Source organism: Staurois parvus, unplaced genomic scaffold, assembly GCF_062004578.1.
Source record: "Staurois parvus isolate SC_StPar_1 unplaced genomic scaffold, SC_StPar_1.0 ptg000261l, whole genome shotgun sequence".
Classification (NCBI taxonomy): domain Eukaryota; kingdom Metazoa; phylum Chordata; class Amphibia; order Anura; family Ranidae; genus Staurois; species Staurois parvus.
Window position 1 is genome coordinate 3,370,850 of NW_028318057.1, and position 63,462 is coordinate 3,434,311.

Here is a 63,462-nt window from a genome sequence, read left to right on the forward strand (position 1 = left end):
AGAGGCCCGTTAGGGGATTTACTGTCCAATTTTGTAAGCTTCAAATGTCTTCTGGCCTTCCACCACTATCTTCAAGACCTCAAATAGAAGCCATAAATTCTGATAATATTACCTAGCTCAGGTCCATGCTCCTGCTGCATTGCATTCTGGACCACCACTAACATGTCTGAAGATGAAGATGTGTCACTTCTTGTCCCAGAAGATGAAACTGAACCTCAAAGATCTAACTTCTGAAGACCCCCGTACACTATGGGCAAGATGAATTTGAATGGTTTTCAAACTTGCCAGAGACAGCAAATTCATGTCAATTTAAAACTAGCTTCCTCTATTTCTTCCTTTATTTCTATGGTTTGAGCTTCTATCGGGTGCCTATCCAGGGAAGTCTTGCTATGTGAGAGCCAGCTCTCTACAGCTAATAGGCTTGCATGAAGTTTTCCTTCATTTGACTACACATACAAGTTTAAAAGTTCCCAGAGTAGGTTGGTTTGATGTAGGACTGTAAGTCACTGAAGAATACAAAGCCAGCTATACCTGAATTAAAAAGGACTGCTTTTGGAGAATCTGGTCCAGTTATATTGAAAATATATTGTCACGAATAAAATAAATGACTTCGTCATTTCTTAAAGGTTGGGAACATTATATCAAATGCCTCAAAGTGTATTGAAGCCCAATCACTAAAATCTCATAAAAGCTTTAATATTTCAAAGTAGTTTCAAATGTTGTTTTTAGAATTTTTAATTTGCAGCTTTTTTTAGAATAATACCTGGTAGTATTATATGGCTTACAGTTGCAAGAAAAAGTATGTGAACCCCTTGGGATTACGTGGAGTTTTGCATGAATTGGGCATAAAATGTGCTCTGAACGTCATCTAAGTCACAACAATATAAGAACACAGTCTGCTGAACATAATACTACACAAACATTAGATGTTGCCGTGGTTTAATTGCACATAACATGTAAATATTCACAGTGCACGGAGGAAAAAGTATGTGAGACCCTAGCTTAATGACTTCTCCCAGAGCTAATTGGAGCCAGGAGTGAGCCAACCTTGACTCCAATCAGTGTGATGATAATGGATGTGTTGCTGACAGTTGTCCTGCCCATAAAAAACACACACCTGTTTTGGGTTTACTGGTTTCAAGAAGCACTGTCTGATGTGAACCATGCCTCGCAGAAAAGAGCTCTCAGAAAACCTACGATCAGGAATTGTTGACTTGCATGAAGCTGGAAAGGGTTACAAAAGTATCTCTAAAAGCCTTGATGTTCATGTGTCCACGGTAAGACAGACTGTCTACAAATGGAGAAAGGTTAGCACTGTTGCTACTCTCCCTAGGCGTGGTCGTCCTGTAAAAATGACTGCAAGAGCACAGCGCAGAATGCTGCATGAGGTAAAGAAGAATCCCAGAGTGTCAGCTAAAGACCTACAGAAATCTCTGGCACATGCTAACATTTTTGTTGACACATTTACAATAAGGAAAACATTAAACAAGAATGGAGTACATGGGAGGACACCAGGGAGGAAGCCATTGCTGTCCAAAAAGAATATTGCAGCACGTTTGAAGTTTGCAAAAGAGCACCTGGATATTCCACAGCACTACTGGCAAAATATACTGTGGACAGATGAAACCAAGATTGAGTTGTTTGGGAAGAACACACAACACCATGTGTGGAGAAAAAAAGGCACAGCACACCAACATCAAAACCTCATCCCCACTGTAAAACATGGCAGAGGGAGCATCATGGTTTGGGGCTGCTTTGCTGCCTCAGGGCCTGGACGGATTGTTGTCATTGATGGGAAAATTAATTCCAGAGTTTATCAAGACATTTTGCAGGAAAACATACGACCATCTGTCCGCCAACTGAAGCTCCGCAGAGGATGGGTGATGCAACAGGACAATGACCCAAAGCATACAAGTAATTCAACAAAACAATGGCTGCAACAGCACAGAATACGCCTTCTAGAGTGGCCCAATCAGAGTCCTGACCTCAACCCGATTGAAATGCTGTGGCATGACCTTAAGAGAGCGATTCACACCAGACATCCCAAGAATATTGCTACACTGAAACAGTTTTGTGAAGAGGAGTGGTCCAAAATTACTCCAGATCGTTGTGCAGGTCTGATCTGCAACTACAGGAAACATTTGGTTGAGGTTATTGCTGCCAAAGGAGGGTCAACCAGTTATTAAGTCCAAAGGTTCACATACTTTTTCCTCCCTGCACTCTGAATGTTTACATGTTATGTGCAATTAAACCATGGCAACGTCTAATGTTTGTGTAGTATTATGTTTAGCAGACTGTGTTCTTCTATTGTTGTGACTTAGATGACATTCAGAGCACATTTTATGCCCAATTCATGCAAAACTCCACGTAATCCCAAGGGGTTCACATACTTTTTCTTGCAACTGTATATGAGATGTTATTAGTTGGTTATACATCTACTTTAACAAATTATGTGGGTTCTTTAAATTGCAGTGCTGGGGTGCATTTTCTTATTTAACCAGCCTTTGCGCACTGATCTGTACACCAAAAAAGGGTTAAATACACCACTACCCCCTGTCATATTTCCAAAAAGTGTTTGGTCTTTTTGTAGTTAAACGTATATAAAATAAATTTATTTATTTTATCAGTAAAATCTGCAGTGGGTGATTGGTAGTTCTCTGTGATCAAAGTCCAATTCATGTTAATAAAAGTCAGCTTCTTAGTCACAATTCTGTTCTGCTACACTGAAGGCCCTCTCAGACAGGGCAGCATGGCAGGCTAGTAGTTTGAGGGCAGAATGGGTCACCTCCAGCCAGTGGTATATCCTTGACTAGTCCATGAATATGATTGCTTGTAGGTTTTTTAGCTGCAGCCTCGTCGTCCATGCCATGTTTGCTTGACCAAGGCAGGGTCTTACTAGGAAAAAAACATGCAAAGAATGTATATCTGTACATAATGTTTAAAAAAATTATATAAAAAATAGTGATGGTAGGTGGATAAAAAGATCATGTGGGACATGCCCAAGACATGAACTAAAGGAAGTGACCAGTCCTCAGTCTGTAGCTCTGCTTCAATTGTGTCTGTCTGCCCGGTATTGGCACTATACAGAGCTGTGAAAGTATTTGCCCCCTTCCTGATTTTTGGTTCAGATCATCATAAATACAAAATGCAGTTGTTAAATTATGATTTCATTTATTAAGGAAAAAAAGCTGTCCAAACCTGCCTGGCCCTATGTGAAAAGTAATTGCCCCCCCCTTTGTGAAACCCTGAATGAACTGTGATTAACCACATTTTTTGTAAAACTGAGTTAAATTTCACTTGATACACCCAGGTTTGATTATAGCCAGACCTTTTGAATCAAGAAATCACTTAAACTGAAGCTGTCTGACAAAGTGAAGAATGATAAAAGATCTCAAAAAGCAACACATAATTCATGCCACAATCTAAAGAAATTCAAGAATAAATGAGACATGTATCAGTCTGGAAAGGGTTACAAAGTAATTTCTACGGCTTTGGGACTCCAGCAAACCATGATCAGAGCCATTATCCGCAAATGGAGAAAACCTGGAACAGTGGTGAACATTCCCAGGAGTGGCGGGCATATCAAAATTACTCCAAGAGCACAATGACTCATTCAAGAGGTCATGAAAAGAACCCAGAACAACATCTAAAGAACTGCGGACCTCATTTGCCTCAGTTAAGGTCAGTAATCATAATTCAACAATAAGAAAGAGACTGGGCAAAAATTGCATCCATTAGAGAGTTCCAAGATAAAAGCCACTGCTGACCAAAAAGAATATAAAGGCTCATCTCACATTTGCCAAAAAACATCTTTATTATTCCCAAGGTTTTGGGGAAAATATTCTGTGGACTAATGAGAAAAAAAAGCTGAACTTTTTGGAAGGTGTGCTTCCCATTCCATCTGGCGTAAAACTAACACAGCATTTCATAAATAGAACATCATACCAACAGTCAAATATGGTGGTGGTTTTGTGTTGGTCTGGGGCTGCTTTGCAGCTTCAGGACCTGGACGACTTGCCGTAATTGATGGAACCATGAATTCTGCGCTCTATGAGAAAATCCTGAAGGAGCATGTTCAGCCATCAGTTCGTGACCTCAAACTCAAGAGCACTTAGCTGCAGGACAATGATCCAAAACACACCAGCAAGTCCACCTCTGAATGGCTCATGAAAAAAAAAAAATTAAGGTTTTGGATTAGCCTAGTCAAAAGTCAGACTTATATCCGATTGAGATGCTGTGGCATGACCTTAAATAGGCTATTCATGGCTGAAAACCCTCCAACGTGGCTGATTGAAAACAATTCTGCAAAGCATAGTGGGCCAAAATTCCTCCATAGCGATGTTAAAGACTCATTGTCAGTTATCGCAAATGCTTGTTTGCAGTTGTTGCCACCAAGGGTGGCACAACCAGTTATTAGGTTTATGGGGCAATTACTTTTTCACATAGGACCAGGAAGGTTTGGACAGCTTTTTTCCCTTAATAACATAAAAAACACATCAGTGCTCAAATCAAGATGCTCCACACAGTTCTATGATATGCCACTGGCTCAGGTGCAGCCCTCCACAGATCAGGGAATCTTCTAGCCACTGAAAAACACACAAGAGGGTGCACAGTCCTTGTGCATTACCATGATAAAAAGATTTATTAAAACCTAAATGGCAAATGGATACTCACAAATGGAAAGTAAAAACAGACATATAACAAATGCTTCAGTCTAGGGCAGCAATGGGCAAACTACGGCCCGCGGGCCGTATACGGCCCGGCGGACCTTTTAATCCGGCCCGCGGAGCTAGGCTCCCGCAAGGCCAGTGGTCGGCAAGCCGCGGCTCTTTACAAATTTAGATGCGGCTCTCCTGTGTGCCGGGCGCCCGCTCCCCTCCCTCCTCTCCCCTCCTCTCCTCTCGGATGGCCGCCCCCCCTCTCGGATGGCCGCCCCCCTCCCTCCTCTCGGACGTCAGGACTCTGCAGCTGTCAGGATGTAGGCGGGGCAGCCAGGATGTAGGCGGGGCAGCGTGACGAACTCCTCTCACAGTCCTCCCTGAAGACCAGAACGGCGCGGGAATACGAGAGGAACGCGCGGACCAAAGGTAAGTGAATTGACACAGGGGGGGGGACTTACTATATGGGGGACTTACTATATGGGGGATGAATTACTATAGGGGGGACTTACTATATGGGGAATGAATTACTATATGGGGGACTTACTATATGGGGAATTAATTACTATATGGAGGACTTACTATATGGGGAATGAATTACTATATGGGGGACTTACTATATGGGGAATGAATTACTATATGGGGGACTTACTATATGGGGAATGAATTACTATATGGAGGACTTACTATATGGGGGATGAATTACTATATGGGGGACTTACTATATGGGGAATTAATTACTATATGGAGGACTTACTATATGGGGAATGAATTACTATATGGGGGACTTACTATATGGGGAATGAATTACTATATGGGGGACTTACTATATGGGGAATGAATTACTATATGGAGGACTTACTATATGGGGAATGAATTACTATATGGAGGACTTACTATATGGGGGATGAATTACTATATGGGGGATGAATTAATATGGGGGATGAATTAATATGGGGGATGAATTACTATGTGGGGGATGAATTACTATGTGGGGGATGAATTACTATGGGGGATGAATTACTATATGGGGGATGAATTACTATGGGGGATGAATTACTATAGGGGGGATGAATTACTATGGGGGACGAATTACTATATGGGGGACGAATTACTATATGGGGGACGAATTACTATGGGGGATGAATTACTATATGGGGGATGAATTACTATATGGGGGATGAATTACTATATGGGGGATTAATTACTATGGGGGATTAATTACTATGCTTACTATGGGGGAATATTACTATACTTACTATGGATGACACATACACATCATTCATCTACTCTTGGTCCAGCCCCCGGGTCCAATATATGAACCCATTGCGGCCCTCAAGTCAAAAAGTTTGCCCACCCCTGGTCTAGGGCGATGGGGTCCCGTCCTAGAACCTTCTGGTTGAAGAAGCTGGGGCATTTCGAGAGCTGCACGCCTTTTTTCAGAGCTATACCAACCTAATGTGCTATCAGCTTATATATGGCCACAGATCAGAAGTAGTCACCCCACCCCTTCCCAGCTGAAAGTGAGTGGGCAGGGTCCACCAGTGATATGCCTCATGCTGACACCCTAAAAAAAACACAAAAACAAACTAAAACAATAATAATAACAGGGTGGCTAATAATAACAGGGTGGCAGTGTGTGAGCTGCATCATGCTGCCACATAAATGACTCACCCATTCAAGAATCATTATCAATCATCATTAGTATTAATGCTGTGAAACAAAGATGTTTATTGTGACACTAAAAATACAACATTCTATCTCTACTGAAAGAAAGGGAAACACTTATCCCATTCACCTGATGGCTCTATATAGAATACAGTATATGCAGAAACCACTCACTTCAGTACTTTCTCCCAATGTTTTTTTAGGGGCTGGAAAGAACCAGGTATAACAAAGGGCCAAATGGCCCTAGCATTCGTCCATGTGCGCTCTCTGTGTCCTGGAACACATAAGCCATAAAAATGCCATTGCCAGTCCGCAAGACCAGATGGGACACCGGAAGCGCGTCAGCATAAAGGGACAGGATAGTGTCTCTCGGGACCAGAAGTGCATCAGCAAAAGAGGCTGGAACAACCCTGTGCCTCCATTTTGCCAAGACGGTTAAGAACGTCCCAACCGGCGTTTCCATAGGAACCATGTTGTAGAGCACTGTGTAAACTGTTGGCGCTTTATAAATTCTGTAAAGTATTAATAATAACCAGGCAAACCAAATCCTCCAAAAACACCCATATGTCATAACAAGATGAGGAAACTAGTCAGGGAGGAGGGGCTGCTCCCAAACTGGCCATACCTAAGCCATGAATGAACACCCTGACAGCACAATACATAAAAAATAAAAAGGCATGAAGACATAAATTTACATGAACAACTAGAGTATAAATATGATATAAAATATGTTGTACAAAGATAGTGAACACATTGCAAGAATTTAAAGTAAAATTACATAAGTGCAAAAAAAAAAAGATGCATAGAACCTGATATATACCCCTGTACGTCTAGGGAACCTATAATTCTTAGTGATAAAAAAAAACAACGCTATGAAATAAGAGGAGTAAAAAATGATGACAAGATTTTTCCCTTAATAAATTAAATCATCTTTTAAAAACTGCATTTTTCTGTTTACTCAGGTTATCTTTGTGTAATATTAAAATTTGTTTGATGACCTGAATCATTTAAGTGTGACAAATATGCAGCAAAAGAAAAAAATCAAGAAGGGGGCAAATACTGAATATCTGCATGTCCACTAAAGTATGCTATAAGCAATATTTTGCAGTAGTAGTTATGTAGGCACTGGCCAAACAGGCATTACTTGATGCACTTAACAAGCTTTAACATATATTGCAATATACACTATATTGCCAAAAGTATTGGGACGCCTGCCTTTACACGCACATGAACTTTAATGGCATCCCAGTCTTAGTCCATAGGGTTCAATATTGAGTTGGCCCACCCTTTGCAGCTATAACAGCTTCAACTCTTCTGGGAAGGCTGTCCACAAGGTTTAGGAGTGTGTCTATGGGAATGTTTGACCATTCTTCCAGAAGCGCATTTGTGAGGTCAGGCACTTACCATATTTTTTGCTCCATAAGATGCACTTTTTTTCCCCAAAAAAAATGGGGGGAAATGTCTGTCCATCTTATGGAGCGAATAGGGAGCAGCCCGGTATTTCCCTTGTGTTAGAATATTGGGCCGGCCACTCAGCTCTTCTCTGCAGACCTCACGCAGTCCTACCTATTCCTCGGTCCAGCGGTGCCCTCAGTCTTCTCTCCCTGACGCCAGCATGGACACCCGGCTGTGACAGCTTGCAGCTTAACAGCCGGGTGCCCACTGTGCATGCGCAAGAAGCACTGCGCTTTGTGAATGACCCTGTAATCTTCTGGGACCTGTCATGTGTCCCAAAAGATTACGGGGAGGGAGGGGGAAGGACAACTCCGTGGAAGTGGGAGCAGGTACCTGTCAAATTCGGGTACCCGCCCCTACCCCGCTCCCCAAAGGTCTGCAGTCTCTGGTCATCTCCCGTAATATGTCCGCAGTCTCTGGTCATCTCCTGTAATATGTCCGCAGTCTCTGGTCATCTTCTGTACTGTGTCCGCAGTCTCTGATCATCTCCTGTACTGTGTCCGCAGTCTCTGGTCATCTCCTGTACTGTATCTGCAGTCTCTGGTCATCTCCTGTACTGTGTCCGCAGTCTCTGGTCAGCTCCAGTACCATGTCCACAGCGTCTGGTCATCTCCTGTACTGTGTCCACAGTCTCTGGTCATCTCCTGTACTATGTCTGAAGTCCATTGGTTCAGAATATTTTTTTTCCTGTTTTCCTGGCTCGCAGTCTCCGCTCTAATTCATCCCAAAGGTGTTCTATCAGTTTGAGGTCAGGACTCTGTGCAGGTCAGTCAAGTTCCTCCACCCCAAACTCGCTCATCCATGTCTTTATAGGCCTTTCATTGTGAACTGGTGCAGTCATGTTGGAACAGGAAGGGGCCATCCCCAAACTGTTCCCACAAAGTTGGGTTCACAATTTCTTGGTATCCTGATGTGTTAAGATTTCCCTTCACTAGAACTAGGGGGCCAAGCCCAACCCCTGAAAAACAACCCCACACCATTATCCCCCCTCCACCAAACTCTACACTTGTCACAATGCAGTCAGGCAAGTTCCGTTCTCCTGGCAACCGGCAAATCCAGACACATCCATCAGATTGCCAGGCAAAGAAGCATGATTTGTCACTCCAGAGTACATGTCTCCACTGCCAGTGGCAGCGTGCCCACTGAATCAGACACTTTGCATTTTACTTGGTGATGTAAGGCTTAGATGCAGCTGCTCGGCCATGGAAACCCATTCCATGAAGTTCTCTACGCACTGTTGTTGTGCTAATCTGAGGGCCACATGAAGTCTGGAGGTCTTTAGCTATTGACTCTGCAGAGAGTTGGTGACTCCTGTGCACTGTGTGCTTCGGCATGCGCTGACCCTGCTCTGTCATTTCACGTGGCCTACCACTTCATGGCTGAGTTGCTGTTGTTCCCAGTTGCTTCCACTTTGTAATAATACCACTAACAGTTGACCATGGAATATTTAGTAGCAAGGAAATTTCACGGATGCACTTATTGCACAGGTGGCAACCTATCACGGTACCACGCTTGAATCCACAGAGCTCCTGAGAGCGATCCATTTTTTCAAAAATGTTTGTAGAAGCAGTCTGCATGCCTAGGTGCTTGATTTTATACACCTGTGGCCATGGAGGTGATTTGGAACACCTGAATCTAATGATTTGGAGGGGTGTCCCAATACTTTTGGCAATATAGTGTATGTGAACCAAAAATCCCTGTTTTAATGCAAAAGTTTGCTAGAAATACAGTATGTGAAGTTGTATAGCAGTATGCAAAGGGTTCATTAAGAATGTTCAGTGTTAAAGCAAAAAGTAAAAATCAAATGTTTCCTTAATTATTTCTAACCTATTATTATGAATGATATGCTTATTTTGTGAAGATCCCCACACATCTAAGGTTGGCCATAGACGCAGGAACTGGCCGTGATTTGAACCATGTATGGGCATGCTGAATGTACCAAGTTGATTGATTGATCAACTTGAGTACAACCAGCCTGCCGGATTTTATATTCAATCATTGCTAGCAGCTGCTATAGCAATAGCTTAGAGGGAGGGATTCCCCCATTAACACTGACTCTGTTAATGGGGGAAAAGAGTGAATTTCTTTCCTGTAATCTGTGATTGCAGGTAAGAAATTTTCTCTGTGCATGGCCGGCCTAATTCTTTTAATCCTGTGACACGTATTCACTACAGTGTGTGAGTAGGCACTGCTGTGTCACACATTTCACAGAACTTGCCTTCTCAGAGATGCTGAGAAAAGGAATTTCAGACTGCAGAGTAAGTACGGCAATTACAGCTTGCAAGCACATAAGTTATTACATTATAGCAGTTATAGGTTGGGGTGGCTGCCATTTTTTGTATCACCATCCACAACCATTACGTACCCATTTGGTCTACTTTCACACCATGACAGGGTTACGTAATTTCTTCACACACAAAAATTCTCCTTCAGTAATCAATCCTACATTTAGCCCTAAAGAACTTTAGTTCAGCACATTGCACAATCAACATTGAACAAACTGTCTGGTTCTTCTTTTTTACTTCATTTGTGGTGTGCTGGCAGAAAGAGGGAGTCTTGTGGTTAATTTGCTGTGCCACATACATCAGAAATGGACTTTTGCTCCTTGCTTACCTGTATCGTCACTCTCTTGGGTAAGATGCTATATGTTTATATTTGATGTTCAATATCTCTAGCCCAGTCTGGTATTTGACTAGTTAAGCATATTCAGCCTGTTATTTATGGCCTTAGAACTCTAACTTTTTTAAACATACAATGCTGAAAAGTAGGAAAGAAAAATAACTAACATTGTAAACCATGTATAAATTATCTGTCTTGTTCCCATATATCTCTCCAAGTTTTTGAACTGTCGTTGCTCACAGCCAAGAAGCAGACATATACATACATGGTGTTGATTTACTAAAGGCAAACAGGTTGTTCACTTTACAAGGGAGTTCCCCTTAGCTTAGTCAAAAAGTTTAAGCTCTCTATCATCCAATCATATACAAGAATGTTTTAATTTTTTTTATTTTCCTTGCATGTGATTGGGTATTCATTTTAAAATTTATTTTCACCCCATTCGCTAAGCCTTGCAAACTGAAAAGCCTATTTGTGTTTAGTAAACCAACACCATGCAGTGTCTAAATTTGTGTAAGGATTCAGCAAGAACTAGCTTGGGTATATAGTTCCCCTATGGCAAAAGGTGTAATTTAATCACTCATATTCTGATTCATAATATGCTTTGGAAGAAAAATAAAAGCAGTACCATTAAAAGCTCACCAGAAACAACATACTAATTCTCATTTAAAGTGGTTGTAAAGGCTCAAGGTTTTTTACCTTCACCTATTTTACAAAACAAAAATAACCTTTAGAATCGCTTTAAGGCATTATACAGTAATGGCATGCATGTCTACTATCTGATCTCCTCAAGGGGTAGATCTGGTGATCGCAATTCATCTCTACATGCCCAAAACATGCCAATCTCCTGAGGTCCACCTATTGGATTGTTTAACCTGTAGACACAGAGAGACTAACATATTAGTACTATACTAATATACAGTGTGTGCTTGGGACATTCAACTATTTTATCTCATGTAAGACCACACTCAGATTTACAATACTGCATAAGAAATTGTGTTCCAGTTTGTTACATGTTTAAAGATAAGCTGTTTAAATAATAAATTATTAATAAATGAACCATCTGCTGCCCAGGCCAGTTCTGCCATTTCTCACATACAGTACAAGTGAAAATCAGCATTTTTGGCCAAAAAAATTACTTAGAACCTCCGAACATTCTATATGCTTTTAAAGCTGAGGCCCTGGAGAATAAAATGGTTGTTGTTGCAAGTTTTTTATATCACTTAATATTTGCACATAAAAGATGTTGTGTCAAGTAAATAGATATCAGATATGTCATGTTTTAAACTTGTGCTTCTCATCCGCCCTATAGCAGAAGTACTGCTACAGGGCGGCACAGGTGCACAAAATTATGTATATACATTTTGCATTTCTGGGTAAGGGGCACACGCGTGGCACGCATGCGCCCTACCCGCGCCGCCATTTGCAACCACCGCTGTCAGTCCCTGGATCCCAGCCGGTGATTACTTGCCAGCGCCCAGTGATTGAAACAGTTCTCCTCCCTGTGAGCTCGTGTACACTGCTTTGCATGGCTGTGCATAGCACAGCCATATTAAGCAGTGTGCTTACAGTGAAGCACAAACACAGTCCAGTATACAAAACAGCACACAGCATATAGTTAACCCTTTGATCACCCCACATATTAACCCCTTCCTTCCCAGTGCCATTAGTACAGTGTCAGTGCTTTTTATTAGCACTGATCACTGTATTGGTGTCACTGGGGATGTCAATGGCACCAAGTCAGTTCCCCCCTAGTGTCAGAATGCCAGCCGAAGTCCCACTATAATTTGCTGATCGCTGCCATTACTAGTAAAAAAAAAAAAAAAAATCCAGTGTACCACCATTTGCAAACACTATAACTTTCACGTAAATTAATTTACACGCATTGGATTTTTTTTTAGTAAAGATGCGTAGCAGAATACATTTTGACCTAAATTTGGCCTAAATTTTGTTACCAGCAAAAAGTTAATAAAAGTTTGTTAATAGCAGTCAAAAATATTGTAATTTACTCAAAATTGTCGGCCTTTTTTTTTGAAAGCACAAAAAATTAAAAACACGCATGCGATCAAATACCACCGAAAGAAAGCTCAATTCATGGGGAAAAAAATGATGTAATTTTCATTTGGGTGCAGCGTTGCATGACAGCGCAATTGTCATTTAAAGTAATGTAGCTCCGTAACAAAAAAAATGGCCTGGTCAGGAAGGGGGGTAAATCCTCTGGAGGCAAGTGGTTAAAAGCCTTTACAGTTTACCAGTTTAGAGTTAAGCAGGAGGTTTTGCTACTAGAATTGTTGCTCTCTCTCACACATTTGTGGCGATACCTCGGGTGGGTGGTGTGATTGCTGATTACATATAAGTGCAGGACCTACGTGTGCGTTCGCAGTGGGGGGGGGGGCTTTTAAAATTATTTTTATTTTATTATTTAATTTAATTTTGTATTCGCTTATTTACTGTAAATACACAGTATACATAGTATTTTACTTTCAGTCATTTCACAGTGGATTTGTCGTTCTGCTTATTTATCAGGTTTTTCAGTCCCGTGTCTGGCAAACAATATCACTGTATATTCAGCACAACTAGGAGAAACACTGACCATTGTTTGTCCATACCGATACCGTGCAGATCGATGGGCAAGAAAGCTATGGTGCAAAGAGGATGAAGTTGGTGCTTGCGAGGCTGTTGTCAGTGCTCATCGCTATTCTCTGTCTGGGAGCAAAACATTCGGGAGTACCACAATCTCTGATAATGCATATGAAGGCATGGTTACAATAAATATAACTAACCTGCAAAAAGATGATGCTGGTGTATATCAGTGCAGGACAGTCATTTTTGGTGACATTGGCATTCTACAGAAGATCAAAGTGCTAGTGCTTGAAGACAATCTACCAGGAAATGTTTCACCTTTGGATAAAGTCCAGTATAGTATTTCTGGGTAAGAAAGGAGCTCAAGTTATTTGCATTAGTCATTGGCTGTTCATTACATGCTATTCTACAGATTTAACAAATTAATGCTTGGTAGATATCTGCCAGACTTAAAGAGGACCAGTCATATTGTAGTAGAAATACAACTGCAAATAAGAGTATGGGTGAAATAAACAGTATATAGTTTTTAGTGCACATTTTAACATGATATTATATAAACTTTAACACGTTAGTGTAATTTTTATCAGGCTTTTTAAAAGGGCATTAAAAACATACTCAGTAATTGTGCCATGAATGAACCCCATGTATAGAGTGACAACTGTCTTCCAATTGTGCTCCTTCATTGTCACTCATCCCACATTCACTTCGGGGAGACTACAGGCAACTGTGCCAATACACATTGTCAGGGCTGCTGTTAGAAACAACGGGGCCCCATACAGCCAACCCAACACCCCCCCCCCCAAAAAAAATAAAAATACACAGTTCACTATGCTTCAGTTATGAATGAATACAGTGAGTGATTGGTACCGAACACTCATTGTGTTCATTCAGGAAAGGGGCTGGTAAATGTGACATATTTACTTTACTGTTCCCCCCAACTCTCCATCCTGAAGGATCCTATTGTGTGGGTAGGAGAGGAGGGAAGCTGGCAGCACTGTGGGGGTGGGGGCTCGCAAGGGGACCTGGGTAGCAGGGAGAAATGTATGGTGCACAGTGAGGGTGATGGATTTGGGGGGGATCAATTACTGGAACAGATCCCCTGTATGGCTCTTTCTGCAGCAGCTGAAAGCCATTGGGAGGGAGAGGAGAAGAAGCCGGCTTTCAGCTGCTGCAGAGGGGGCCATACAAGGGATCGGTTCCAGTAATCCCCCCTCCACCCACCCACCATGCCAATCACCCTCCCTGCCCACATCAGATTCACCCAGCTGCCTGGGCCCCCCTGCTAGCTTGGGCCCCGTACAGGAGGACTGGTGGTACCCCCTTATCCTCGGCCCTGCATGAAGATTAGAATTTCAACATGGATCTGATACTGTATCACTAGCACTCTGAGGGTTCTTAAAAGTTGATGATAAATTGCTAATTGTACACATGATGCTTTTAGTATCTTTCCTCATATTGTATTTTTACTCAGACTTACCTTGAATGCAGTATTTTATGTTAGCGTCCTTACATTACTGTTTTTACTGTGGGATAAAAAGTATCAATGGGTGATTTTTTTTCTTTGTATAGCAAGTCTTTTTGGACACCTCATCACTTCAGATGTACCCCAGACCTTTCAGTCACTTCTTGTGCACATGCTCTTGCTCCACAATTGGCTGCATATCATTGCTCAAGACTGATTTCCTAATAGTGACAACGGGAGACTATGGTTGCACAATGTCTTCATGCAATACTAAAAATTATTTGGAGTATACCCGTACCTTTCCAAGGGCATTAGTAATGTACAGTATTCTGCTTAGTTGTGCCAGATGGTCTATTATGAATATAAGATGTTTTTCAGGGTTCTTGCAAGATTTAATATATTGGTTGCATGTAGAGAAGTGCATTTCCTAAGGAAAATGATGGTCTTCCCCTTTACAATGTTATAACGCAAACCATAGTTTCTGAAGGAAACTTTTCTTTTTTATTGCTATTTTATTAAATGTAAAAAGAGAATGTAATATGCAGGGCAAACATAGGCCCATTGATTCTGCAATAATTTTTTTTTAACAGTTGCATTTATTGAAATCGTACAAAAGTATGAACAATCCAAGGTATACAAGAACAATCAAGCTTATGGCATTCAGTAGAAATACAATACACATGACATTCCAATGCTAAAAAATAAAAAATATAAAAACATAAAGATTCAACAGGTCATCCTGAGTCAGGTCAGGAGAAACATACATAATACAATATCGATGGCCCATACCCATCAAATAAAAGTTAGTAAAAAGATCTCAGGGCGTGAACTGGAGCGTAAAAAGAAAAGAGTGGAGAAGAGAAGAAGGGGAAAAGGGAAAAGGAGGGGAAGGGAGTTTCTGCAATAATTTTTACTGATAATAAAAGATAATAAAGTAAAACATATATCATGTTTTTTTTCGAAACAATGTATTATTTTATGATAGCGTCCTGCAAATTGTTTTTACTTACATAATTACATAGTTAGTCTGGATGAAAAAAGACAAAAAGTCCATCCAGTTCAACCATTTAAAAAAAAACAAACAAAAAAACGCGTTTTCACATGTATACCCCCCACTTCAATAGGACAACATTTCTGCCTGTTTTCATTTGTATCTATATACACATATGGATTGTCCTAAACCTGTATTTCCCTGCCTTTGAAAACAATAAAATATTTGAACAAGAAAAAAAGTTATAATCCTATACCCACAGTTGATCCAGAGAAAGGCAAAAAAACCCAGCAAAGCATAATCCAATTTTCTCCTGCAGGGAAAAAATTATTTCCTGATCCCCCGACAGGCAATCAGATATTCCCTGGATCAACTTTACCTATAAATGTTAATATCCAGTTATATTCTGTGTATCTAAGAAACAATTCAGGCCTTTTTTGAAGCAATCCACTGAGCTGGCCAGAACCAACTCTTGAGGGAGTCTATGCCACGTTCTCACAGCTCTCACTGTGAAGGAACCTTTCCATGTTTGGAGATTAAATCTCTTTTCCTCCAGATGTAAAGAGTGCCCCCTTGTCCTCTGTGATGACCTCAGGGTGAATAGCTCTTCACCGAGTTCACTATATGAACCACTATGGTATTTTCTATTTTCTGTGCAATCAATAGAAAAGAGACATAAAGCTAAAAAAAAAGCTTTTTTTAACCACTGTTTATTTTAAAACAACCAGCAGTACTGTAAATGAAAAGTATTATTATTATTATTATACAGGATTTATATAGCACCAACAGTTTGCTCAGAGCTTTACAATATAACGGGAGACAATACAGCAACAATACAGTTCAATACAAGAGGGATAGGAGGGCCCTGCTGCTTGGAGCTTATTACATCTTATTCTATAATATATCCATTTATGAAAACACAAATTATGATTCTGATTATTCTGATACAAAGCATTCTGAAGTTCTTTACAAATGTAATAACTTTTTTTTTATTTTGTGCATTTATATGACACAAAATAAAAAATTTAAAGTTAAAATAAGAAATTAAAATTAAAAAAAAGTTTAATTCATAGATAGCAAATTCACATATACAGGGAATAAGGCTTTTAAGGGCTAACTAGTGGTTCTAAAGTGCTTAAAGTGTATTGAAACCACAAACCATCAATGTATTATATTGCCAATTACCAGCCCTTAGATGTGGTAGCAATGGTTGCATTAGTTTCCTCTTTTTGGGGGCTAAGAACATTTTTACCAATACCTGTTAATCTTACCAAAAATGTGGTGTCCTTGTCACTTTCTGTGAGCTGAAAAGACAATATAGACAATGTTACCTCTCCCATCAATCCACCATGTAATAGAGATGAATAAAGGCAGACATGTTTGAAATTAAGCCTGCATTACATCTTCCATAGATACAATGAGTGAGTGGAGACACACGGGGACAGAAATTAGGTTATTCACAGAATTGCCAGGTGAAAATAAAGGAAAAAAACTAAAACAATGCAGCCACCACATCTATTTACTCAATAGGCACTGGTTAGTGAGAGTTGTAGGCAGGGGCGGACTGACAACTCATGGGGCCCCTGGGCAATAGGTGATCATGGGACCCCTGTGTCCTTGCCCAAACTCAAAAAAGCCTATGAAAAAGGTACCAGGGGCATCTCATGGGGCCCCCTACTGACTACGGGCCCTCAGGCAATGCCCGAGTTTCCAAATGGTCAGTCCGCCCCTGGTTGTAGGCTGTAGCTGACAAATATTCTATTATAGTAGCCACCTAGTAACATTTTCTGCAACATTATTTTTTCCTGCACTTTTATTGTACTGATCATGCTCTGCCCAATTTATCTTAAGTCTTTCCTCATATTGGTTTCCTTCAGTGCATGAGCTCTATGATTTCTTGACTTCCACTGTAGTCATCATAGTTTCCTTGCCTCCTGTATGTCAAAAATGCTCACATGCCATGTAAAGATCAGCATGTCCAGAAATTCTAAATGGAACTTTCCCAGTTTCTGAGTTAGTCTGCAGGAGATCTACTGATCGCTGGTGCAATGCTTTCCAGGCTCCTGCAGACAAAAATAATCAATACACATTTTTTTTACCTGCACCTATTATTTTTGTCTAAATGTTGAACTTATCCTTCATTGGGGAGATTTCTTCCTGTCCCACAGACACAGCAGGAAAATCCCTTCTCAGTTGTCACCAGAACAGATTTACCTATTGAAAGTATTCCCCTCATCTCTTGTTCCTATGGCAACTACAAATTTTGAATTTCCCATCACTTACTGTACTGGTGATAAAGATCACCAGGAAAAGTAGTAGAAAAGACCTTTCCACATTCTATACAAAATTATCTATTAAAAAGTTTTAACTTTAAATACACTTTAAAGACCAGGTTCAGCATTTTTGTTTTATAACAACTGGCATTTTTTCTTGATATCTTTATTTTTGTGGAAGATTTCTTTTTATTGGGTGTCATACAGAATAGGAAATTTCAGGAAATACCCCCAATGGGGACACAGCAAATAAAACACTTTTTTTTCTGTGAGTAAGGAAGGTTTAGGACCTCCAACAGGTTTTTTTTCTGTGTGCACTCTCAATTAGGGAGATTTTTCCTGACTTCCTTTCCAAATGACAGACAGAATAGGAAGTGAAATGAAATCTCATTTTGGGAAAACTATTTGCTTTCATGTATTGAACACTGTTGAATTAAAGTGTTACTAAATCTAGCACCCTACATTCACTATATCTGGTCTCCCACAGTACACAGAACATGGAAATGCAATTATTTTAGTAAATATAAACTGCTAAATACCTTTTCTCATCAGCAGTCTTGTGACTTCTATCAGTGTTCGGCAGAGCACTGGTTAAAGCTTGTAGACAGAGTTTTCTCTAGGAAGATGTAGAACCCCTGACCTCTGTCTGGACAGTGCTGATTGGCCCTGTGCTGATCACATGCACTCTCCCAAGAAAAAAAAAACCTCTCTAGCAATACACACCAAACTGAGCATGTGCAGAGTGTCTCCACACGATACGTACATGATATATCAGGAGATAAGAGGGGGGCTCTGGAAGAAGGGAAGGATCAGAGGAGTCAGGGTCAAACATCATTTTTACACAATGCAGAGGATTAACCCCTTAGGTTCCACAGTGAGTATAACAAGCATGCTTTACTGCATGTAGGCTGTTAGGGCTGGTTCACCTCAGATGCAGTCCGGTGCATTTTTAATCTGTATCAAAAGTGCACGCACAGTGTTTTCTATGTATTCCAATGACTCTAGTCCACACCAGTGCAGTGCGTTCCAGTGCAGTCAACAAAATTAGAACATGCAATGGAACATGGCAAATACATCAAAAACACACTGGAACGCATCAGAGCACACATGTTCTGACCTGAAATAAAGAAAAAAAGAAGGAAAAATGTACCAGACACATCAAAAACAAATCAGAAATGCACATGCACAAATACATTAAGAATGCACACGCAGAAACACATTAAGAATGCACACACAGAAACACATTAGAAATGCACACGCAGAAACACATTAGAAATGCACACGCAGAAACACATTAGAAATGCACACGAAGAAACACATTAGGAATGCACACGCACAAACACATTAGGAATGCACATGCAGAAACACATTAGGAATGCACATGCAGAAACACATTAGGAATGCACACGCAGAAACACATTAGGAATGCACACGCAGAAACACATTAGGAATGCACACGCAGAAACACATTAGGAATGCACACACAGAAACACATTAGAAATGCACATGCAGAAACACATTAGGAATGCACACGCAGAAACACATTAGGAATGCACACACAGAAACACATTAGAAATGCACATGCAGAAACACATTAGAAATGCACATGCAGAAACACATTAGGAATGCACACGCAGAAACACATTAGGAATGCACACACAGAAACACATTAGGAATGCACACGCAGAAACACATTAGGAATGCACAAGCAGAAACACATTAGGAATGCACACGCAGAAACACATTAGGAATGCATAAATTGTGTTGTTAACCCTTAAAGCACAAACAAAATTTACATGCACTATTTTTGAAATTGCAGTGTACTGCAAGCAACAGAGTACTCACATCTGTGTACTGTAGGGTTCTATTGACTCACTGAATATTTGAAAAATGAATGAAACACTGCAATGCACATATTCTCAAGTGCCATGTGCATTACTCCTGCATGGGGACAGAGCTCAAAAAGTGAGTTGAGTTAGATTACTAAATGCATTTTAAATAAGTAAGTCATTATATGTGTTTCATATTTTACAGGTTACAGTCTGACAATCAACTCCCTTTGATGCTGCTCATTCTTGGAAGCAGCCTTCTGCTTTGCAAAGTACTAGTGATGGGACTGCTCTACAGCTGGTGGAAAATCCAGACAGAAAAGTAAGAACAGAGGCAAGCCATGTTATGCTTGAAAGGGTTTTTATGATGCGTTGGTAGACCCACATATGTGCAAATCACCTTTCTATGGAGTCGTTTCACATATGTGCGGGTCGGCAGCAGTGCAATTTAAAAAATAGTCATGTATGAATTTCAGTCTGGTTCAGGTGCAAGTTCAAGTACCATACACTTTAAAAATGTGCACCTTAACCGCTGAATGAAACCACACCGGACTCTATTAACAAACTGCACTGAAACCAGCCCCACACATATTTGAACCCAGTGTAAAGAAGTTTGGTCTGCTAATACTCTGCCCTCCCTGGTTCCCCCTCTCACCCCCATCAACATGCTAATGGTATTTTACATTTACATTTTCAGTACATATATTATTTTAGACCTAGAAACATCATCAAAGGATCTTTGTGCTTCTCTATGCAATACAGCCAGATCCAGGCTGGTGAGAGAGGCTGGCAGGGTGATGTATATGGCTTCCTGAAAACATCACAGTACCTTGCAACACAGTCAGCGCCAGGACAAAGTAATCTAGTGCACAGGCCAAAGATGCTTAACGGTGACCCCTCCAAATGTATGGGCGTTGTGTGTCAGCAAAAATCACCCCCCCACCCACACACACACACACGCACACAAAAACATTCAAGCACTAATCTTCACACTTACCCCCAAGAAAAAATTCTACTTTCAAGTCACAATTCTCCCTAAATAAAAAATGAACCCTCTTCCATGACAAATCCCCCTCCCAGCAAAAATCCACTCCCCCAATCTCCGCTCTTAGCACAATTCCTCTACCCCTCAAATTTCCACTCTATGCATAAACCCTCTCCTCCTTCCAAATCCCCTCTCCTAACACTAATTCAGCCCCCAATGTCCCCTCCTAGCACAAATCCTCCCCTCCCTCCAAATTCCTCTTCTTAGTACAAATTTCCCTCCAAATCACCCCTTCTAGCACAACCCTCCAAATCCCCAACCGTGCCTAGAGCAACCGCCCCTCTTGCCCAGCCCTTGTTCTGGCTCTGCTCACAGTACCCTAGTATTCTCAAGAGCCCCCAGCTCTGATGCAAGCAGTGGAATGGCATCAGAATGCCTTGATTGGTGGTTTTCAGTCTGGAAACGTCTGCACAGAAATTTTACATTTGCATGCAGACCACCCTAGGTAATACCCACAGGTGATGCTGAGTCACCATGATTTAAAAAATGAAGATCTAATGAATGTAAGGGGTGGCCAGAGACAGTAAGGCATAGGTGGAAAGAACTGGATGGTGCTGGGTATTTTCCATCCAAAAAAATGAGGCAGGCAGGCCAGTTCACAATCGTTAGTATGAGACCCAGAGCAGTTGCCAATAGCTCAGTCTCAGTGCTGGGAGCATGCAATTGTGTGCGCTTGCAGAACACAAGAACACATAATGTATATGCTGGTTTCTCCCGCAAGACAATAGACACCTCCCAAAAATGCAAAAGGGAAAATTCCGCTATGGGTTACAGATGACAGGTTAAAAACAGAATTGAATTCCAAAAAAAAATTCTAAGTACAAACAGATTGCTGAATATTGATTTCCTTCAAAGACTGTGTGTATTAGTGTTAGAATAGACATCTTTTAAAATATGAATTTTAAAAAGAAAAGGATAAACAGAATAGAGTAGAATATAAATGAATAGAATAGAAAATAGAGGAATATAATAGAAAAGAATAGAACAGAAAAAAATAGAATAAAATAGAATATAGCCGTCTTATGAAATTCAAATTATGAAAAGAATAGAACAGAATATAATAAAACAGAAAAGAATAGGATAGAAAAGAAAAAAATAGAAAATATAAGAATAGCATAGAAAAGAGTAAAACAGAATTGAAAATAAAAGAATAGAATAAAATAGAAAAGAATAGAATAAAACAGAATAGAAAAGATTAGAATGGAATAAAATAGAATAGAAAGAATAGAAAATAAAAGAATAAAGAGTAAGAGTAAAACAGAACAGAATAGAATAGAAAATAAAAAATAGAATAAAATAGAATAGAAAATAAAGGAAAAGACTAGAATACAAAAGAATAGGATAGATATAAAATATTAGAATATAAAATAATAGAGTAACACAACATAAATGAATAGAAAATAAAAATAGAATACAAAGGAATAGAATACAAAAGAATAGAATAGAGTAAAACAGAATAGAATAGAAAATAAAAGGCACAACTGCACCAGATTTTGAGGGAGGAGCCTAATCATGGCGGCAAGAGAGAGGGCAATGTGAACGCTCTCCACAGGACGACCGCCCTCCTTCCCTAAATGTTCCCCATGTAATGCTGCAAAGGTGCCCGGCTAAAACTTACGGGTGAGAGGGGGTCCCAGGGCGAAGCGGTGAGGACGGAGCTGCAGGAGTCCAGGACAGCGGGACGGCTGGGAACCTCCCGCCCGAGACTGCTGGGAACGCAGGTGACGCGAGGCGGTCACGTGACCTCCCGAAAGGGAGCTCTGGGAGACAGAGAGGCCGGCCGGCTTCCCGACTCAGGAGGAGACGCCGGCTCTCTCACCGACAGTGCAGGTGGACCCGGCTCAGCGATCCTGCTTAGCAGGAGAGGAAGGAGAGAAAAGCGGCTGGCCTCCTATGGAGTTGGAGCCGGTTTAATAGAGAAATACTCCCGACTGCCGGTTACCCAGGAGTGAAGCGGACAGAGAAGGAAGAAAGGTACCCGGAGAAACCCCCCCCCTCTCCTCCAATCGAAGAGAAAAGAAGCAGAGCCACACCAGAGTACTGAGATCCTAAAGGACAGCCTCACTGGAGTAAAGCAGCTGGAAGGAGGGTGAGTGAGAGTGTCTGGATTGTATAGTAAATTTGTTCATGGACAGTACCTTGATGCAGCAGGAGAAGTATATATAGAGAAAAAGGGGGGACCACCAAGTAGGTTGAAGAAATTAGAATCCATCTAAAGGACTCATTGTCAGCATATACCCTAAAGTTTAAAAGAAGAGAGCTTGGATATATATAGAAAATATGAAGAGCAAAAATAGTAAAGGGAGTGGTCCAAAGCACGCCCAATCTGGAACAATTAGAAAATTTACATCCCAAGGTAATGTGACCCCAGAAAGAACTCAGGGGGCAGGTGAAAAAAGTATAATGGAAAACAGTATGGATAAAAGCGCCAGATCTCCTGTGGAAATGGATAATAATAACCAACAAATAACAGGGGAAATAGAACTAAAAGAAAATGAAGGAGAACTACAAATTCCAAATAAAAAGGAGATGGCAGAAATGTTTAGAAATCTGGAAAAATCATTTAAACAGGAAATGGGAATTTTTCGGAAAGACCTGGGACATCTCTTGACTAGAGTAGAAGAAACAGAAGAAAAAATCAAAAAACATGCTCAAGTTATTCCTGAACTGAGAAATCAGATAATGGAGATTAGGCAAGAACAGAAAAAATTGGGATATAAGTTGGAGATACAAGGTAACATGCATAGGAAAAATAACCTCAGGATAAAAGGAATCCCGGAGCTTGCACAAGATAAAGATTTAAGAGAGACAATACATAAAATTTTAAACTCCATTATGGGTAGATCCAGAACAGAGACATTCCTATTAGACAATATATATAGATTAGGAAGGGTCCAACGAGATCGGGTGGAAGAGAGACCGAGAGATGTAGTGGTACAATTTAATAAAAATGGAGAGAGAGATGAAATATGGAAGAAGATCAAAGGAAGATATAATATTGAGTACGAAGGAAAAAATATACAAATTTTTGCAGACTTGACACCTGAGACATTATGGAGAAAGAGATCATTGAGACCACTAATAGAACAGATGAAAAAGCAGAATATACAATATAGATGGAGTGGCTCAATGTGTCTAATCGGATGGAAGAATGGAGTTACTGCATACCTGAGATTTCCTGAGGAATTGAGAGACTTTTTTGATAAACTTAACATTCAAAGAGTAGAGATTCCAGGTTGGGAGGAAGAGGAAGAAGGAGGGATAAATGCTGAGGGAAAAGAGGAATGGCAGCAAGTTAGAAGAAAGAATAGAGAAGGGATGGAAAGGGGAACATTGAGGGAAATGGAGGGAAGGTGAACCGTACAAGGTTAGAGTTCTACCTCAGGGTTAAGATCCAAACGTGACATTAGGCTCACAAAGGATCAGATGGCAAAAAATAGGCCTGGTGGGGGAGGGGGGGTGGGAGGGGGAGGGGGGAGGGTTGAAAGGGTTGCCGAGAGGGGAGGGGGGAGGAGGATGTTGGGGAGAGGGGAGGGGAAAGGGGAGGGTTATGGCGGGGGAGGGGGAGAAGGATGGTATAGGGGGAAGGTTTTAAAAATACTCTGCATAGGGAGGAGATGTATACAAGAAATATGGAAGATATAAAATTTATAACATATAATGTAAAGGGGTTGAATAGTCCTGGGAAGAGATTTAAGCTATTTAAGGAGTTGCAACATAGAGAAGCTTTGGTAGTTTTTTTACAGGAGACGCATTTTGAGATTAAGTCAAATATTAAATTAAATACCAGAAATTATCCAACATGGTTCTATGCAGACTCCCCAATTAAGAGAGCTAAAAGGGTGGCAATTGGGTTTGCTAAAAATGTAAGGTGGGAGGTGGAGGAGAGAGAGACGGATCCTGAGGGGAGATTCTTGTTTTTGAAAGGTAGATTGCAGGAAATAGAGTGTACAATAGCGAATATATATTGCATAAAAAAAGAGACCAGAGGTATACCTGAAAGGGATATTAAGAAAATTGATGGAATTTAAAAAGGGAAGACTGATAGTGGCGGGAGATTTGAATTTATGTTTAGATCCACAGATGGATACAACTTCTCGTGTGCAACGAGAGGGAGGTAGGTCTATGAGGACCTTAAAGAAGGAGATACATGAGGGTCAACTAGTGGATATATGGAGAATAACGCATGGAAAGGAAAGAGACTATACCTTCTTCTCTAATGCACACGAGATTTACTCGAGATTAGATTATATAATGGTAGAACATCAACTTATCGAGAGGGTGGTTAAAGTAGAAATAGAGACAATGACTCTCTCAGACCATGCCCCAGTTATAATGAAGGTAAGATGGGGGAGACAGCTGACAAGGGGGGTAGGATGGAGGTTAAACGAGGCCCTTCTACTAGACCAAGAGATCGATCAGCAGATCAGAAAGGAGATGGAAAGATATTTTCAGGAGAACGAAACAGGGGAGGTCTCAGTGGCCACTATCTGGGAGTCCCATAAGGTATATATTAGGGGTATATTGATCGCGCTAGGGGCAAAAAAGAAAAGGGAAAGGAGTAAGAAAATGACAGGGCTCTTAAAAGATATTTATGACCTGGAACAGATCCATAAAAATAGAATAACAAGTGAGATAAGGCAGAAGGTAATAGGAAAGAAGAAAGAATTGGAGATATTAATGGAAGAAGAAAGGAGGACAGTACTCAATAAAGTAGCACGGGAGAGGTATAGATGGGGAGATCGACCAGGAAAATATTTAATGAAAGCCCTGAGAAAAAAGAAAAATAGAAATTACATAGAAAAAATAAGAAATCCCAAGGGAGAAATGGCTCACTCTACTAAAGAGATCGGGAAGGTGTTCAAGGAATATTACAGTAAGCTGTATAATATTAATTCTCAGAACTTAGTAAATAATAGTGAAAATGAGAACAGAGAAAAAAGAAGGGCATATTTAAAAAATGCAGGACTACCAAAGATAGATGAAGATCTATTGAAATCCCTGGAATTAGAAATTACACAGGAGGAAATAAAAATAGCATTAAAAAATACTAAGGTGGGGAAAAGCCCTGGCCCAGACGGATATACCGTGAGGTATTATAAAAAATATAGTGAACTGTTAATACCTAAATTGAAGGAGTATATGAATGCCCTGGGTGGAGAAATGGAGATTAGACAGGAATCCCTACAAGCCCATGTAACACTTATACATAAGGAAGGGAAGGACGCTACTCAATGTTCTAGTTATAGGCCAATTGCACTCCTAAATATAGATACAAAGTTATATGCAAAGGTTTTAGCAAATAGGATGAAAGATTTAATGCCGGAATGGATCCAGGGAGATCAGGTTGGTTTTTTATCGGGGAGAGAGGGTAGAGATAACGGAATTAGAACTATTGTTGATCCAGAAAGCTAAGAAAGGGAAAACCCCGGTAGTGGTGCTCTCGATCGATGCTGAAAAAGCTTTTGATAGAGTAAACTGGAGCTTCAACTGGAGCTTCATGATGGATACCCTAGAGATCATGGGAGTAGGTGCTAGAATGAGGGAGTGGATAGGAAAGTTGTATAAAATGCCATCCGCGGTTATTTTGGTTAATGGTGAAAAGTCTGAGCCCATAGGGATGTCAAATGGGACAAGACAGGGATGTCCATTGTCCCCATTGCTGTATGTGTTATCATTGGAACCTTTGTTAGAAACAATTAGGAAGAACGTAGATATAAAGGGAATACAAATAGGGGAACCTGAACATAAGGTGGCAGCTTTTGCAGACGACCTGTTGTTTTATGTGGGAAATCCTAGGATAACACTCCCGAATTTAATAAAAAGCTTAAAAGAGTATGGGGAAATATCAAATTTAAAAATCAACCCGACAAAAACTGAGATCTTAAATATAAATCTTCCAAAAAGTGAGAAAGAAAAGATACAAAAAGAATTCCCTTTTATATGGAGAGATAAAATATTTAGGGGTTAAACTTACTGCTTCATATACAAAATTGTATAAATTAAACTATATTGCTCTTCTAAATGAGATTAAAGAGGAACTGAAGAAACTGGGAAGAGGAATCCCCTCTTGGTTAGGACAAATAAATCTGATAAAAATTATAATTGTACCCAAAGTCTTGTATAAATTTCAGATGATCCCAATAAGACTCCCAGAGGCCTTTTTTAAAGAAATTAAAAAGATGATAACAAAATTTATATGGAAAAATAAATCTAGAATATCCTATGATCTGATGAGTAGAGGTAAAGAGAGAGGGGGATTGGGAGTGCCAGATTTTAGGAGATACTATAATGCTGTAGTTTTAACAAGAATTTATGATTGGACACACAATATAAGGGGGAAAAGGTGGGTTAAGATAGAGAATGATCTGAGTGGAGTTGACCTGAGTAGAAACATATGGGCACCAGCACAATATAGAGGTTTAAAAGATACCACGAGTTTGTATACAGTGAATGTTTTAAAGGTTTGGGATAATTTACATAAGTATATGCATTGGGATTTTAACTCACAATTAATGTCACTAAGGAATATGGAGTATTTTCCACCAGGTATTGAGGGGAGTATGGGAAAATGGATTAAAAAGGAAGACATTCAACTAAGGGATATTATGGATGGACAGAAATTGAAAACATTGAAAGATTTAAAGAAAGGTGGAAGGGAACTTTTTATTAAGATTGATGAGTGGAAATATCACCAATTAAAACACTTCGTTGAGGGTCTTCCGAAACCTATAAGAGGGAGAAAGGAGTGGAACTTGTTTGAGAGGTTGTTGGAATCACGGGGAGATGGAAAACGGGGCACAGCAAAAATCTATAAAATTCTCACTGAGTTAGTCACGGAAGTAAAACCAATGTACATAGAAAAATGGGAAAAGGATTTGGGGATAGAGATAGATGAGGATAAACAGAGGAAAATATATAGACTCACACACGAAAACATTAGCATGAGAGAGGTGGAGGTAAATTATAAGAGTTTGGTAAGATGTCACATCACACCAAATGTGGAACATAAAATGGGTGTAGAGAGAACACAAGAGTGCTGGCGTGGGTGTGGAAACATTGGTACGTGGTTTCATATCTGGTGGGAGTGCCCAAGGATTCAAAGTTTTTGGGAGACAACGGTCAACTTAATAGAGAAAATCTCAGGGATAAAGATAGGATTAGATCCAGAAGTGTGCTTATTACATAAAACAGACTTACCAGTGAATAAATACAAAAACTCGGGTATATGGTACTTTGTGAATGCAGCAAAGGGTTTGATACCTAAATTCTGGCATAGTTTAGAGGTTCCGAGAGAAAAGGATTGGGTAGAGAGAGTAAATCAGATTAGTAAGATGGAGAAATTGTACTATATCCAAGAAGATAAGATGGAGATATATAATAGGAGATGGGAGAAATGGGAAGATTTTATACATCAAACGAATATACACGAAGCAATGATAAGAGAAGTTTCTTGATTTTATAGGGAAGGAAGTAAGAGAAAAATGCAGAGTGGGAGGGTGGAGGGATGTGGTAGGGTGTAGGGGTAGAGGTAAGGGACAAAAAAAAAAGGAGGTAATAGAAGGAGATAGGATTAAGAATTTTATATATTATATGAGAATGTTGATGAAATGTATTGTTATGCTCTTCTTTCTTTTTCCTCTTTTTTTTATATGTATTTATAAATATGAAAATGTAATAAATATTTGAATTAAAAAAAAAAAAGAATAGAAAATAAAAGAAACAAATAAAATAGAATATAAAATAAAGGAATAGAATAGATTAGGACAGAAAAAAAACCAATAGAATAGAAAGAATATAGCCATGTTCTGAAATTCAAATTTTGAATAGAATAAATTTGAATGCCAATTTGATATTTTTTTTATTTGGCTGAATTCAAATTAGAGTCGAATTTAAAGCGGAGTTCCAGCTGAATAAAAAAAATAAAAGTCAGAAGCTACAAAACTGTAGCTGGTGACTTTTAAAATACAGACACTTACCTGTCTCTCGGTCCAGCGGTGTCCTCACCATGACTGGTTTCACTGGCTGTCTTCTCTCCCTGGCTCCGGCATCTTTAGTGTAGGCACCCGAGTGTGACAGCTTGCAGCTTCACAGCCGGGTTCCCACTGCACATGCACGAGTAGCGCTGCGCATTGTGAATGGCCCTGTAGTCTTGTAGGACCTGTCATGTGTCCCAGAAGACTACAGGGAGGGAGGGTGGAGGACAATGTTTGCTTTCAATCGCCTAGGCGATCGCAGGGGAAGTGGGAGTCGGTATCTGTCAAATTCGGGTACTCGCTCCCCAAAGGTGCCAATCCTTAATGGGGAGCGGAGGACAAAGCATTAAAGCAGAACTTCCCCTTTTGGTGAAGCTCCGCTTTAACTAAACAAAAATATTTAAATAATGAATTGAAACTAAACAAAACAAATTTTTTCATACTACACATATCTAATATTCATGGCAAGCATTGAAGGGCAGTAATAAGGCTTTCAAAACGCTGCCTAAATATCCCTTAAACACCAGGTATTGACATATATTTATACTTGCAATTAAAGGGCATGACTATTGCACCAGAGATAGGCTTGTCCACTCCCCATTACCACCATGACCGTTCTGTACAAACCCCCCTTTCCCCTTAACCAATTATACTTACAAAAAACATGACACCAATTTTGGAGTAAATGGCCAACATGGCCTTTTATTAACAACACAAATTTAAATACACCAACCATTCCTTATAACAGAAACCCAAAGAATTGTTGTTGGTCTTCGAAGGCACCCCAAACAATCCGAAATGCACCTGCTGACAACCATACACACTAGGCATCCAGCCGCAACCAACCAGCTCAGAGACAACCATACCGTCCACAGTGCAGCTCCACCACCATCCAGTTAAACCTTGGTAAACTGGGAATGTCCCTGGGCACAACATACCACCGATGGGTCCCACACCATTGTTTTTACATTCCAAGATAAGAACCGCCTCCAAAGACCAACAACCGCCCAGGAACCAACATAACCCCCCTTTACCTGGAGGGACCCAATACTCACCAAAAACAGGGAGGGCAGGAGGGAAGCTCTCACTCCTGACGTCCAGCTCAAACTGACGCCCCCTCACTGAAACCCCCCACCCGAAGGTGCAAGAAACCCCACCTACTCTCAACCTTCCACCAAGCAAATACCCCCACTATCAAAAACAAACCCCTTGGATCTGCCTTAACCCTTTCTGTTCCTCCTTCCCCACTCTGGGCCTAGTCATGTATGCCCTGCACCATCTCTTCTTTCTTTTTTGCTACGGGCATTTCTGTAAAGCCCCATGATTGAAACATGCTTTTACCGCCCCTCAACTGCTCTCTCTGTTGCTGAGGAGGTAGGGGCTGGGGGTGTATACAAGCCCACTTCCTGGACACCACATATATGTGTTACACGGTCGTATAATGGTAGCATAGTGTGCCTTTATATAACAGAAGCTGTTTATATGTCATCATTTCCACTGTCCAAAATTAAAAGGTGTATTCTTCATTTTAGAATAGCAGCTGTGCATGTGGTTCTAAATGATCTGTATTATTAAGCTGTGTTGTGTGTCTTATTCTAGATGCAGATTAACCTAGAGCTGCAAAAAAAAAAAAAGAAAAGAAAGGATTTGCACGGTTCCCCATATATATTAAAATGAGAAATAAACTGTTTTATGTTTTTGTGTTAAAAGTAATAAAAAAATAAAATATTCTGTTTAAGAAGAAATGCTGCTGTTTGCAGTGTTTGAGAGGTTCCAATCAGAATGGTGCATTAAAGAGTGTTTTTAATATGAAAGTTCCACAATTTGCATCTTAGATCTATTTGTAGTGTGCTATATCTGCCACATGTACTGATATTTATTACTTCATTTGTTTTCTTGCAGAGTGAAACATGAATCATTTACTTCTTTATCAGCTGAGCAACTATTGGGCACTGAAGTCAGATATGAAGAGGCGGATAATGGTCCATACTATATAAATTATGTTTACAGGGGACACCTTGAACAAGCACACTGGCAGGAATGACCTACCAGGCCATACTGAAAAGTATTAATATGAACAGCATGATATGATGGAGCAATGAAAGAAATAGGCACGTGAAAATTTAGGCACCCCATTGGATCTTTATTCAAACAGTGCATGCAGGTAAAGGTGATACTGTTGAATAAAAACACAAGAACACTTCGCCTTTTCAATCATATATTTTCAAAAATATCAATAGATGTAATGGTGTACTGTGGAAAAAGATTTCAAAGAACTTCCTTGGCGTTAGAAGGTAGTACTACCCCCTTTAGCAGAAAGTATTTCTTTTAGGCATTCTTTGGGGATCAAATCAGGGCTTGAATTAGGGGAGTCTATAGCTTTCTATTTCTTCTTTTTGAACCATTCCTTGGTGGACTTTCTAGTGTTCTTTAGATCATTATTATTATAAAAGACCCATTTCAACTTTTGGACAGATTGCCTCACATTCTCCTCAATCACACATCGATATGATGCAGAATGTATAGTTGACTCAACTATAACTTTTTCTGTGTGCCTTAGAGAGCTGCGTTGTTCTTGCCATGGCGACACCACACATATCAATTATAAAGAGAGCACCAGACCCCAGATATCTGAGGTTCAAATCCGTATTAAACCCAAAAGCAAATATTTGCTATATTATAGTATACCAATTCTTAGATGGGATGGTTGAATCATTTTCTTTTAGGCTTTCTTCTATTTTTATCTGGTGATCCAGCCAGCGAGTCTGTTTATTAAAAGCTCAAGCTCTCTAGCAGAATGTATCAGTTTACATAGATGAGACAAACTATTTAACACTAGCAGGGGTGGTTAAAATGATCAGCTTTTATTTATTCATGAAAAACATATATTTTGAAAGGAAAAAAAATGTTTGTAAGCAGACTGAAATGCTGGTTAATGAGACAGATGTTGACCCAGGCGGGAGAGAAAGAGTAAACCTGTTTCCTACACGTCTTTTTGAGCTCCACCCAGAGACAGTGTGCTGCATGAGAAAGAAGGCACAGACAAGCCACAGCATGTAATCTCCAGCTGAGAGATACAAAGAAGAAAGAAAGGAGAGCAAGGCTGCCTGCTGTCACATCCACAATGCAGTCCACCCTGAAGATACCAGTTCTGGAGATCGTCCACTATGCTATATATGGACTGTGCAGGTATGCTGGGGCAGCCACAAGCTTGAGTTAGGGATTAGGGACATTACAAAAAGATTGTGCCTCTGTTTTGAATTGTTATGCTGAGAGTTTTCAGTAAAGCTTTGAAACTTTGCCTTTGCCTGGTCGGAAGTTACTAAAGAGGTGTAATGCAAGTAATCGGCACAACACTTCATCTATAGCATGGGTTAGTAAAGCAAACTGGGGTATGAAAACACCAGGTTTACCAAACAACCTGTCATGAACCTGTGCCTGTGATAGAAGGGATAGCCTCTTGCAGGGAGGCTTCTCCCATAGCAACGGGAGCAGATCAGCATTGCAGAGGTCCTGTGCACAGGTACAGAAGAAAAAGAGCTAAGTGAGCATACGCATGGAGTCCACTAGGTGCATGGCGGGGCTCCATTCTGCTACAGGGAGTAAGGTAGCGGAGATATGCTGGACAGATGGAGAGAGCATTGGCTCTTTGTGTCCCTCCCAAATGCAACAGTGACCATGGTGGTGAATACTAAGTCTACTAGCGTTCAGCCATCTGTTCAAGTAAAGGCACCCCATGTGTAAGGCAGTGACCCAGTTGAGTTTACAGTCATTTTTTTGAACGCAGCAAAATTGCGTTCAGGAGTAGATTTTACCTGTGTTTCAAACGCCAAACATTTGTAAATGCGGTTAACCATGTTTATAAGCATTTGCGTTTAGAAGCGTTTTTTGACTGATCCATATCCGGTTCCCACCCAGCCTATGGCACAAAGGCGGCCAGCCAAACAGCTCGTCTCTCCAGGAGGACGCCATATGGTGTCCTCCTGGTCACGCCCCCAGAACGCGCCCCCCGCGGCGCGCAGTGTGCCGATCTCTCGTCAGCTGTGTCCCATGCACAATGAAATTGGCTGTTTACCCTGCGATCGGCTGCGCCTTATCACAGCCGACCCCAAGTATAAACAAACTGCGGTAACTTGCTGTTACCGCTTCTCCTCTTCACACACAGATCCTGTGTGAGGAAAAGAAGGGGAAAAGTGAGTTACAGCTATCAGTACTGTGCGCCACACTGCCGATTGCCTTCACATTGCCCTGTTTGCCTGTCACAGCTGCCCATCAGCGTACCTGTCACAGCTGCCCATCAGCGTACCTGTCACAGCTGCCCATCAGCGTACCTGTCACAGCTGCCCATCAGCGTACCTGTCACAGCTGCCCATCAGCGTACCTGTCACAGCTGCCCACCAGCGTACCTGTCACAGCTGCCCACCAGCGTACCTGTCACAGCTGCCCACCAGCGTACCTGTCACAGCTGCCCACCAGCGTACCTGTCACAGCTGCCCATCAGCGTACCTGTCACAGCTGCCCATCAGCGTACCTGTCACAGCTGCCCACCAGCGTACCTGTCACAGCTGCCCATCAGTGTACCTGTCACAGCTGCCCATCAGCGTACCTGTCACAGCTGCCCATCAGCGTACCTGTCGCCAGCCCATAATCCTATCTTTTGCCAGCCCATCAAGCTACCTGTCACCAGCCCATCAGCATTTCTGGTACCTGTTGCCAGTCCATTAATGTACCTGTTGCCAGCTCATCAGTGTACCTGTCGCCAGCCCATCAGTGTACCTGTCGCCAGCCCATCAGCATTCCTGGTACCTGTGCACCAGTCTATCTGCATACCTGTCGCCAGTCTGTCAGTGTACCTGTCATACAGCCCATCACGTACCTGTCAGCGCAGCCCATCAGTGTACCTGTCATGCAGCCCATCACGTACCTGTAAGCACAGCCCATCAGTGTACCTGTTGTACAGCCCATCACGTACCTGTCAGCACAGCCCATCAGTATACCTGTCGTGCCGTTCATCAGTGTACCTGTCAGTAGAACCCATCAGCATACTTTTCAGCACAGCCCATCACATACCTGCTAGCACAGCCCATCAGCGTACATGTCAGCAGAGCCCATCAGCGTACCTGTCAGCACAGCCCATCAGTGTACCTTTCATGCAGCCCATCAGCATACCTGTCAGTACAGCCCATCAGTGTACATGTCCAGCAGCCCATCAGTGTACCTGTCAGCACATCCATATAGGGAAGCCTATCAGTGTACCTGTCAGCGCATACACTAGTGCAGCCTGCCAGTGTACCTGTCATCAATGCAGCTTAATCAGAGTACCAATAACAGAGCCACCATCACTGCAGCCCATCAGCAGTGTACCCATTACAGTTGCCTGTCATACAGCCAAGATGTCAAAAAAATATTACTTTAGTGAGGAGGCTTTCCAAATCCTCAGCATGACGGACGAGAGCAGCGGGGAGCTCTCACCGTCCGATTTCGATTCGGAATACGAGCCAATAGAAAGCCTCCTGCCCGCAGACCCCCACAACCACAGCCCAGGGTTGTGGGGAAGAGGCCCTTGTCCCCATCAACATGGGGACAAGGTGCTTTGGAAGGGGGGAGCTCCCCCTACCACAAAGCACCCCCCCAAGTTGAGGGCATGTGGCCTGGTATGGTTCGGTTCAAGGGGGGGGGGCGCTCGTTCGCCCCCCCTTTCCTGACCTGCTGGGCTGCATGCTCGGTTAAGGATCTGGTATGGATTTTGGAGGGAACCCCGCACCATTTTTTTCTTATTGTGGCGTAGGGCTTCCCCTCAAAATCCATACCAGACCCAAAGGGCTTGGTATGGATGGGAGGGGGAGACCCCACCCTTTTTTTTAAATTATTTTTTAATTTCCGGCAAGTCTTTCTTTTATATTCAGCTGTCAGTGGGAATCCTGCTGACAGCTAAAACATGAATGCATGCTTTTCACTACTAAAATACCGCATGACTTGATAAAATAACTCATGTGATATTTTAGTAGCTTTTTTTAGTGAATTTACTATTTTTCAGTGCATTCTGGGCATTTGGGATGGTCTCCTGAGGTTATCTTTTAAAAACACTTCTAAACGCAAATGTGCATAAATGCGGTATGCAAACATGGCTAAACTGACGTTTTTTTAACCTACGTTTTCCAGCAGTTTCCCTCGTTCAGAAGAGTTTTCCAAATTCCCTGTGTACATGAGCCTTTACAGGATCATGGCCTATCCCCACAAGAAGGCTTGGGAAGGGGCCAAGACAACCTTTAAGAGTAGCTGAGTCTGCTCAGGGGCAGGAGAGTTTGGGTGCAAGAGAGAGAAGGATGTGAGGCTGGAGGCAGGAGCCTGTGAGGGGCCCAGGTGGAGAGGGCCTCACCTGCAGGAAGAGGACCATGGGAGGCTGAAAAATTTGGAACTTCACTGGCCCCCTGAGAGAGGACCGCCTGTGTGGCAGGGAAGGAGCGGCCCCACCTAGAAAGCCTGGCAGCAGCCACCAACCCACTGGCAGCACAGGAGAGGGACCAAGTGAGTAAACCTGCACCCCTTGGGCCAGTAAGGGGAAAGGAGCACTCTAGTTGGAACTGGATTTGCTATCTTACCCGGAACTGTTTCACACTGCAGTGGCAGGCACTGGATTCCCTGCCCAAGGATTCACCAGTACAGCTTGATTAGGAGAGGAGTCATTTGGGGTCTGGGGTGGTATAACTTGCACATAAAAGACATGTAAAGACTTGTACATAGTTGCTAAGGAGTTTGCCCTCTGTTGCCATTTCCTTGGGCATCCCATAAACCCCTTACACCATCCAAGTTCTAAACCCCCTAATAAAACTTCAAAACAACGTTCAAGGACTGGTTACTGTATCCTGATGCAAGTCTAAGTGAAGGAAATGCATATTGTCTGGCTGTGTAGGACTATAGGGGGACCCAAATCTATTGCAACACCTAAGGGTGTAGGGCTACACGATTATGAACTTTTTGCAGGCATATAACTAAATAAGAATTTAAAAACAAGCCATATAATCATGTCAAAACAGCAAAAATAGAAAAAAATATATATCATATGGAATCCTCAACCAAAGCTCAAGGACTGATCTCTGACTCTGGATGCAAGGCTGTGTGAAGATGCGTGATGCCTGGCTTTGCAGGACTACAGGGGGACCCAAATCTTTTAGCGACTCCTAAGGGGGTAGTGCTACAATACTTTGATGCCTGCTTTAAGTATTTTGTGTGATTTGTTTTGCAATCAAAGTGAACACCCACCAGCTAAAAGTGGTTGTAAAGTCTTTTTTTTTCATTAAAATAATAAACAGGTTTATACTTACCTGTTCTGTGCAATGGTGACTCCTTTTCCGGTGTCCCCACCGATATGCTGAACTTCTTCTCTTCTGTGTCTGACCCCATATCAAGCCAACTGCTATGGGGCAGATATGCAGGCTCACTTCTGAGCCAGGCTGTGTGTGTCCATAGACACGAATAATTCTGTCCAGCTCCACCCCACCCATCCATCCTCAGCCCTAACTGTGTTGTGCTGCAATATGTACTGCTACATGTGGTCTGATACAAACTTTCTCAGCCTTGGTTTTTGCATGGCTGTTGAGAAGATTGACTTAAAGGCAAAACTACCTAAATGAACCTTGCCCAATAAACAACACATAGCCAGATTGACCGCTTCCCCTCCTCCCTAAAGCAGAAATACTGCTATAGGGCAGCAGGGGTGTGCAAAAATCACGTATATATATATATATATATATATATATATGTGTGTGTGATTTTGCATTTCCGGGTAGGGGGCTGCCATTCGCGGGCTCGGCTTTCAATCACCTGGTCCCAGCCGGTGATTACTCGCCGGCACCCAGTGATCTCCGTGTGTCACGGATGGGGGAGAGACCTGTATGTAAACAATACAGATCTCTCCCCTGTCATCTCCTGCACGTTGCTTTGTATGGCTCTCCAAAGCAGAGCCATACAAAGCAGTGTGCTTACAGTGAAGCACAAACACAGCACACAGTTAACCCTTTGATCACCCCACATGTTAAACCCTTCCTGCCCAGTGCCATTAGTACAGTGTCAGTGCTTTTTATTAGCACTGATCACTGTATTGGTGTCACTGGGGATGTCAGTGACACCAAGTCAGTTCCCCCCAGTGTCAGAATGCCTGCCACAGTCCCGCTATAGATCGCTGATCGCTGCCATTATTAGTAAATTAAAATAAATCCCAGTATCTATACCGCCATTTGTATACACTATAACTTTAACGTAAACCAATTCATTTACATGTATTGGGATTTTTTTTTAGCAAAGACATGTCACAGAATACATTTTGGCCTAAATTTATGACAAAATTAGATTTTTTTTATTTTTTTACTGTCAAAAAGTCAAAAATATTGTTTTTTTTCTCTAAATTGTTGGTCTTTTTTTATTTATAGCACAAAAAGTAAAAACGCACAGGCAATCAAATACCATCAAAACAAAGCTCTATTCGTGGGAAAAAAGGATGCAAATTTAATTTGGGTGCAGCACTGCATGACTGTACAATTGTTAGTTAAATAACGCTGCGCTGTAACGCAAAAAATGGCCTGGTCAGGAAGGGGGGTAAATCCTCTGGAAGGAAATGGCAAGACCTCAGTTTTATTAAAATTCCATCATAACAATTGGCCAGTGTCAGTCACAATTATACTGTGAGCACACGTGAACTTTAAACAGTCTAAAAGGCTAATCCTTCCCATGAGTACTGGACAGACTCAACTTCAACTCTAGGGCATAATCCATTAAGGTCTAACTGCTGATAAAGCTGTGACAAAAATCCTTAAAATGAGTGGGTGGGCAACTATTCTGAAGCAGAAGTTCCTCAGGTCAGCAGTGTTTGGCTCAGCATTACTTCTGGTAAAGTTCAGAATGCTCCTCGTTACCCCTTGGTTAGGTAGCCAATCATCTTTGGGTTACATAAACTTAGATACTTCTTTCCACAACCACTTGCTGGTCATTGCTTCCATCAGTCAAGGTTCCCTTTCCCTACGAGCTCAAAAGCTTTCATGACTCTTGAGAAGAAAAGGCTTAAAGCCAAAACTACCCGAACAATGAAAGTGTTTCTAAACCCAGGACCCTGCATCCACTATATCTGGTTTCACACAGAACACGGAAATGCAATTATGTTAGTAAATATAAACTGTAAATGTGGTTACACTCCCTGCTCCTGATACAGAGATATTTCCCTGTTGCAAAGACTAGCATGTGAAGGATTACCTTTTGGAGACTTGATATGAGTGCCCCAGGAGAACATTAAAAGCACTGAAAAGACATTTAGGATTGTTAGGCAGCATTCGCATGGGCAAGCTGGCCCAGTGTGTAGCTGTAGTCGCTGATCCCTTTCACTACAACGACAGGTCGCTAACAGCCACAGCTATTCACTAAATTGCTCATGCACAGTTAGCCTTCAAAGAGCAGGAAAATATGTAGGTTGCTTAGTTTGGCTAACAGACAGGTGTAGGTTACGAGCAAAAATTTGTAGTGAAAAAAATGTGCAGTCTAACTAAACATCACTGACATTCCGCAGAACTAGAGAATTGGTAAATATATGGAATTTTTTTTTTTTTGCTGCCAGTCTTGTCAATGAAAACAACATATAAAAAGGTTTACTTTTTTTAAATATGGCTGTATGTCTCATAATATTCCACTTCCAGTGTAAAAGAGGTAACTTCATTATATTGTGGTGAATGACCGGTGTTCTGGGAGGTACTTTGCATAGCACATGTAATGTTTCCTATAGTAGACTAGTAACAGCTGTAGTCTGAATTGTAATTGTTTCTGTAGCTCTGCATATTTCAGATTATTCTGTATGTCCGCCTTTGCATTACACCACATTATAATTAAATACCTGGGATAATAAATAATTTCTTTAACGTGTTACTAAACCCAGGACCCTGCATTCACTGTATCTGGTCTTCCACAGTACAGAACATGGAAGTGCAATTATTTCAGTAAATGTAAACTGCTAAATACCTTTTCTCATCAGCAGTTAGAGCAGTCTTGTGATTTCTATTAGTAACCAGCCGAGCACTGATTAAAGCTTGTTGGAGGAGTTTTTATTCTGCTCTAGGAGGATGCAGTTCCCCTGACCTCTGTCTGGACAGTGCTGATTGGCCCTGTGCTGATCACATGCACTCTCCCAAAGGAAAAAAACAAAACAAAAAAAACCTATCTAGCAATACACACCAAACTGAGCATGTGCAGGGTGACTCCACGTGATATGTCATATCAGGAGATAAGAGGGGGACACTGGAAGAAGGGGAGGATCAGAGAAGTCAGGATCAAACAGTGTTTTTACACAGTGTAGAGGAGTAACCCCTTAGGTTCCACAGTGAGTATAACAAGCATGCTTTACTGCATATACAGACTAATTTTACTGTTGTGGGTTTAGTAACACTTTAACCTTGCCCAAAAAACGGCACGCAGTCAAATCAGAAATGTCAAGGCCACAGCCTTATTAAATTCCAACATAACAACTTAACCAGTGCCAGTCACAGTTATACTGTGAGCATATATAAACAGTAAATTGACAAAACGGCCTGTCCTTATCATAAAACAGGACAGGCAATAGACTAACTCAAATTCACCTCCATGGCGTAGCCCACCAAGGCAACATTAACATGCTGGCAAGCACATATTGACATTTTCTAGGAGGAACAGTTGATAAAGCATGTTTTATGTTTTAAAATTATTGCTTAAAAAAGTCTCTTTCTTTTGCCTTAGTTTACAGTGTCTGCACATTGCCTTAAAGCTGAACTCTGTAGAAACCTCAAATCTACCTCTGTAGAGGGTAGAACATTAAAATCTACCAGCAACACTGCAATGGTTAAATGCATGGCTATGCGTAAAGTTTTTTTATTTACTTTTCACTTCCATGACACATGTTGTAGATAAACACTACAAAATTACATTGCTACTTTTGTATCTACTCAGTTCTGGGAAATTTCACTCAGATAAATATCCATGTTTGTTAAGATGTCATGTTCAGAATGAGTGCCAAATCAACCATATCGGAGATCTTAGTCACAAACCAACATCTGCAACCCATATCAATAAACCTTAAGAATTTATTCCATTGATCTTAAAGTATGACTAAAGGCAAAACTGTTTTTTTTTTTTGTTTTAGTTAAAGGAGAGAAAGGAGAGATGGATTAGAACACCTGTCGGTTTTTATTCCTGTCTGTGTCCCCATTAGGGAAATTCATCCTCTCAATTTGTCCTGTTTACCATTATCATTGAAATTGAAAATAAAAGAGAATCTTAAATTTTGAGTTGTCCCCAGAAAGGTAATAGAGGGGAAATGTTTCAATGAGGACACTAGTTCTGGTGACCTGGAGGTCACCAAAGAATTCCCTTAATTTGCAGGAATTTCTTCTCATTTCCTGTTTGGCTATGGGATAGGAAGTGAAGGGAAATCTCCACAATGGGACATAGATGTTGAAAAAAAAATCTGACAGGGGTTATAACCCTATCCAGAACGAAAAAAAAGTTTTGCCTTTAGTTCTACTTTAAAAGTATTTTACATTATAGATATATTGTTTTTGAGTGATTGGAGAGATTATCTATGGGGCTCTTCTTGGTGATAAAATGCAATACTCTGTGAGTCTGTCAATGTGTTTTATGATGTAATTCAACCTTTTCAACATGGAGGAACCCTTAAAAAACCCTTAAAAAACCTTTCTGATATCAGAGAATCCCTGCTAAAAAGGACTCTGTCTCTACAACTCATGATACTACTATGGTGGGCAGTGGGGAGAATGCTCCTTCGACTTGAGATCACTGGTAAGAACTACCCCCTTACAGATAGCTAAAAAATCAAAGGTGCCAATGGGAACTTAACTGAGAGGCAGAAATTGCCTATTGCTCAAGGAACCCCTAGCAACCTCTGGAGGAACCCTGGGTGAGGAACCCTGATGGAATTGCTACAGTATTTATATGGTTTTCAAATATTTGTTTGAAGTTGGTTGATTATTGTTTCGATCAATCAGATAAAAACCTCAAAAAACCTTTGGTATACAATTTATTTAAGACAATTTATATATCAATATCTATATGCGAATGGTAGGGGTACTGTAACACTGAGAGACAGAATAGCAACAAAAAGTTCAAAAGAAATGCATGTCTAACAAAATATGCACTGATTTGCATGTTCATGAGAAAAATAAGTATTTGATCCCCTTCACAAAACATGACTTAGTACTTGGTGGCAAATCTCTTGTTGGCAATCACAGAGGTCAGACATTTCCTTTAGTTGGCCACCAGGTTTGCACACATCTCTGGAGGGATTTTGGCCCACTCCTCTTGGTAGATCCTCTCCAAGTCATTAAGGTTTGGTGGCTGTAGTTTGGCAACTCGAACTTTCAGCTCCCTCCACTGATTTTCAATCGGATTAAGGTCTGGAGACTGGCTAGGCCACTCCAGGACTTTATTGTGCTTCTTCTTGAGCCACTCCTTTGTTGCCTTGGCCATGTGTTTTGGGTCATTGTCATGCTGGAACACCCATCCACGACCCATTTTCAATGCCCTGGCTGAGGGAAGAAGGTTCTCACCCAAGATTTGACGGTACATTGCCCCATCCATCGTCCCTTTGATGCGGTGCAGTCGTCCTGTCCCCTTAGCACAAAAACACCCCCAAAGCAGAATGTTTCCACAACCATGTTTGACAGTTGGGATGGTGTTCTTGGGGTCATAGGCAGCATTCATTCTCCTCCAAACACGGCAAGTTGAGTTGATGCCAAAGAGCTCGATTTTGGTCTCATCTGACCACAACACTTTCAACCTGTCCTCTTCTGCATCATTCAGATATTCAGTGGCAAACTTCAGATGGGCCTGGACATGTGCTTTCTTGAGCAGAGGGACCTTGCGGGCACTGCAGGATTTCAATCCTTGTTGGTGTAGTGTGTTACCAATTGTTTTCTTGGTGACTGTGGTCCCAGCTACCTGGAGATCATTGACAAGATACTCACGTGTAGTTCTGGGATGATTCCTCACTGTTCTCATGATCATTGATACTCCATGAGGTGAGATCTTGCATGGTGCACCAGACCTAGTGAGACTGACAGTTGTTTTGTGTTTTCTCCATTTGCAAATGATTGCACCAACTGTTGTCACCTTCTCACCAAGCTGCTTGGCGCTAGTTTGTTAGCCCAGTCTAGCCTTGTGTAGGTCTACAATCTTGTCCCTGACATCCTTGGACATCTCTTTGCCATGGTGGAGAGTTTGGAATCTGATTGTTTGATTGCTCCTGTGGACAGGTGTCTTTTATACAGGTAACAAAATGAGATTAGCAGCTCTACCTTTAAGAGACTGCTTCTGATCTCAGCTTGTTACCTGTATGAAAGACACCTGGTAGCCAGACATCCTGCTGAATGATAGGTGATCAAATACTTATTTCCCTCATGAACATGCAAATCAGTGCATAATTTGTTAGACATGCATTTCTTTTGAATTTTTTGTTGCTATTCTGTCTCTCAGTGTTACAATACACCTACCATTTGATTTTTAGACTTTGTGAGTGGGCAAACATTCAAAATCAGCAGGGGATCAAATACTTATTTTCTTCACTGTATCTAATCCACTCTGAGAATAACAGACAGAAGAGATATATACGCCAGAGGGTAAATCTGGTACATATCGTCAGACTCAGAGATCAAAATATTTATTTAAAGAAAAAACAAAAAGACCTAAAAACCTCTTTTTCAGATTTTCAGACAGGATTGTAATATAGTATTATGGATGACAGGCTCCTTTGCCATAGGCACGTAACTTTATACAAGCTAAATGCACCTGCTATCACTTACGCTGGCCATACACAAACAATTTTTCCATTGAAAATGTTATCTTTAAGAACATTCATTCATTTTTCTAATCTTGGGGTCAAATAAATGACATTCATCCATTTATTGAATGCACAAAAATTGTTTACGAATATTCTCACCTGAAAATCCAGCATAAGACACTTAGTAGCAGCAGCATGCCTTTTTAATTACCTGGCATGATGGGGTCAAAGCAAAAATCAGCCATTTATAGTATGAAAACAGCAGATAATTACTGCTATAGGGGGTAATTTATACTGTGAAACTATAAAAGTAATAATATATATATATATATATATATATATATATACAGTGGATATAAAAAGTCTACACTCCCCTGTTAAAATGTCAGGTTTCTGTGATGTAAAAAAATGAGACAAAGATAAATCATTTCAGAACTTTTTCCACCTTTAGTGTAACCTATAAACTGTACAACTCAGTTGAAAAACAAACTGAAATCTTTTAGGTGGAGGGAAGTAAAAATAAAAAACTAATAATAATATGGTTGCATAAGTGTGCACACCGTTAAACTAATACTTTGTTGTCGCACCTTTTGATTTTATTCCAGCACTCAGTCTTTTTGGGTATGAGCCTGTCAGCATGGCACATCTTGACTTGGCAATATTTGCCCACTCTTCCTTGCAAAAACACTCCAAATCTATCAGATTGCAAGGGCATCTCCTGTGCACAGCCCTCTTTAGATCACCCCACAGATTTTCAATTTGATTCAGGTCTGGGCTCTGGCTGGGCAATTCCAAAACTTGAATCTTCTTCTGGTGAAGCCATTCCTTTGTTCATTTGGATATATGCTTTGGGTCGTCATGCTGAAAGATGAAGTTGCTCTTCATGTTCAGCTTTCTAGCAGAAGCCTGAAGGTTTTGTGCCAATATTGGAACTGTTCATAATTTCCTCTACCTTGACTAAGGCCCAGTTCCAGCTGAAGAAAAACAGCCCAAAAGCATGATGCTGCCACCACCATGCTTCACTGTGGGTATGGTGTTCTTTTGGTGATGTGCAGTGTTGTTTTTGCGCCAAACATATCTTTTGGAATTATGGCCAAAAAAGTTCAACCTTGGTTTCATCAGATCATAACACAGTTTCCCACATGCTTTTGGGAGACTTCAGATGTGTTTTTGCAAAATTTAGCCCGGCTTGGATGTTTTTCTTCATAAGAAAAGGCTTCCGTCCTGCCACTCTATCCCATAGCCAAGACATATGGAGAATATGGGAGATTGTCGTCACATGTACCACACAGCCAGTACTTGCCAAATATTCCTGTAGCTCCTTTAATGTTGCTTTAGGCCTCTTGGCAGCCTACGAGATCAGTTTTCTGCTCGTCTTTTCATCAATTTTGGAGGGACATCCAGTTCCTGTTGCGCCATATTTTCTCTACTTGATTATGATTGTCTTCATTGTGTTCCATGTTATATCTAATGTCTTGGAAATTCTTTTGTACCATTATCCGGACTGATACCTTTTGACAATGAGATCTCTTTAATGCTTTGGAAGCTCTCTGCACTCCATGGCTTTTGTTGTAGGATGCGACTAAGAAAATGTCATGAAAGATCTACTAGAACAGCTGAACTTTATTTGGGGTTAACCACTTCAAGTCCGGACACTTTCACCCCCTTCCAGTCCAGCCAATTTGAGCTTTCAGTGCTATCCCACTTTGAATGACAATTGCGCGGTCATGCAACACAGTACCATATAAATTTTGGCAGGTGTATACTGACTCCTTCTTAACATAGTTTGAATGTGATTGCTTAATTCTGAACACAGCTACATCCCCAGTTATAAGAGGGTGTGCACGCTAATGCAACCACATTATTTTAATTTTTTATGTTTACTCCCCCTCCCCACAAGATTTCAATTTGTTTTTCAATTGAGTTGTACAGCTTATGTACAGGTCACATTAAAGGTCTCATTTTTTACTTCACAGAAACCTGACATTTTAAAAGGGGTGTGTAGACTTTTTATACTCACTGTATATATTAATAAAGTATTACTACAGGCTGAGACTTTTTTGCATGGATATATTCATTTTAAATATAATACACAATACTGGTAAATTTTGATATAAATTTAAATTTTAATGCCTTATATTACCCCCATTCTATCAGCCTCCAGCTTCTCTGGGTTCAGACGCTGATCTTCCCTGCACAGAGCCCTTAAAGTGATTGTAAACCTTGGATTTTTTTTTAAACTACAAACAGGCCATACTTACCTGCTCTGAATAGGTTTTGCACAGAGCAGCCCTGATCCTCCTCTTCTGGGATCTTCTGCCAGAGCTTCTGGTTCCTTCTGCCTTCAGAGCACCCCCACAGTAGGACGCAAAGTATAATTTAGAGTGCCCTTATAGAAAGGATTCTGCCTTTCTATAGAAACACCTTTAGAATCACTCACTTCCTTCTCCTGCCCAGGAGTACATGTCCCATGAGGCATTGCTCCTCACACATTCACAAATTCTCAGGCACTTACTGACATGTATGGAGGGTGTACTGAGCTTTATGTGTGCTGCACTGTTGTCAAGGTCCTACCTTTCTTCAGGGCTTGTGCTGCTCCATGTGCTGGCATCCATCTTAGGTGTCTGCAAAGCATTGTGGGTTCCTTCCATGGATGTTCATGCTCCTGCCCTCCTACACACTTTTCACGCCCGCTTTCCCCAGAAGCCTTATGTTGAGCCGCGGAGAGGGAGGGGCCCTTGAGGAGGAGGTACTGTCAAGGTCCTACCTTTCCTCAGGGCTTGTGCTGGTCCATGTGCTGGCATCCATCTTAGGTGTCTGCAAAGCATTGTGGGTTCCTTCCATGGATGTTCATGCTCCTGCCCTCCTACGCACTTTTCACGCCCGCTTTCCCCAGAAGCCTTATGTTGAGCCGTGGAGAGGGAGGGGCCCTTGAGGAGGAGGTACTGTCAAGGTCCTACCTTTCCTCAGGGCTTGTGCTGGTACATGTGCTGGCATCCAGCTTAGGTGTCTGCAAAGAATTGTGGGATCCTTTATGCTTTCAGCCCTCTGTGGCTCCTCCCCCAGGAGGTGGTGGCTTATCACATATAAGTCTGCTGTTTGTAGCTGTCCATTGCATTCGTGTCCTGTCTTTTGCACAGCAGCAAGCTCCTGTTTAGTTTCTCATTGCTCTCCTGGATACCGACTCGGCTTTGGCAAGACTCCTTCCTGGCTTCTGACCCTGGCTCTGGCGATCATCCTTCCTGGCTTCTGACTCCAGCTCTGGTGACCATCCTTCCTGGTTTCTGACCCCGGCTCTGGTGACCATCCTTCCTGGCTACTGTCCTACCAAGTCATCCGCTGTTGCTGTTGGACTTGCATAGACTCTGTCTTGTTTTTGTATAATAAACCTACCTTTAATTGCACCTCCTTGTGTGTCTGGCTCCTCGCTCCCTGACAACTGTATTTTCTGACATGTAAATAAATAATGCATTCTGTATGCAGGCCAACTAATCGGCTGACCAACTAATCGATTATAAAAGTAGTTGACAACTCTTTTCATAATCAATTACAATCAATATGTTGATTAGTTGTTTCAGCCCTACAAATCATTGATTCATATTTCTTTCAATCTCCACAGGCACCAAAAGTCAGGTTCAACCCATCTACTGTATCTATAAGGAGTACAGCCATGACATAATACCGGTATTAACAAAAATGTAGCAGGGAAATTAAAAGTAAAAAAAGTTTAAGCAGAGATTGGCATCCAAAAATGTTTCTTTTTTGGAGTTTCTAGTGCTAATTCTGTTGGACAACAAGCAAGAAAGACGATAATAATTCAATATTCAGCAGAGAGCAATTAGGCTATGTTAACACTTGGGTGGGTCCTGTGTGCCATGGTTCATTCATTTGAAATAGGCTGCTGTACCTGTGGGATATGAGGGGAAAATGTTCGTGGTCCTTTTTTCAAAATGCATCCATGTGGTTTTGTACACCAGAAAACACGACATGGTTTCTGATGCATGGGGGGTACAATTAAGAATGAATTGCAAGCCCACGTGTCTGCTAAGGATCAGGGGGTTTTGCCAGTGGGTCAGTGAACATATGCCATGAGCATGCATTGCCCGACCTTCATATGTTTGAACCTTGCTTTAAGTGTTGTGATCTATTGCAACCAGCCATTAATTTAGCATCTGTTTACTCATGTGATCGTGGTTATTTCCTAAATGTTAAATCAGCATAAGGGTGTCGATGACTCACAACCACAGAACAAAAACCAGACAAAAATAAACCAAGCTCAGAGCTGCAACAAAAGCTAAGTCATCACCAGTCTTCCGTCTGTGGTTTCAGCATAGTGCAGTACACCAATGTGTAAAACTATATGAAATGATAAATTTATGTAGATACAACATAAACACAAAACAATTAATAAATACACTCCACCTGCTCAGCAGGAAATTATTTTAATATAGCCAGTAAGAACATTTTAGCTTCACGTGAGTTTTTATTGTACACAAACCCAGCTTTTTTTGTTCAGTTAATTTAGAAGACTAGAAGGAATGGCAAACAGCATGGATATAATAATTTTATTAAAAAATAGTTTTACACTAGTATTCAAGTCTTTGGTAACACGTGTAGTTTCAGCCCTGTTTCACACTGATGAGAATCTGATGTGTTTCTAATATGTTGCAGACATTTCAACGGAGATAACATGGCTTTCTATGGAGGTAGTTCACACCTATGCATTCCAAACGCAATCCGATTTCCAAAAAGGTCCTGTGCATATTTGGTGCGATGCAGTGCATTTTTGAGCCCCATAGACTTGAATGGAAACAGCAGTGAAAACTCATACGTGTTCAAATGCAATGCGATTTCACTGCAAGATACACCCATTTCTAATTTCACAAAATTAGCCAGAACAGAAATCGCATCAGAATGGCGCCTCAACTGCTTCTGAAATTGTGCTTGAAGACTCATTCTGAAATCTCATCAGAATGAGCTAGGGCTTTAACATGTTGCACTTAGCACTGATTAAGGTAGTTTGTAACATCTCAGAAATGTAGTTTGTACAGTATGTATACAAATGTATGATGTACAGTATGAACATTAGAGTTGGCTTCCAGTAATGCCTATGACTATGTAGTGTCCTCCTAGATAGGTGGTTAGATTTAGTTCTGGCCCACTGTGTTCAGTGGAGTTGCATTTTAGTTGTTAAGTAAATTTAGTTTGTCTCACTGTAATCGGTGTGGCTGAAACTCTGTGTTAGGCAAATTTAGTTCTAGCTTACTGTAATCAGTGCAGCTGCATGTGATTGGTTAGGTGTGTTCTGTGTCTTGCAGGATTCTTAATTGCTCTCTCCCTGTCTTTTCTGAACTATCTAGTGGGTTCTGGAACATAGGTGTTGTAATGGGTAGCATGAATATTTATACTGTCTCAGCCAAACTTGATGAAGTCATGCACAAGTGGCTGCTGGGAAGGGATATAAATAGTCTGATACTTAGAGCAGCTGGGTCTTGTCCTGGAGAGGGGAAGTCCAGCTCATCAAGCCATCATGGTCCCAGCCCTGCTGGTTTGGGGACTCATTCTACAGTTACTTTGCTAAAGCTGACTAAGAAGAGTGTTTTCCTTGGGAATCTGGTCTGGTGTCACTGGAAAAGGAGTCCTGAAGAATATTGGCAGGAGGCCACCATTTATTCAAGGGTGTTTAATGAGTAGAGACCTGTGTGAGCCATCTCTGACACCGTGTGCTGCTTCTATACCTATACAGTATTTATAAAGCACCAACAGTTCATTCAGCACTGTACATTACAATGGGAGACAGAACATGCAACAGTACAATAACAATACAATGCGATACACGAGGGGTTCTAGTGCCCTGCTCCTGGGAGCTTACAATCTAGGAGGGAGGGGATAGTGGTAAAGGAGGAAATAGCTGTGGGGGATGGAGTGGTAGGAAGAGTGGAGGAGGTCGGGAATTAGCAGGGGGTGGGGTAGGCTTCCCTGAGCCTTTGGGTGCTGTCAACACTCCCAGGCATTACCTGCCCTTGCCAAGTGCACAATCCTCTCCCCTGCAACCACCACTGGCTGAAACAGGGGCGATCACGTGACTGGTCTGAAGCAACCGAAAAACAAGTATTTACAGCTTTTTTTTTACACGGGTCAGTCAGTATATGTGTTGGGGGGGGGCATTTTTAATAATAGTTAGGTACAGCCTGGAATTCCACTTTAAATCCATTGTCACATAATGTAGTTGTTGTCAAGTCTTCTACTTTGTAAAGACTGCATCAGTGGTGTGATGATGTCCCAACCAGGGGTGGCAAACAAGAATATTTGACTGTGGATCCAGGCTGCAGCAGTGGAACTTCTGGAGCACGGGTTTCCAAACTATTGGCCTCCAGGTGTTGAGGAACTGCAAGTCCCATGAGGCCTTGCAAGACTCTGACAGCCACAGGCAAGACTCCAAGAGGCAGAGGTATGATGGGATTTGTAGTACTTCTATAGGTGGAGGGCCATGGTTTGGAGACCCCTGTTCTGGAGGAAGCAAAGGGTCTAGTGACAGCAGACTCAGTACAGCAAAAAGGGCTTAGGAAAGTTTTGCAATTTGTGAATAGGAGTGGGGGGAGTTTTATAGAGGTTGTAGCAATATTGCCCAGAAATGGGCTTTACCCTAACACCCAACCTTAAGGCTAACATTACAACAGAACTATATTTGCCTTCACTCCAGCTATGAGATGTCCATGAGTATCCTCGTCGCCTACTGATGTTCTACTTCCATGTTTCAATCTTCTGCCATGTTGATCTGTGGTTAGTCGGGGCTGGAATGACATCATCATTTATCTTGGCAGAAGCCAAATTTGTACACTGAGCTGTGCATGCACAGAGGATTTGGCTACACCTGTAAAATCCTTTGACTAAACAAGCACTTTTCTTATTATGCAGATTCAAAGGTAACACACTGGGTTAAAGAATTATACATTAAACCCAAAATTCAATATGATGATGAGTATAGACTGTATTTAATGGTCTTTTTTAATACTTAGCAAGTATTGCTCTGAAAATGTTTTAGTAATGCAGTATCAGTGAAAGTCAGTTAAACCCCATCCTGCATGTGTCAACACTGCCATCTATTGCACCCATTGACATTAGTCCAGTGAACCCTTCCGTATACTGCGATAACTATGATAACACATACATACTGGTAACCAGTTTTTTTTTTCAAATTTACATATCCCTGCTCAGTTCACATACTGTACTATATTACATGACAACATTTGTCCCAGCTACATTCCTCCTAAAAAGAGCAACGGTTACTTTAAGAAAAATGGTTAGAATACCCAATTCTGGATAAAGGAGCCTTCAGTATTGTGATTACTTTGTTCCATGCTCAACAGGAGTGTTTGATGCTGGATGTGGGGCTTAAAGGATAAGTTAACTTTTTATTAACCCCTTCACGCCTAAGGGTAAAACAAATCTTAAAGCCTAAGTAAAATTTTTAACATTGACATGTGTTAGTAAAACCGTAGATACCATCACAACTACTTTGCACATCCAGGTAAATTATACCTTGCTTGTTTCAGGACAAATTGGGCTTTCATTTGGTGGTAAATGGTAATGGATACCTTCTGATTTTTTTTATTAGCAAAGGAAAACTGGCCCAAAATAGTAAAGAACAAATATTTTTTTTAAAGTTAGCTATGTGTGTGTTTCTTGTTACTACCATAACCAAAGAACAACCCAAAATAAATTTTCCAGCTCTTGACGATCACAGTGATACCGCATACGTGTATGTTATTTGTTATTTGTACCTGTACTACAGCCCAGAAACAATAGTGCGCATTTTCTTTTTTGTATTTTTACCTAAAACACTCTGACACTGACATTAACTGACACTGATACCAATTTAAAAACAAAAAACCTTTGACCCTGTCCTTGACCCAAACACTAACCCTGGCCCTGAACTAGATCAAACCTTGATCTAGGTATTTTTTCTTTATTTTCTTTTTTAATATTTAGTTAATTATTTATTTGTGTATGTATGTATCCTTTTTTTTACAAACAGTTGTTTTTTTTCTCTATGCAAGCAGAGAGAGAGAGATACAATGTATCTCTCCTCCATTCAGAGAGAAGAGAAAAAAAAAAAAGCGGGGGGGGGGGCCTTCACAGTGACTGATCACTGCGATATCCAATCAGAGACTATCACAGCGATCATGTGACCCGGAATCGGGAGTCCCATGTCCCGATTGTTAGAACGGGACCTCGGGCTCTCAGTGACACCCCAGCACAAAGACAGGTATGCAAATATGCGGCCCCACGAAAAAAAGCCCAGTTCTGTGAGGCCGCATATTTGTGTGATGTCGGGGCCAAGAGGTTAAAAAATAAATAAATAAATGCACATCATTTGTAAAAAAAATACTTTTTTACACTGAAGCCTTTAAATCATTGCACCCACAATCAGCAGATCACGAGTACAATGCCAGACTCCTGCAGACTGTCAGTACATTGTCTGTATGGGAAGTACCAGTGACCTCGCAATTCATTGAGAACTACAAGAAGTTGGCCACAGTGGCTGAGAATAGTTGTAGTTCATTAATTCACAGAACTTTGTGAATGAACTATGCTGAGCCCCACATGGCTGTGCTATTTTTAAATTGTGACAGTGGGTGCGAGGAAAAGATCCCCCACCCGCTGTCACAGGGAGGATGGGGGATTGGTGGGTAGAGCAGGCAGGTGCTGGAACATGTTACATGTTCCACCCTAAATACCCTAAGACTTCAAAAAGCAGTATCTTTGAAGGGCCCTCTATTTACCATACTCTTTGTGGAAGATACCTAAATGTTAAATTTTGACTTTAATTGAACATTTTTATTTCAAACAAAAAGTGTCATTCCAGTCTTCTAAGCATCCTTTAAATCTTTTTTAATGGTCGATAATGTTTTTCTTACCCTAGAAATGTTTACATCTTTTTGCAGCTTTCAGCATTGTTGGTTTTTAATCATTAGCAATGGAGCATGGAAGAGTTGGATAGTTGTTGCATGTTGTGTACTATTACTTTTTTTGGCTGAGTATGTTTTGTTGTCTTACATTTTTTGGGGGCTTCCAAATGTCTGTTTCGTTTCTATTTCTTGTATTAGTAGCAGTGTGTGTAGCTGTTTTGCTCTCTGTATAGCAGAATATATTAGGGACAAACATGCTAGTATTTAGAGGTCCACTGCATTTAGTCCCATGTAGAAATCAGCTCAGTGTTCGGACATTCTTCCGACCACCAAACATTTTGGGCATTTGGCTTGAAGGAACATGACTGCTCCCAGTTGTAAATTGTTACTACAGAAGCAACTTGTACCAGCTCTCTTTTTACCAACCACCGACGTCATCCAGCCCACCAATTATATAGTTGGGGATAACTGGCCACATAAGCAAATAGGCAGGAAATGGAGTGGGTTACATTACTGCCTAAATTCACCATATGGCCGTAATGTTATCACTATCCTGGCTGTCAATGCTTGCTGTAGAAGCAGCACCTGCTTACACCTGTTGCTCCATTACCAACCACTGATGTCACCTGGCCCATTCACTTACATAACAGAATCACATAATTGCCTAAATATTGTCACATGACCATATTTGGACAATGATGTCACCACTATCCCCACCCCTTCCTGTTTAAAGCCAATGACAGCACAGACAATTGTCTGGCAGTTATATGTACCATCAGGATTGGTCAAATGTGGCAGGTCATTGTTTTGTTTTTTTTCATTGAGTTGGTAGTGGCAGACATCATGAATTGATTGACGATGGATTTACAAAGAGGGAGTTTTTAACAAAGGTCAAATGTCTGGGTGTCTTTTTGTGGTGACATTTTGTTACCCCATACTCTTTCACATGGGGAGGCAGTCTCTGGGGGGCGCCTTATTATTAAAAGGGCTTCCAGATTCCAATAAGCTCCACGTTTGTAGACCCCTACAACCATCGGGTAAGGGTTGTGGGGATGAGGTCCTCGTCCTTATCAACATGTGAACATTTGACATTCTTGTGTGATTGCATGTGGACTAATATGATTCGGGGGGGGGGGGCACTTTTTTCTTTTTTGCATGGAGTCCTGGTATAATGTGTCTTGGGGGACCTCACACATTCCTCTTTGTTTTATTGCGTGAGGTACCCAATTAAAATCCATAACAGAATTATTTTATTCAGTCTTCCTGCAGGACGTGCTACAGCAAAAGATCATTTACAAAGAAAACTAATGACACAGTTTGGATTTCAAATATATAAAACTTAATTGCTGCCTTCTTTAAAAAGAAAAAAATCAGCATGCAGACCCCTCCCCTTAGGGGTCTGCTATGTACAGTACTTTGGGGGACCTTTGGGGAACCACTGGAGGATGATGAGGTGATCTCTGGAATAGCGAGGGGGGCAATCAGAACAGGTACTGGAACAGCCGAAGTTGTGTATGTGAAGGCGGCAGTGGGAGTACTGTGTGGAGAGCTGCTATGATATACTGATGGATACCGACTACATATAGGGAACACATAGTACTGAAGGGGCAATGAGAATACTAAGGGGGGGGACTCAGAGTACTAGGGGGGGACTCAGAGTACTAAGGGGGACTGAGAGTACTGGGGAGGCACCGTGTGTGTTAACGTCATGGTGAGTATGGTGGTGGTGTGACTGCTGTAGAGACACTGTGAGTACTGAGGACACTGTGAATACTGAAGGCACTGTGATTGCTGAGGGGCCACTGTGGGTACTGACAGGGCACTGTGAGTACTGAGGGGGCCACTGTGAGTAAAACTAGTAGCCCTGTGTGTGATCAAGGGGTATTGTGAGTGCCAAGGAGTTTCTGTTAAATTCTTGAACAGTTTAGAGCAAACAAATAGTGCTCAGAAAAAAAATGTATTCAAAATAAATTAAACAGAAACTTTTTTATTATCCCCATTACATTAGTGGGTAACGTGCCCTATAGGAGTGGTGATGCGACCAGGGACAAATCCTGCTCCATGTATATATTCCTTGAACAACCATTCAAGGGTGAATACTGTTGTACGAGATGTGAGCAAGTTGTTTATTTGGAAGACCAGATTCTCGCTCTAAACAATCAACTGGCAACAAAGAGAAGCATCAGTATCCTGATAGTAGTATGGACCCTACCCGTCAGCTGCTGGCTGGAGTCAGTATAGAGGAGGGTGGTGATATGGAGGTGAACACACCAGAGGTACGTAGCTGGGTTACAGTTAGAAAGAAGAGTGGATACATCCTAATAAATATGCCCAGTTGCACTATGTTGAGAACACCAACTTAGGAGTGGCATTGCTGGATAGCTGCCAGATGATAACTACACTAATGAGAACATGGGCAGGAGTACTAGCAAGATCGACTTTCCAACTTCTCAACCTCCCAACTAATGGTTGGGAACGTAGTCATTAGTTGTGTCTTCTGCCTCCTCATTGTAGTGTCCTGTGCCCCCCCCCCACAAGCAGTGTCCTCTGCATCTCCCCACCCCCCCAACAGTAGTGTTATCTGGCCCTCTTTCATAACACTCTCCTCTGCATCCCCCCACTCCACAGTAGTGTCCTCTGCACCCCTCCATAGCTCTTTCCTCTGCATCTCCCCCCCCCCCACCTCACAGTAGTGTCCGCTGTACCTTTCCATAACACTGTCCTCTTCATTCCCCTTCCCCAGGAGTGTCCTCTGCTCTGCCCCCTCCAAGGAAGTGTTTTCTGTCCCCCACATGTAGTGACACAGCCGTGTGTAGGTAGCTCTCTTCTACCTTACACAGGCTGTACATCAGATCGAGTGAGAGGCAGCACAATTCTAGATGGAGGGCAGGAGTGGGAGCTGTCAGAGTTAACTTGGCATGTTAACAAGCTAATGATTGGTTGCTAGGACCACCTGGCAACCAATCAGCTGCTGGTTAACTTGCAATGTTAACTAATGCAGCTCCCATTCTCCAGTCCTCCATCTTGCACTGGTTTGCTCTCTCTCTCCGATCTGCTATTAAAAGGAGAGTGGCGGAAGCTGGGGGGATGGATCGGGGCAGCCTTGATCTTGATCTACCTACCAGCTACCCGTGATCGACAGATAGATCACGACTGACAGGTTGCCAACCCCAGGTTTACAGTATGTGTTTTATTTAGAATTACTATTCAAAGTATAAGGTTAAAGTTCCATTTCTCTCAATTGCCCATCGGGTATATAATGCGATGATGTAGTGCCATATCCAAGCCCCCTATGGGGTCAGTTGTAATGAAACACGTAGGGTGGAACGGTACACTGTTATGTCATCAGTCACAAATTAGATAGGACCAAATTGGTTGTTTTGCAAGCTAGCTGGTAATTGTTGCTAGGAAGTCCTTTATTTCTTTGTGATGTGCATTGACCTTCCATGTGTACCTTACTGCTAAGGCTGGTTATAGGTTGGGACGGTTGCCATTTTTTTATGCAGTTGACAAATTTGGATGCAGGGACGCACTTGTTTCCTTTGCTGTCATTTTGCTATAGCTGGGTGTCACGTGCATCCCTGTACCTTTAAGGAGGGATGGGCTCCACCAGACACACCTGCCTTTAACCTATCCATTAATATATGTGCTCCTACTATGGAGGCTTTGGATATTTAGAGTTAGGTCCACAGTATACAGAGGACCCTTGACGCGAGACTGTGGCTTGCTCATGTATTTGCAAATGTGTGCTAACAAAACCCTCTCTTTTTAATGCAAACTGTTAAACAGGGCCAAATTGGTTGTTTTGCAGGCTGGCTGGTAAGTGTTGCTGGGAAATCCTTTGTTTGTTTGTAATGTGCATTGCCCTTCGATGTGCACCTTACTGCTAAGGCTGGTTATAGGTTTTTTTTAGAATATAGGATTTTAGAATTTGTTTTACCCTTTTATTGGTTGAACTAGATGGACTTATATCTTTATTCAACCAGACTAACTATGTATAATATGGGATGTTATGTATTGTGTAAGCAGCTTTTCAATATTGACATTTTTTTTATTGGTAACCATAAGTGCTATTTCATTTTTTTATTTTTTAGCTCACACAAAATGCGTCAGAGGGGCTGCATTGTCTGGACGTCTGACCACCGCAGGTGGTCATCCTAAATGTTACATGGTCAGTGTTTCATTTGCATTTTATCTGCATTTTACCTTCACCATTCATGTTGCATCTTTAAATAAATTCAGTTTATACGGTATCACACTATGCGGTGTCCCTTATTGGGCTCTCTTCTATGAGAGTCCACACTTGCAGAATCTACCTTAAAAGGATGGTGACATGCATGAGACACGCATATGAATTTTGAAGTATACACTGTGAATTTTGAAGTATACAATGTGCGATTGGAAGGTGTAGGATTCTATCCCTATCTTGGCAACGGATGATCGCTATCTGATATCACAGGATAAATCTTACATGCGTTTTTTTTGACGCACTTCTGGTGAGTGCGCAATTTTTTCCTCAGATTCACCGTGTGCTACACAGAATCTTATCCCACGCACCTACTAGGATCTTCTGGATCCCCACGTTTAATTTATTTTGGGACTTTTTCATCTCACTTTATTTCACCGTAGTGTGATTTGACATTTGCACTTCAGTGTTTATATATATATATTTTATATGTGATATATGCCATTTACTACTATAGCTCTGCACCTTATATATGTTTTTATATATATATGTTTTTATGTACTTTATTGGAAGGTTTTCTCTTGGTTACCTTTTGGTGTTCTAGCCGCTTTGAGATCTCCGTTTAGCGCTCGCTTTTTATCTTTTTGCATTGCTGTATAAATCCTGTATAATAATAATAATAGCAGTGATCACAGAGTAATTACATTTTCCATAAATTATTACGTAAAGAAACGGAGAAACGAGAGAAGGATAAGAACACTAAATTTCAAAAGAGCAAACTTCCTAAGCTGAGCTCCATGCTACATGATACTAAATGGAATCAAATTCTTGCAACAAAGAACAATAAAAAAAGTGGAAGTGCTTTAAGGATATATTAAACAATAGCATTTGTCAGTCCAGTCCACTGGGAAACAAATATTAAAGAACAAAAGTTAAACCTGGATGTCTAAATACTGACATAAAAAGGCATATTAATTAATTATTGGATTAATCATGCCAGTTAGACTTATGTATGTACATAGATAGTTCCAAAACTTCAGGTAAGCAGCCACCTTTTTCCAAGTGGAGGGACACAGTTTGCAGTTTGGTGTGGAGCACGTTATACAAGTGGAAGCACAGAATGTATAGCCATTGGGCTTATGCAGTTTTGAGAGACTGCACTTTTTTGCATTACTTAGCACTCTGGACTTTATTAATTTATTATTCTAGGATTTGTACTATGTTTATTACATATATGGTATTATAGTATTATGGATCACAGAGTAACGCAACACTGATTCACTTTATATTTATTTATTTGGTGTGGGAACATTTTAAGTGTTTACTGCAGCAACTAATTATTCCATTTATGAATTTAGTAGCTATATTTTTTTATGTTTAGCATTTTTTGGAGTGGACATTGAATTTTCGATTTTTTATACATGTGGTGGATCGCTTTTTAGAGAGCAGTAAGCATTATCTTTGTAAATATAGCTCTGCACCTTGGATGTCTTATGCTTGTAAAAAATTATATAAAGAACTTGTGAATATTTGCCAGTCACTGCCAGAGTTAAAAATACATGTTAACTTGAACACAGTATACTATTTAAATCGAATATAAGCCGCACATATCACAAACATTGTGTAAACATTCCATAAATTATAACCTAAAGAGTAAAGTGTGTAAAAAAGTGCCAGTACTCTTATAATGGTATTGTACTATACTTCACAGTGCTATTGGTGCCCAACATGGACTAGCAAGTGAGGTAGAATTTTCAGGTGAAGAGAGTAATCCAGGAATCAGGCAAAGGTCAAAGTCCAGAAGTTCAGATGTATAGTACACCCAGGGATACAGATCCAACAAAACAGATACAGTCCAAAGGAAGTCCTGCAATTTAAACTGATCGGATTGTGGATTAATCCAGATTATGTGGATTGATTACATCTGTGAGACAGGTGGAGCTAGAGAGTACTAAGAGCAGAGGTTCTATACAAAGCATATACTCCAAAACTCAGGTTCCCCAGTGGCAGAGCGAACAGAGGCACAGCCCAAAGGCAGAAGGACCCAAACTCAATCCAAGGCACATGACAGCCCTCCCCCCCCCAAGTGGAACCCTCCGGAGGCCTAGCGAGGCTTTGTGGGAAAAGTGGCATGAAAGTCCTGAATGAGAGCAGGAGCATGTAGATCTTTAGCAAGATCAGTCACAGGGTATCCCTTTTAATGCACTAGGTACTGTTCACCTCGGCCCCGCCTTCTTGAATCCAACATTTTAGGATGGAGGAGGAGGTAGTTGTTTTTATTTGCCTGCTGCCTTTTGTAGAAGTAGGCAAATCTTTCTCCAGTGTAGTAGGATATCTTTTACTTGTAGGTCTGCTGTGGGTACACCAGAAGAAGGCTGCAGTGCGGAAAAAGTGCGTGGATGATAGCCTAGATCTGCAATAAAATGGTGTGGTATGGAGGACACTATTCCAACGAGAGTTAATGGCAAGTTCAGCTAAGGGCAGATATTCAGACCAGTTAGACTGTAATGCATTAACATAATGCCAAAGGTAGGTCTCAAGAGTCTGGTTCAAACAATCAGTTTGGCTGTCAGTGTGTGGGTGGTGTGCTGTAGGTTAACCCCAATTTGTTACATACAGATTTCCAGAACTGGGAGATGAACTTGGAGCCCCGATCAGACACAATGTTGGTAGGTACCCCGTGATGTTTGACAATGTGAGATAAGAAGAGAGAAGGCAATGCTTCAGCTATAGGTAGTCCAGAAAGTTTCAGAAAGTGACTCATCTTGGAAAAACTATCCACTATGACCCAAGTGGTAATCATTCCGGCAAACCTGGGTAGGTCCGTAATAAAATCCATGGTGAGATGGGTCCAAGGTTGTCGAGGTGTGGGGAGTTGTTTAGCAGGCTGGTAGATAGAGTGCAAGGAGTCTTATTTGCAACACAAGTTGGACAGGTGGCTACATAATCCAAAACTTCCTTTTTAAACCCTGGTCACCAGACATGGTGCTCTAAAGTCTTTAAGGTGATTATGACACCAGGGGTGCCAGACAACACCCCATCATGAGCCCAAAGAAGTACCACCTTCCTGACACAAAGGGGTATAAACAGAAGGTACTTATTGACCTCAGAAAATATGACTGTGGACCTCCTGTAATTGTTGTGAAAGGGCTGTAGAGAGCTGTACCACAGTCTTGTGAGGTGGTATTATTATCGTTATACAAGATTTATATAGCGCCAATAGTTTGCGCAGGGCTTTACAATATAAAGGGGGACAATACAATTACAATACAGTTCAATATAAAAGGAATAGGAGGGCCCTTCTCATGCAGCTTACAATCTAAAGGAAGGGGAAGTGGTACAAAAGGTGATAGCTGCAGGGGAAGATCTGATTGAGGTGACTCAAGTACAGTTCTTAGGTGGAGGTGGCGTAGGCTTTCCTGAATAAGTGAGTTTTCAATAATCGCCTAAAGGCGGACAGGGTGGGGGCTGACCAGACATACTGGGGTAGGGAGTTCCAGAGGATGGAAGATGTTCTGGAGAAGTCCTGGCCAAAAACGTCAAAGAAGGTGACAAAGGGGCTAGAGAGCAAGATGTCTTGCTAGGTGCAGAGCGCACGATTTCGATGATACATGCAGGTGAGGTTGGTGATGTAGCTAGAGGCAGTGTTGTGAATGGCTTTGTATGTTGTGGTTAGTATTTTGAATTTTATACATTGGGCTAGTAGAAGCCAATGAAGGGATTGGCAGAGTGGGGCAGCAGTCACTGATCGGTTGGTAAGGTGTATAAGTCTGGCAAAAGCATTCATGATAGACAAAAGGGGGGATAGCCAGTGTAAAGGGAGGCCAGTGAGGAGGAAGTTGCAGTAATCAAGGCAGGATATGACCAAGGTATGGATAAGTTATTTTGTGGTGTCATTAGTCAGGAAGGGGCAAATTCTGAAATGTTGTGGAGGTTGAGGCAGCAGGATTTGGCCAGTGATTGGATGTGGTGCCCTAAGGAGAAGTCAGAGTCTAGGATTACACCTAGCACCCTGGCATGTGGGGAAGGACCAATGGTTGTGATGCTGATCTTAATGGTAAAGTCATGAGTGGGGGATCAAGGAGGAGGAAATATCATCTCTGTTTTAGAAAGATTGAGTTTGAGGAAATAGTGTGACATCCATACTGATATGTCACTCAGTAGATTTGTGATACATGAGGAGATAGAGGGGGTGGGCTGGGAGTAGAGAGATAGATCTGAGTGTTGTCAGCCTAGAGGTGGTATTGGAAGCCATGGGGGGTTTTCAATTGGCCCAGGGAGGAGGTGTGGAGAGAGAATAGGAGAAGCCCAAGGACAGAGTCTTGAGGTACCCCAAAAGAAAGAAGAAGAGGAGCAGAGGAGTTGGTGTTGTATATGAATGTCAGCACCTGTGGTAGTGAGGCATTGTAGATACTCAACTTGGGGTTCCCCAGGGAGTGGAGTCTAAGGCCCAGCCTGCTTCTTCACTAGAGCCCCTGATGGTGGGGATGGACTTGCAGCAAGCTGGGACCAGGTCGCGGCCCCCAGGTATGCTCAGCTGAGGATGAGGAGACCACTTGCGGGAGTAGAGTACAATGGCAGGAGAGAAACAGAAATCCGATAGACTAGCCGAGGTCAGGACAGGCGGAAAACAAGCACAGTCAGAGAACGAAGCCGGGGAAGGTACACAAGTAGTCAATGCAGGATACAGGCAATAGCAACACACAGGAGCTCTGACAACTAGGAAGTTGCTCAGGCAAAGTGGCCTAGTCTGAGCATGTCTTATATAGGTGGGACAGCAAGTGATGGAAGGGAAGGAAATAAAACCCAGAGAAAAGCAGACAATGCCCATAGGTGAGCACAGACAAACATATATGTGGAGGGATCAGGAACAGGATTGCAGCAAGGAGGTAAGAACACAAACAAGAAACTGCAGGCTAACTTGTGACAATGATGCTGAAAGTGCACTGAGATAGGTAAGATAAAAACCAGTAAAAAGCAGAGTCACTGAGCCCAAGGGAATGGAGTTTAGTGAGGAGGAGCAGGTGGCCGACTGTGTCAAAGGCTGGCAGTATTATGTACTGTTAGGTGGGCGAATCAGTTTCGGTGGTTTTAAATTGTCAGGATAGAGCATCAGCTTTTTTTGTTCTTGTGTCCTGGAACATAAGAAAGAATAAAGTTGAAGCAAGAAAAGAAAAGAGCCCACCAAGCTTGACATAAATTCAGATGTTTGACTGTCTGGAGGTATAGAAGTCTTTTGTGGTCGGTCAGTATCACGAAGGACTTCGACATTCCTTTCAAGAAATACCTCCACTCAGACAGTGCGAGTTTAATCACTAGTAGTTCTCAGTTCCCGATATCATAGTTAACCACAGCAGGAGAAAAAGGCTACTGGGTGAATTTTATCAGTTTTTGGTTATCTTTGAGAGAGCAATGCAACAGCCCCTATTTCAGATGCATCCACTTCAACAAGGTACTGGAGATATGGGTTTCCATGCTGCAGGATTGGAGTCTTGCTGCACATTTCTTTTAGCTGCTGGAAAGCTGACACTGCTTCAAAAGACCACACTTTACATTTGGCCCCTTTTTTAGTCATGGCAGTAAGTGGTGTGGCAATGGTGGCAAAGTCTTTGATAATGTCTGTAGTAGTTGGCAAAACCCAGAAAGCGTTGAAGCCCTCTCAAAGTGTTCAGTTGTGGCCATTGCAGGACAAGCTTTTGCGGGTCCATTTGAAAAAACTCAAGGCTTATAATATAACCCAGAAACGGTATGCAAGTCTGATGAAAGCTGCATTTTTCGATCTTTGTGTAAAGGTAGTTTTCATGTAGTTGCTGCAGTACCTGTTTCACATGGGAAATGTGTTTACTGAGTGTCTTTGAAAAGACTAGGACATCATCCAGATATATTATTACAAACTTGTTTCTGAAATCGTGGAACACAGCATGCTGGAAGACAGCAAGGGTTTGGAAAGCCCAAAAGGAATTATCAGATAATTAAAATGACCATTGCGAGTGTTGAATGCTGTCTTCAACTCATCACCCTCTCTTATGCAGATCAGGTTATAGGCCTCTTGCAGGTCGAGCTTGGTGAAGATAATGGCTCCTTTCAAAAGGTCAAACAATTCCAGGACAAGGGGCAAAGGGTAAGAGTACTTAACAGTGATTTGGTTGAAACCTCAACAGACTATACATGGACAGAGTCCACCATCTTTTTTTGCCAACAAAAAAGAATCCAGCCCCCACTGGAGAGGAAGAGGGGCAGATAAAGCCTCTTTCTAAGTTGTCCTGAAGGTATTCTTCCACAGATTTTTGTTCTGGCTGTGCAGGGGCGGACTGACAACTCATGGGGCCCCTGGGCAATAGGGAATCTGTGTCCTTGCCCAAACTCAAAAAAGCCTATGAAAAAGGTACCAGGGGCATCTCATGGGGCCCCCTAATGATCCTGGGCCCTCAGGAAGTGCCCGAATTTCCAAATGGTCAGTCCACCCCTGTGGCTGTGACAAGGGATATGTATTTCCCTTCTGTTCCCCAGGGGACAAAGTAAATGTAGTACTTTGTTTCATCTACATAGGTCCTAAGGTTAGCTGAGAGGTCAGACCTGCCATTTATAGTTATCCAACATGTAGCTAGCAAGGAAATGGTTTTAGCTGACACACCATCCTCTCCTTTCATTCCTTATCAGGAGCTTGTCTCAGGCAAGAGCTTGAAAAAAGGATAAATGTGTTATCTAGCAAAGCAGCCATCTTCTTCCTAGTTGCATTGTTGGAAGGCCATGAGGGAGCTGGAGGTTGGTGCCCTGTCCAATCTAAAAGCCAACCTTAGACAGAGGAAAGAAAGATGGGACAAAGTATTATATGTATAGTACTTGGTCTCCTGTTGAGCAGAATACATTAATAAAAACATAGTGAGACTTCTTCTTTAAGGAGAGTCATGTCTTCAAAAGACAAATCAGTGGAGTTGGCAGTGGTTGAAAAAGCACTCATCAAGCTTTGTTTCATGAAAGAGCAAGATCATCAAGAGGGAATGTGTGCTTCAAACAATATACTACAAGATACTCAGTACAGCACATTCTTAAATTGACTGTGTGAGCCTACTGTAAACAGAAAAAATGTGACCCTTATCCTCAGATAACTGTTGCTCTTAAGAGGTCATCAACACTTTCTAAGGAACGTTTAAACCTTCAAGGTGTACCATTATTAGCATCATTATGCTCACTAAGAGAATCAGCAACTTCCTCCTCTGTTTCAACATTCCTTACATAAGTAAGCTTGACTTGAGACTCACTCCTCCTTCTGTATTGCTTTTATGGATTTACTACAATAAAGGAATCTTTCTACTGAAGCATGGTCAGCCATTATCTTATTTCATGAACCTACATCCAGTCATACTGTGCTGGCAAATGTAGACCGACCTGGAGTGGTATTATATGCAAGTGCATCAGGCAGCACAACAGTTGCTTTGCTTGGAGGTCCAAGGTCAGAGAGCAAGGATCTACAGTATTAAAAGGTGGATGATAACTCCTCCTTAATGCTTGAGAGGAAACTTTACAAGCAGCAAAGGATTCCTCAAGAACTAACTTCTTTATGCATTTCTTACATAATGGCTTCCTCCAGCTGCTTCTTAAAAATGTTAAAATGAAGCATATCACTTTTCAGAACTGGAGGAGGTTTGGATTTATCTGAAATTTGGGCCTGAAAAATAGCAAAAAAAAAAACCCTCCATAACCCCTAGTAACACTAAAAACATCCATGGATGTCAAGAAATAAAATAAGTCATTCCCATGGTTCTTTTATGTGGATTCTGATATGTTTAAGGCCATGCATTTAAATGTTTATGAACATATCTCTTTTAGCATACACCAAGCATAGTAAATATTCTTTGCATTTCTTTTCTGTATTGTTTATTCTTTTGGTACTACATGCTGTATTTCTTTTCCTTTTTAGTGAATGCCTGTACATTATAGTGAGAACATGCAATCATTTCTAAAAGTGACACTAAACTCTGGTTTAAAAAACTCAAACTC

The 63,462-nt window shown here is 41.4% G+C and overlaps 1 protein-coding gene across 1 annotated transcript; it reads left to right on the plus strand.

Moving 5' to 3' along the window:
- Nucleotides 1–10,263: 10,263 nt before the first annotated feature.
- Nucleotides 10,264–31,857, plus strand: TREM2 (triggering receptor expressed on myeloid cells 2). Its single transcript, XM_089681175.1, has 4 exons — nt 10,264–10,414; nt 12,924–13,329; nt 19,741–19,857; nt 30,459–31,857. The coding sequence occupies exons 1-4, from the start codon at nt 10,372–10,374 to the stop codon at nt 30,598–30,600; spliced, it is 708 nt and encodes a 235-aa protein (XP_089537301.1). The 5' UTR covers nt 10,264–10,371; the 3' UTR covers nt 30,601–31,857.
- The last annotated feature ends 31,605 nt before the right edge of the window (nt 31,858–63,462 follow it).

Excerpts from the sequence above, each read along its gene's own strand:
- TREM2 (XM_089681175.1), top strand. The coding sequence starts at position 10,372 with ATGGACTTTTGCTCCTTGCTTACCTGTATCGTCACTCTCTTGG. Across the intron at positions 13,330-19,740 it reads GTCCAGTATAGTATTTCTGG|GTTACAGTCTGACAATCAAC; the intron begins GTAAGAAAGGAG and ends CATATTTTACAG. Across the intron at positions 19,858-30,458 it reads TGGAAAATCCAGACAGAAAA|AGTGAAACATGAATCATTTA; the intron begins GTAAGAACAGAG and ends GTTTTCTTGCAG.